Here is a 72,089-nt window from a genome sequence, read left to right on the forward strand (position 1 = left end):
GGAAGTGTACTGAGTTTGGGAATGGGTGCACATGGTTGATTAGGCTAAGTCTTCGGCAGCGCAAGGGTATTTGGGAGGTAAAACAGTACAACAGACCTCATACGTGTCTCGCGACGTCCATCTCTAGCGACCACAGGAGTCTGGATTATCAAGTGATCTCGGCATTCATCATGCCAGTGGCTAGAGCTGATGCATCCGTCAGCATCAAGGTGCTTCTGAATGCGACGGCAGCACACTTTGGGTTCAGGGCGACTTATAGGAGGGTTTGATTGGCGAAGCAGAAGGCCGTCACCCACATCTATGGTAATTGAGATAAGTCGTACAACGAGCTGCCGCGGTGGGTGTTAGGAGTTCAGTTGACGATGCCTGGTAGTGTTGCAGTCCTTAGGACGAGTCCTGTTCGAGTCGGGGGCCAGGTCGACGGCTCGAAAGCCTATTTTCACCGGCTTTTCTGGACTTTTTCACCATGTATTGAGGAATTCCGGCAATGCAAGCCGTTGGTGAGTATTCATGGCACCCACTTGTATGGTAAGTATGGGGGTACGTTGCTCGTCGTGATTGCACAGGATGGAAACTCCAACATCCTGCCTGTTGCATTTGCACTTGTGGAGGGTGAGAATGCGGAGTCCCTGGTCGTTCTTTCACACACCGCCATAACGCCGTATGTCGAGGCTCCAATACCTCCGAATGCACAACCTGAAGAACGTCGGGAGAGCTATACGGCATCCAAATAAACTGCGAAAACATGGCATGAGCGTTAGGTCATTCCGACAATCTAATATGAAAGATTAGTTAATTAAAAAGGAGTGGTTCATATACTTACATCCCCAGCCTGTAACAGGTCTATTTTGAGCCTCCACATCTGCACTTGAGGTCCCTTCTCGCTCGCTGAAGGATTGTGACCTGACCACCTGCAGCTCACATCAGTGGTATAACGAAATCAAAATAACACCAAGTAGTATAACATTATAAGCATACACAGAATAAAATAATTTTAGTACATAACAAAAAAATGATAACAGTACCTCAAGACCAAGGGCCAGCTGAACGTATCATACCCAGCAGGTCTAAAACCAGGAAAGCGCCAGAAGATCCAAGACTGAAGTAGCAGCAACGGACCGGCTAACGTCACAACATGTCTGTTGGCCACTCGGCACATGCACCGGTACAACCACGCGAGAGCAGCTGATCCCCAGCTGTAGCCACCCATATCCTCAAGCCTAGCCACGTACGGGAGCCACCTAATGTAAACATGGTTGCCGGACTTGTCGGCAAACAGCTGAGTGCCTAACAGCATCATGATATAGGCCCGAGCATACTACCTGGCAGTCTCCTCATCGGCTCCCTTAGGGAGCTCTCCAAACGTCTCCTGAAACCAGCTGCAGTTCACTGCAAACTTCTGGATCTAGTTCGCAGGAGGTAACACACCAAGCAACTCCTAGAACCATACCCAAGCTGGACGTCCACCCTGGATGTATGTCTGGAAATTCGTCAGGCAACCACTAACATAACGTTCGTCGACCGGCAACCCCAACTGGTACGCCACATCCTGCAGTGTGATCGTGCACTCCCCGAATAGCATATGAAATGTGTGCGTCTCTAGACGCCACCGCTCAATGAACGCACTCACCAGGGGCTCATCCAATCTGAACCATCTCTTGTTCAGCCTCGCAACATGGTATAAGCCAGCCATCTGCAAGTACGGAACGTACCTCTCGTCCAGTCGCATGCCTTGCTGCCGTCGCATGCTCGAGATGCATCGTTGGGGCTGCACATATAATGGACCAAATAATTAAAAACAAATTTAATCAGTCACTAGCAACGTTGATTCGCTAAAAAGACCACTAATAAAAGCACCACCAAAACCACCAACAGAACCGCTAACAAAACCAACAAGAAAACCACCAACAAAAACCACTAAGAAAACCGTTAACAATACAACACCCTCAACCACTAACAAATGCACCAACAAAACCACTAACAAATCCACATACAAATCAACTAACAAAACCACTAACAATCCAACCACCAAAACCGCTAACAAAACTACTAACAAAACCAACACCAAAACAACCTACAAAACCACCTACAAATACCACTAACAAAACCACTTATAATACAACTAACAAAACCACTAACAAAACCACTAACTAAATGACAAACCCCATTTGTAGGGTTTATCTTGTATTGATTTTTGGGGATTTTATCAACTTTTACCCACATTTATTCAATGAAATAGCATGGTTTTATAACTTCTCCCTTAATTGTGCTTAAGAGTGAAAACATGCTTTTTAGGACTTAAAATAGCTAAATTTAATTCACCTTGATTCTATTAGATACCTCGATATGTTTGTTAAGTGATTTTAGATTTAGGAGGCAAAGATTGGATTAAGGGAATGAAGAAAAAGCATGTAAAGTTTGAGAACTCATGAAGAAATGATGGAACCAAAAAGCTGTCAAGCCTGACCTCTTCGCACTTAATTGACCATAACTTGAGCTACAGAGGTCCAAATGATGCGGTTCCAGTTGGGTTGGAAAGCTAACATCCGGGGATTCGAAACGATATAAGATTTGCCATAGTTGCATCGCGCATAGGGGCGCGCACGCGCACGGTACGCGGACGCGCCGATGGTGGCACATGACCCACTTAATGCAAACGTGGCCAGCGATTTTAGAAGCCTTGTGGGCCCAATCCAACTCATTTCTGATGCTATTTAAGCCAAGGATTGAAGGGGAATCAACATACTTTTACATACTTTAGATACTTTAATCATTAGTCATAGTTGAGTTTTAGAAATAGTTAGAGTTAGAGAGAGAAGCTCTCCCTTCTCTCTAGAATTAGGATTAGGAATTAGGGTTAGATTAGGATCTCATAGTTCTAGGTTTAATTCAAGTCTCCTTCTACTTCTACCTTCAATTGATGATTGCCACACTTTGGTTCTTCTCTCTATCCCTATTCTCTTGTTGTAATTTCTCTTATTTTGTTTCTAGGTTTTGTAATTGAGATACTCTTGTTCTCTCTATTTTCTTTCAATAATGCAATTTGAGGTAATTCATGATAATTGTGATTTCCTTGATTGTTGTTGTTAATTCTTTACATTCAATTGTAGTTAGAATTCATTCTTGTTGTGATTGACTATACTTTTCTTTTGTGCCTTCCAAGTGTTTGATTAAATGCTTGGAAGAATGTTAGACTAGAATTTTATGTTCTTGGCTTGAGAAGGTAACTTAGGATTTCTTGAGTCACTAGTGTCCAATTGATTGATAGTTGATAGCCATTAACTCTAGCCTTCATTAATCCAATTAGTGGAAAGCTAGGACTTATGGACTAGGATTGATATAACTCACTTGACTTTCCTTTGTTAATCGATTTAAGGATGACTAAGTGGGATTAATCCTTGCAACTACCATACTTGTGGCTAGTGATAATGATGAAGACCCTTGACAACCAAACCTTGCCAAGACCATTTTGTGAATAAAGTTTTCCTACCATTTACTATTCACATTCCTCATCCAAAACCCCAAAATAAACAAGTCCATAACCAATAACAAGAACACTACCCTGCAAGTCCTTTGAGAGACGACCCGAGGTTTAAATACTTCGGTTTATAGATTTTAGGGGTTTGTACTTGTGACAAACAAATTTTTGCATGAAAGGATTATTGTTGGTTTAGAGACTATACCTCAACGAGATTTTATTTGTGAAATTCTATACCATCAAAAATCCATTCGTCAAAATGGCGCCGTTGCCGGGGATTTGCAATGGTGTTATGTTATTGGTTATTGTACATATGTGAATAGTGTAAATAGTTTGTCTTTTGCTTGTTTACTAGATTTTGTTAGTTTTATTTTGTTTTTCCATAATGAATTCTCACTTTGGCTATGAGTTTGGCTCTAATTGTGTTGTAGGGAATGTGAACTTCAATGCTAACATGTACCAAGGATGGAACACTCCAAGATGGGAGGAGCCTCAAGGAATTGATCACTCCTATTGGCATCAACCTCCGGACACTTATAGGTATAATTCACATCCTAATGCATGCCAACCCAATGGCTATGGTGAATCTCCTTGTGACTTTCAAGAACCACCACCATATGCCTATGAGTCATATCCTCAACATGAACCTCAACCACACTCACAAGCCTTTCATCACCAAGTACCACCCTATGATCCGTATCCATCATATAACCAATCATCCATACCATATTTTTATGGCCATTATGAGCAAGAACCTCTAGAATCACCACAACCATATCAAGATTACTCCCAAGAACCACCTCAATACTCATCATCTCCATACCTTTACCAAGAAGAACCACCTTCCTACCATGAACCCTCTCTCCAAAATAATGAACCTCCCTATTCACCCCAAGCCCCGATAGACGAGCCTCTCACTTTGTTACTTCAAGGACAAGAGGCCATGAAACGGGATACACTTGAGTTTGTGACCAATTTGACCAAGGTGGTGCACACTTTAGCCCACCAATGCTTGAATACTCAAGGTACTTCCGTGACCACATGTGAAAAGTCAAAAGAAGAGCAAGGTATGAAGGTGAAATTGAAAAATTCGGTGAAGAAAGAGGAGTCAAATTTTGTATTGGAGCAACTAGAGGAACCTATAATCATTGAAGAAAAGGAAGAAATGGTTGAAGATTTAGGAGATGTTGAAAGTCCAAGGGAATGTAGCATCATGGAGCACTCTTCCAAGAAGCTTGATATTGATGCTGAGGAGGGTGCGCAACCTCCAAGGCATATCATCGTTGGAGACTTGGAAGAGGCTTATCAAGAGATGGATTCAATCATGGATGAATTTCTCTTTACAATGGAATCCTCTCCCATTGGACATGGAGTTGAAATTATAGAAGAGTGTGCACAACCTCCCAAGGAAGATGAGAAGGGCATGGTGTATATTGAAATTGAAGAATATGAAGAGGTTGATCAAGAGATGACCTCGTTCATCAATGAATTTCTATCCAAAATTGAATCGCCTCTCATTAAACAAGATGAAGTTCTTGAAGATAACACCAAGCCACGTAACAAAAAGGAAAAGGTTGAAATCAAGGACGCCCGCAAAGAGGTGGAAATACACAAAGAAGAGCACAAGGAAGTAGACCTTGCATTGTCTAAGTGTGGGGAGGTCTCCCTTCCCAAGTCACCATCCAACACAACATTCAAGTGGGTAAAATTCTTATCCATAAGCTTCACTTTCTCGCTTGAATATGGTTTGATTGAAACGGATGGACAACTTAGAGCTCTTTGTGGAATTAAAAGCAAGAATGAGTTGTGTAGTGGTTGCAAGTTACGAATTAGGCTCATCAAGGTCAAAGCTTCAAGGTATAGGGATGATGTTGGGACAAGGATCAATTTATACGGGTCTAGGAGGAAGCATTGGTGGAGTAAAGAGAATTCTATGTGCCAATCACCTTTATGTCAACCGCTCATCCGACAAAACCATGAAACTCAATTAACGGATGGGTGTGAAGATAAGATATGGGATCCCGGTTCGCTACGTGAAGACCAACTATGGGGACTCATATCTTGGGTAGCACTGTGCCCAAGCTTGATGAAGACGGTTGGATATTCTGTCAACCAATTGAGAAGCAAAGATCCTTGGAGATTCAAGGATGAGTACAAACATAAGCCACCATGACAATAAGCATCTCAAAATGTCCAACTTAAGGACTTAAACTAAAAGTGCTAGGTGGGAGACACCCCACCATGGTAACCTCTTTCCATTCTCTTTTGGTTTTGTATAATAAGTGATTTGAGTTGCCATTGTAGGTAGATTTTTATTTCATATTGATTTGTTTGTAAAGATTGGTTGTTAGTATGTTGTATTCATTAGTAGTAGATGAATAAATCCTAAAATCAAATTGCATTTTTGTGAATTGTTTGATATTGGATTAAATAAAGAAGAGTTTTGGACATTATAGGGAGCTCTTGGGCATTTTTTCTGCTTTTTGGGCAAAAAAAAAAAAAAAGGGCATCGGCGCGCTAGCACGCTGTGCGCGCGCGCGCGCGGATTGCACTTCTGCAACTTCTAGTACAAAAACCAGAGAGTTGTGCGCGCGTTGTGCCAGCATTGTGCTTGGAGCACAAGCTCATCCACGCGTAAGCGCGCTGTGCGCGCGCGCGCGGATTGTCCCTGCTGCATCCACGCGTAAGCGCGCAGTGCGCGCGCGCGCGGATTTGCACCCTGCTTTTCTCCTCCCTCCTTTCTCCTTCTTTCCTCTTCTCTTCTTCTTTCTTTCTCATTTTTTTTTCTTCTTCCTCTCTTGAAAGATTTTTTTTCTTTTCTCTTTTAATGTAAATAAAAAAAAATTAATAATAAAAAAAAATATATATATATAATAATAAATAAAAATTTTTTTTTCTTCTTCCATTTCCTTTTGTCTATTACATTTGCATATTTTTATTCTTTGCATTTTAATTCTATTTGTTCTCATTTTATTTTCTAAATTTCTCATTTTCATAATGGTGTTGAATTCTCTCACTCAATTGTTGAGAATTTCTTGCATTTGTTTTGGTGCTTCATGACTTGTTACATTAATTGTAATATTTGTCAACACACAAGATTAGTGCTTTAGTCCTTCCTAATTCATTACCCTTTGTTTTTTTTTCTTCTACCACTTCATCCTTGAGTTAGGATAGAATCAAATGCTTTCATGCGTATCACTAATCTTGTTTGTGTCAATTCTTATTTGATCATGATGCTCAATATACTCGCCATGCTTTAACTTTACTCTTGCATCAAGTATCAGTTGATATGCCTTTTGCTTACATTGATTTCTCACTCACATGTCGTAGCTACCATGTAGTAGAGAATCATACTCTTATTTGGCATTCGCCCCCGCCTATGTTCTATTTACTTTGATATCTTTTTTGTAGGCTTAATTTTCTTTCTTTTTCTCTCCTTTTAGGCTGGCCACCAAGAAAGGAGGAAACGGAAAAGCTTTTAAATGGGGCAACGAACAAATCATCCGCACAACCTTTCGAAGAAGCTCATCAATTGTAGAAACCCGCCCACCTTGCTCTTCTTCGCATGCACCGAGGACGGTGCAAATTTCTAAGTGTGGGGAGGTCGTCCGACCGATCTCCATGGGTGACAATTTTCTTTCAACACCAATTTTTAATTTTTGTCGTTGTTAGATTAGTTGTTGCATTGCATGATAGGTTGCATGATAGTTAAAATTTGTACATATTTGAGCATTTTTTTTTATATTAGGACTACTTGGTTATGGTGATGATTTCTTTTCCAAGAAAATTGTTTTTAGGGTAACCTACCAATTTGAAAATTTTTGTTGAACTTGCTTGAAAGAATTTATTTTGGAACATGGTTTTGAGCTAAGAACACAAGCTTGTGAGATTTGAGCCTAATGGTGTGGTTACATCTTATAACCACTTATTTTCCTTCTTGCGTGTAATTGTTCTCTTTCTATGATTGTAATCTTTGATTTGTTTGAACCTATATGTCCCATTATTCCTTGTATTCATGCATTTATATGATTGAGGCCATCATTTCATTAGCTCACTTATCCAAATAGCCTTACCTTTTACTCTCCTTTGTTAGCTGATTTTGAGCCTACGCTTAACCCACTTGTTCTTATTTTAGCACATTACAAGCCTTAAAGCGGAAAACAATGAATGTCCTTTATTTGGATCTTTGATTGGCTTAGGCTAGTGAGTGTGAGTGTCATCCAAGAGTGGAAAAACTTTGGGACATTGGTTGGGATAAAAGGGTGTTTGTGTTTTGTATTTTTATATTGGGGAATTGGTACATACTCATGTATTGATTACATGTATAGACCTTATGCATTAATGTTCTTGTATATAGTTTGAAAGAAAAAAGAAATAAAAGTGAAAAAGAAAAAAAGAAAAGAAAAGAAAAAATGTATATAGAAAAAGAAAGAAAAAAAAGAAGAGCAATAAAGGGGACAAAATGCCCCAAAATGAAGCTCAATAAGAATCAATGCATAAGTGTTGTGAAATGAAAAGAAAATGCATGAGTATGTGAAAAAGTGAGGAATGGGTAGTTAGATTAGTACTTAATTGTATAGGTCATTATATAGGTTAGGTGGGAAAAGTTTAAGTTAATCAAAGATTCAAATCCTTAAGTCCACTAGCCATATATGATCCTACCTTGACCCTAGCCCCATTACAACCTAAAGAAAAGACCTCATGATACATGTATGCATGCATTGAATAATTGTTGATTGTTAGAAGAAAAACAAATCTTGGAAAGCATGATTAGGGGAGAATTGAGAGAATCAACCCCAAACACCGAGCGACTAGAGTGCAAACACTTCCAGTGAGGGTTCGATGCTCAATTCCTTGATTCCCGGCTTTCATGAGTGTTCTTCTCGCAAGTCAACTTGAACTTCATTTTGATATTCGAATTGGTAGGATTCATGAATCGTTATATGATCTTGGCCCTACTTGTGCACGTATGACTTGGAGGATTGATTTATTTTTAACCAAGTAGGTAAAACTATTTTGCATTTAGTTGCATATAGTTTAGGTTGCATATAGTTCATTTACATGGAATAAATGTTGATACTCTTTGTTTCTCTCTTGGCTTAAGCATGAGGACATGCTTAGATTAAGTGTGGGGAGGTTGACAAACCCCATTTGTAGGGTTTATCTTGTATTGATTTTTGGGGATTTTATCAACTTTTACCCACATTTATTCAATGAAATAGCATGGTTTTATAACTTCTCCCTTAATTGTGCTTAAGAGTGAAAACATGCTTTTTAGGACTTAAAATAGCTAAATTTAATTCACCTTGATTCTATTAGATACCTCGATATGTTTGTTAAGTGATTTTAGATTTAGGAGGCAAAGATTGGATTAAGGGAATGAAGAAAAAGCATGTAAAGTTTGAGAACTCATGAAGAAATGATGGAACCAAAAAGCTGTCAAGCCTGACCTCTTCGCACTTAATTGACCATAACTTGAGCTACAGAGGTCCAAATGATGCGGTTCCAGTTGGGTTGGAAAGCTAACATCCGGGGATTCGAAACGATATAAGATTTGCCATAGTTGCATCGCGCATAGGGGCGCGCACGCGCACGGTACGCGGACGCGCCGATGGTGGCACATGACCCACTTAATGCAAACGTGGCCAGCGATTTTAGAAGCCTTGTGGGCCCAATCCAACTCATTTCTGATGCTATTTAAGCCAAGGATTGAAGGGGAATCAACATACTTTTACATACTTTAGATACTTTAATCATTAGTCATAGTTGAGTTTTAGAAATAGTTAGAGTTAGAGAGAGAAGCTCTCCCTTCTCTCTAGAATTAGGATTAGGAATTAGGGTTAGATTAGGATCTCATAGTTCTAGGTTTAATTCAAGTCTCCTTCTACTTCTACCTTCAATTGATGATTGCCACACTTTGGTTCTTCTCTCTATCCCTATTCTCTTGTTGTAATTTCTCTTATTTTGTTTCTAGGTTTTGTAATTGAGATACTCTTGTTCTCTCTATTTTCTTTCAATAATGCAATTTGAGGTAATTCATGATAATTGTGATTTCCTTGATTGTTGTTGTTAATTCTTTACATTCAATTGTAGTTAGAATTCATTCTTGTTGTGATTGACTATACTTTTCTTTTGTGCCTTCCAAGTGTTTGATTAAATGCTTGGAAGAATGTTAGACTAGAATTTTATGTTCTTGGCTTGAGAAGGTAACTTAGGATTTCTTGAGTCACTAGTGTCCAATTGATTGATAGTTGATAGCCATTAACTCTAGCCTTCATTAATCCAATTAGTGGAAAGCTAGGACTTATGGACTAGGATTGATATAACTCACTTGACTTTCCTTTGTTAATCGATTTAAGGATGACTAAGTGGGATTAATCCTTGCAACTACCATACTTGTGGCTAGTGATAATGATGAAGACCCTTGACAACCAAACCTTGCCAAGACCATTTTGTGAATAAAGTTTTCCTACCATTTACTATTCACATTCCTCATCCAAAACCCCAAAATAAACAAGTCCATAACCAATAACAAGAACACTACCCTGCAAGTCCTTTGAGAGACGACCCGAGGTTTAAATACTTCGGTTTATAGATTTTAGGGGTTTGTACTTGTGACAAACAAATTTTTGCATGAAAGGATTATTGTTGGTTTAGAGACTATACCTCAACGAGATTTTATTTGTGAAATTCTATACCATCAAAAATCCATTCGTCACTAAACCACCAACAAAATCACCAAGATAACCACCAACAAAACCACTAACAATACCACCACCAAAACTAGTAACAAAATCACTAGCAAAACAACTAGCACAACCACTAACTAAACCACCCTAAAACCACTAACAAAATCACTAACATAACCACTATGAAAACCATTTACAAAACCGCTAGTAAACCTCTTACCAAACCACATACAAAATCACTAATGAACTTTACAAATTCAATCACATACAAAGTTACCAACGTCATTTATTATCAAAACCACTAACAGAACGTATATAAACAAACAAATAAGCTACTTAATCCTACTTTTAAAAAATAGATTTCGTACTTACCTCTTTGTTGATGACACCGGCTATATGGGCTACTCCATCCAAACGATAAAGTCTGTCCGGATTATCCCCCATCGGCTGAATATTCTGCTCAAGCCTTTGTTGGAGTCGTTTTGAGTCATTTTCTCTGGGATTTGGTGGGGTATACTTTTGAAAAAGTAGTTCGAATGAGATTGGTTCAAACTCCTTTTATAGCCGAACCTTGAGTAATTCGAAACACCCTAATTTGAATTACTACTTGAACCAAAAAATGAGTAATTTGAATCTGGCCAATTCAAATTACTAAGTGCAGTGTGTGTGTGTGTGTGTGTGTGTGTGTGTGTGTGTGTGTGTGTGTGTGTGTGTGTGTAATTCGAATCACCCTGATTAGAATTAGTGTGTGTGTAATTTGAATCAGGTTGATTCGAATTAGTTGTTGATTTGCTATAGCTGTTACTGGAATTATTTGAAAATAGTTAATTGTATTCATGATTTGCTATTTTGTGCTGAATTAATGGAGAATTTGCTGTTGAGATTGTGTGAAAATTGTTTGATTGTGTGGAGATTCACTGTTTTACTGCCCATTTTCATGAATATGTTGCTGAAACTATTGGGTTAATTTTGTGATTGTGTTGAGAAATTGCTGATGATTTTATTGAGAAATTGAAAATATTCTAAGTTTACTGACTGTTTTGTTGAAAAATTGCTACTGAAAGTGTTTGGAACTATCCTAAGTTTGCTGATTGAATTGATGGAATATGATTGCTGAATTAATTGGATTATGCTTGAGTATTGCTGTTAATCCACTAGTGATACTCCATCATGCTTTTATGTTTCTTGGATTTGAATTTTATTTGGTTTGGATTGACTGATTTGTTTGCTGGATTTTGTTTAGGTTTAATTACAATTTCATTTTTGCTGAGTTGTATATCATTGCTGAAAAGTGATGGGAAGGATGTTGCAGTGAAGATTCTGAAAAGGGACGATGTACAAAGAAAAAATTTCAAATGACTATCAAGCTAGTGAAGAGTCAGATAGATCCATCAGCATAAAAAATATTTAGTGCATCAGAAACTGTAAAAAATAACGGCCTTGATCCCATTAAATTTGTCATAGCCTCAATGCCAATTCTATTGACAATTTCAATATGTTTGTTATATTATGTTCGGAAGTTGGTATTTCAAATTCCATAAGCAAATCGAATGAAGCTTGTATCCTTGTATGGAATTAATCTTTTCATTATGCTATTGTTAAAGTAGTTTAGAGAGTTTTTCTTTTTTCACTGTCTTTGTAAGTTACCAAGCTATTATGCAAATAATAATGGCTATTACTTATATTTATACAGGTACATAAATAGAAATTTTTCTTCTTCAAAACTATTGGACATTTAAGAAGCAAATACAAATAGATTATAGAAGTAATTTTGGATGGTGTATCTTAAACTATTGGACATTTGTATATGAGAACTTCAAAATACAAGATTGATAAAAAAGAATTTTATGATGGAAAACAAGATTGATTATACTACACTCTTAGTGTGATAGCTTCAAAAGTGAAACCAACATGGCATGTTGCTTGGGAAGGTGGTGAAGGAATTTAGAGGTATCCATAACTGCTACACAAAGAAATTTGAAAAATATATAAAGTAACATCTATTTAGTATGAAAAAGGAACATCCTGATGCTTGACAGAAGTAACATCCACTTAGATCTTTGCAAAAACAATCAGGTACCTACATGGGGAAACATGCCGAGTAGGATTTAAAAAAAAAGGTCATGTAATTCTTAAAGAAATACAGTTTTCCACATCTACAACACAAGAAAACTCGAAAAATGTATAAAGTAACATCCATTTAGTATGAAAAAGGAACATCCTAATGCTTAACAGAAGTAACATCCACTTAGATCTATACAAAAACAACTAAGTACCTACACGAAGAAACATGCCGAGTAGGATTTAAAAAGAAAAGGCCATACAATTCTTAACAAAATACAGACATCTACAACTACAAAACAAGAAAACTCAAAAAATATAAAGTAACATCCATATAGTATGCAAAAAGAACATCCTGATGTTTGACAGAAGTAACATCCACTTATCATGAATTTTTTAGGTATCATTTTTCTTTTGTGGTATGACCTTAAAAACTCCATGTCTTCTGCAATGGATGGCGAAGAAGGAAAAAAGAAAGAGAAGGATAAGTTCTATAGCCGAATCCACATGTGTGTGTCTTGATGGTGGCGCGCGATAGTCGGCGGCGAGGCTTTTCAGCAACATAAATCAGGTAATTTTGTAATCTGTAAAGATATTTGGGTAAGATTTCACATAAGCAAAACTGTCAATACAATTCCACAGAAATATATATAATAACCATATATTGTCGCCATAAAAAATTTACTGAAATCCACCTATATTATTCCTTTAATAAGGCTGTGCTGCATAATATATATATATATATATATATGCTTTTTTGGCATAGCTGTGCTCCAAATATAACCATTACCTTCTTGGTAACTTACAAACTCCAACAGATTTCGTCTAAAACCTACTAATAATCCTTAATCAGAAAATCAAACTTTTTTCGATGGGGTTTCATCTAATTAGAACAGACCCAAATTCAATTAGGGATCAAAACAAAGAAAAAAAATACATGTGATCAAAACTCCGAATAACAGAAAAACATGCAGCTGATATTTTTGACAGGGACCAGTGATGCACCAAGATTATATTACCTGAGCATTACAACATAGAAGAAACATCCCTTCAAATAAAATTCACCGGAACCACTATACCAAAACCACGTCCAATTCTGTTTTCAAAACATGCATAGGAAATCAGAGGAACCATCTACCATACCTGACAATTGGTGAGACGAAAGGAAGATTCTATGCTGGAGAACTTGAGGAACACCGGCGGAAGGCGCAGCTGCAACAAGAGGCTTCAGATGCGCTGGTGAAACCCGCATGCAGTAGCAGAGTTCCTGGAGACGTGGAGACGCGAGGCAGGTTGAGGCTTCAGCGCGACGTCGCGGTGCCCGGAGAAGAAAGGGAAGAGGGTTCCGTGATGTTCCCGGAGGCGTGGCGCGTGTGAAGATGTTTTTCAAACTTCTGGTAAAATAGTGAAATCATAGGTAGGGTTTTTAGGGAGGGTTATTTTGGTTCACCCTAGGTTAATTTTCTGGATGCTGAAGTTAATTGGGCTTCTGGTTCCAAGCCCAACTGCAGTTGGCTGATTCTTGGCTTATATAAAGTTAGTTCCCTAGCATTGTTGATTATTCAATTAAGCATTTTACTCGTTTAATTAATTACCATCAATGCACGTGACTCAGAGCCAATGTCATCTTTTTTGTTAGCCATGTCACTGATTAATGTTAATATCATTCAATTTAGTTGATGGTTATCTTTTTTGTTAGCCATGTCACTGATTAATGTTAATATCATTCAATTTAGTTTATGGTTAATTGACTCACTTGGATTGTATTAGGTAATCAATGACTTTCTTAAATAATATAAATAACCACCAATCAAATAAAAATACACTACACTTTCAAATTATTCACCTAAATCTTAATATTAAAATAACCATCCGTACACCTAGTGAAATGAACATCCGATATATCTATTGTTCATATTGTTTAGTATTTTCATTGTCTACCTATACTTTTCTTAAGGAGTCAATGAGATATCTATACAATGGCTACAATGGGTTGTTTGTTAGGCCCAATATGAATTAAAAATGAGGATTAACCCCTTTTTACCCTAATTAACCTAAATGCCTATTCAGTTTTGTTTTAACCTCTATTTTCAATTTTTTCCCAATTCCTCTATTTTGAACGGAAGGCCACGTTACCACCCAAAACCCCCCATTGTCGCAGCTGAACATCCCGACACCCAGTAGCCGCCGCTTGACCTGCGAATTGCGTCCCTGCCGCAGAGGACTTCAGGGGCCAACCTTCTTCGCACCTGTCCTCCATTGCTAGCAGCAATTGCTGCGCAATGTGACGGCTGAGCATCCCTGTCCGAGTTTCTGCTTGACACAGAGCTTCCCTCGTGCGCCACCATCCTCGCTTGAAGCAACCCGTGAGCAACGTCGCGGCTGAACATCCGGCCGCTCTGCCCCCGCGCGATCTGGAACCCTAATCTGCCCCGACGCAACCTGCATCACCCAAGGTCATTTGCGCTTGCCATTCTGCGTCAGCCGGAGGCCTGGGTCCTCTTCCTGTATGACCGTTGGATGGTTCATAGACTCGTTGGTGTGCATGCCCGATCACACCTACCATCATCGACGTTAACTGGTTAGTGGCTTGATTTCTTTTTCTCATGATTCCTGTTTTTGGTGTTTCTAGTGCTGGATACTGTTTATATTGCTGAGTTGTTAGATTTATCACAGTAAAAACCTCACTTGCTGCATGATTATTATGTCGGACCTTGTTGAAAAAAATTGTAATGTGGATAGTTGCTTTTGATTTAATTTTTGCACGGAAAGAATTGCAAAAGCTTGGTTCAAATATGTCCGTTTTTTTTTTCTCGCTGTGTGGACTATTATTGATATCTAGTTGACACTGTGTAGATGGTTACTTTAGAATGTTATTGGATGGTTGTTTTCCATCAACAACAAAAAATTTGCTTATCTAGTTATTTTTTTGTAGTGATTTTGTTTTTTATTTTCTTTTCCTGTTTAGCAATTAATTTTAGTATCCGAGTACTATTGTATATTCCCTGAGGAAGTGTGATTGTATATTTGCCCATCAATTCGAGCTTCGTATTGCATAAGCCAATAAATTTGAAACAGGTCTTATTTTACTATTTGATCATTTTTCAACATAACCTTGTTGCCAAGATTTATGAAGTATGATTTGCTTTTACTTTGCGGAGATGTTGAAGAGCACATGACAAGTTAAAGTGCGAATATGTTGGTTAGTTTACTAAACCTTTGTATGGTCGATTTTGATGATGGTGAATGCTATTTTAATCCCAGTACATTATCAACTTGTTTGAACGAGTTGTTGTTTGATGGGTCTCTTCTTTTTGTAGGTAAGACAATGCATATACGATGCTAATTATATTAACTGTTTATTTAGTTTGAAAAAGTTCCTGGTAGATGTTTACTTTCACACATACCACTGACTTTACTTTTTTTGTGAACATATGACATGAAGAGAATAATTTTCTTATATTTGGTGTTAATTTAGTTTATCTACCTATAGAACATATGTAGAAGATGTTAGGTGTGAAAGGTTCTAATTTTGTACTTCAAGAATGTAAAAGATATGGGTCTAGTAGTGCGTATGGTTGTTAACTAAGATGTTGAATTTCACTGATTACTTTGCTGTTTAGGTGTGCCATATTTTTTCTTTGTGTGAATCTGATTTACCTTTCGGATTGTTATGTTTATAATTGGCCGAGTCGGACTCTCAGACCACCTAAATTCTTGCTGTGGACATCCTTTCTCTTCATCGGCCTTATAATTGTTTCTTTTATCATTTGGAATGAATACAAGGTTTTTAGCTCATGTTATTATAATTTTCGCTGGTTAATTATAAACTAAATAGAATCTTGCATTAGAATTCACAGGACCTACTGCGTGAGTAACTTTTCACGGCACTCCAACAATCCATTATCATACCGTCTGAACCCAAAATCAGATGGGTAAAACGGTATCACATTGTTTACATGATTGAAAGAACATGTTTGGTTATATGTTGTGACGTAATTCTTTTCTTAATTTTTGCTCAACAGAAATTAGTCGAGACGCGATGCTCACCTTGCTACATCAACAACTTGTTTTTCCACTTGGAACTACATAATGAGAACGCTAAGTTGGCTGAGATTCTGACTATTGGATTTGATTTCCTGCGGTGGGTACCGCTATGGCATGTGAAGCAGAGCATCATGCTCCAACTTGCGAGGGCCTATGACGTGGAATCAAACACTCTCAAGGTTGACACAGGGGACATCTGCGTTACCGCCGAACTGATCGGTAGTGTATTCGGCATACCTTCTAGAGGTTAGTAGAAGTTATGTAAGATGTAATAATTATTGTGCGTGTTTTTTTAGTTTGCCTTTGTTGACACTGATTGATTGTTGTATAATATTTTCTTAATGTAGGGGACCCAATCCCGGAACTGCAAAAGAAAAATGCATCCTATCTGGCACTTAAGAGACAGTTCTAGAAGAAAACAACAACACAACTGTGAGACTTTGTCTTTGGCTATCCAATGTAGACCGAGCAACAAAGGATGGATTTTAGATGATACTTTATCCTCGTGGTTCTGAAGATGTTTTTCTTTGCCCCACAAGCCAGCAGACTATCTTCCCATGGCACCTCCCTCCGATTTTGGATGTCTCGAACCCAAGAAGATTCCACTGGCCATATCAGATATTAAAGTGGTTGCGAGATGCAATAAGAAAATTCCAAAACGAGCACCAGGAAACATGCGGCGGGTGCATGTTCGTGTTACTGGTATCGCACCTAGTTTACCTAATTTTCTCCTACATGTACGGCTTAAGTTGTAAATCCTAACATTTGAATTACTTGTGTCCAGGTTCTATACTTTCAGCGCTTAAAGCATGGTCCGTTATATGCATGTCAAGCACGCGAGTCTTGGATTGATGAATGGACCGCTATTGAACTTGATAAGAAGGCCAACCATGTTATTTCACAGGTACAATCCCTAATAATTTCATTTTTATAGTCAAATTAAATACAAAGGGCATCAGAGGTTCAAGTTAATTTCTGCTAACTTCATTGTCCTACGTTGAACACACAGGGATGCATTGTGGACAAGGCCAGAAAGGAGAAAAAAACCAAGAAAGCAGCTAGTAGTAAAGAAGAAAACGAACAAGCAAGGTGTAAAAGGCCCCGCAAGGACTCCGACCAAGCGCCGTTTACCAGGTGCAGGACTACACTTCAGCAAAAATATATGGATGCGCAGAAGGTGATCTGTTTTTATTAAATGAATTGTGTTATTATCATGGATGTTTATTTTAGTATGTATACGACTGGTTCTTATTATGTTGGTACATTCCACCTTATTTGGTGTGCAACGTGTTGTATTGTGCATGTGACGATATCTGGGAATATAGTCACGACTGTAGTTATAAAATTATTCCTCACCTCTCAAGCATGATAAAGTGTTTTATATATGTTGTTTTTCATATCCTACTGGGTCGCTTAAATCGCTTAATCCGTTCAATGTCTACACCACAGGAATGCAGGCCTGGTACGAGGAGAAAGTTGCCTATTCGCAGAAGCCGATCAGGAAGCGGCATAAAAAAAACACTTCCAGGAGAGAGTGTTCCAAACAGCAAGGGGACACCTTTGATAGTCCCAGACTCTGATGATGAAGATAATGTGCCGCTTGCTAGAAGGCAACAATTATTCCAATAAGAGCCTCCACCACAGGATGTCCATCAAGTAGAGCCCGTGGTTACGGACGATCGTAAAGGAGGCATCTCCACGTACGCCGTCTGCGGCACTTGTCTAGCTTACCGAGTACGATTTTGACAGGTAAGTTGTTTGTGGCTTACTTTGCTGTCTGTTTTTCTTCTTTTTTATCCCTCGTGTTGTGATTACTAGTCGTGGTAAGCATAACTGGTCGTTTTAGCTAACGTCATATTGCATTCATTTGCAGCGAATTTGACGTCTCCATCGTACAGTGTCCTGAATTTGAACAAGTGTTGTAGAATGTTGAACAAGGGCGGCAAACAAGGGCCATAAGCATGCAGCCCCTACAAATGGTGATGCCAAAGAAGTCATGCTACCATACACCAAGTCCAGGGAGACCCAGCTTTTCACTCGGTTTAACTCAGTTTGAAAAGGCTCCAACTCTGTCCCCGATCCATTCAATTCATCCAAGGCTTAGGAATATAAAGAAGGGGGAGACTAAAGAGAAACAAATCAGAGCATGGATACTTAACTCGTCCTTGAACAAAGAGCAACATTTGGCAGCCTATAAAGGTCGGGAACATCTGGTATTACAAAGGAAAGACTTATGGACCTTGAAAGCCCGTAGTTGGGTCAACAGCACGGTAAGTATCTGAAGTTAATCATGCGTCTTAATTTCCTACCTTTCTATCGGTATTTAGTTTGTACTTGCTCACTCTATTGTGCATGTCATTCAATGGATGTGCTACTCCTTCAACGACACCGAATCATCTAGATTCAAACAAGATTTCTATTGCGTGTGTTCAGGGATACTGGTAATTACACTCTACTGATTCTAATATATTTCAGATTGTGTTAGGATTCTTACTAGTTGTGGGTTTCCAGAAATCAGTCACACAAAATGATAATCTGGAATCATTCATTGACGGTGCAAGTCCAGTGTATGTGGGGCTTGGTCCAAGCTTTGGTGCGGATAATAGGTTCTTTGACAAAGTCGAAGCTATAAAGAGAAAATGGGTCAGTTGTAATCTTTTTTAAATACTCTGCACTTTCGCATATATTAGACTACTTGTAAAATTTTGAACATCCTTGTACTGTTTTTTCTGGTTATGTTGCATGAGTTGCATGTGATTATTTTGTTACCAGAAATAGCACCACTATCTCTTATTGTATTCAAAATAAACTTTTCAAGATCTCCCTTCCTGCTATATGTTTTCTTTAACATCGACAAAGATGGTCCGTTTGACTCTTAGAGACTCCTGTTTTGTTTTACAATATTTATAGCCTGTCTGAATCAGGTGCTGGTTTATGCGTGTCCTTTTTTTAGATAAAAATATTTGTATATGTTGCCTAAAGCGGGCTTTGAAATCCAATATTTATTCCAGAGTTCATTTGAAAAGGAATGGTTACTATTTCATACTATTAAAATGGTTGTTTTTATCTGCATATTTTGCTCTTCGAGTGTGCCATGTTATTACGTTAATTGAATCTACTCTTCTTTACTGTTGAATACGTTTATAATGGGTTGGGTGGGTCTCCTACGCCTATTAAATAGTTGCTTTAGGCATCCTGTATTTTCAGGATCAGTAATTTTTTTTTTTAAGAATTATGTTGTGACTGTCATCTGATTTGAGGATGTTCTGATTCTTTCATGGTCGAGGGAGTTGACTTATTTTTTTAAGAGACATATTCAATCTTGTGTACTAATTGATCCAGTTGTTAATTCCGAATTGTTGGAGGGGCCATTGGTGGGTGTATGGATTTGAGGTGAATGCGAAGCGCCTAGTGATAATCGACATTTTGTATTCTGTATCACAAGATGATGAACGGGATAAACTCGATGCATATGTGGTAAGACAATATATTCCTTTTTCCGATACACAGTTATAATATCTAATTCTATAGCATGTTGTTCTACTATTTCATTCCTTGATTTTCAGGGGAGACTGTTTGAGGACATGGCGATAATTGCAATTCCTGCATTCGTCCGGACTACAGACGGCCCATCTCATTCTTATGCTAGGGTTCTAAAGCAACCGAACAAATGAGATGAAATTATAACTCAGATTTTGTGGCCTTTTATTTTTCTTTCCATCATGCGGCATACCCTATTAAAAATTCGTGTCATCCCGATCGCATAAGTGTTTTATTTGCCTGTAGCTCTGATTGTGACATCTACGTTATTAAGTTCATGGAAAGTTGGACCGAAGACCGTGCTCTTGATGAATGGAACGGGGTGACTACAATAAACTTTTGGGCATATATCACGCGTCAATTTGAACATATTTTACTGTAATAGTTTTTACTCCTAACTCGCATGGAAAATCTATTTACAGGATTTACTCAAATCATACAGGATGGAGTTGATGCTAGACATTGTCTGTGGGTCACAAAATGCATTGGTTGATCAGGTTCTTGTATTATTGGAGGACAAGGTTCAACCTGTATGGAACAATCAACCACGGAACAAGAAAAAGAAAGTTAGATCACCATTCACTGCACTTAGCACGAGAACATTGATAGAACGTGCGGAAGGATTACCAAAGGGGAGGATAATCAAAGGGAGGAAGAAGTAGCGTACTTAGGTTTACTTACTGTGAATTTAATTACCATAAGATATTTAGCTTACTTTCTTCTTAGATTCTTAGGGATTTATTTATGATACATTCTCAAGGACTTGTTTCCAGTGGATTTTTTTTTTTAAATAAACTTTTGCAAATTTGTTGGTGTATAGTTGTTTAGGCAAGATACACCTACGAGTGTGTCAAAATGATCATCTATTTTGTTTAGGAAAGTAACCATCTATATTCATATTGAACCGAATATCTGGGTTGTTATGTCTTATCACAGGTATGTCTCTTTCGTATTTCAGATTTGACTTAAATATGTTAAGTGATGACATCATGATCACTGGTGTTGACACAAGATCCAGTGATTCCTTCGGAATGCATGCTATAGGTAGTATATGTTGAATTACCCGATGAATAACCATTCACGAATACTGCGAAACTGAACATCCAAAATCATACAATAACGAACATCCAATGTAACTCGATAAAAATAACAACGTAATTACCTTCTAAAACACCAACTAAATACCAAATGACCGTGTAAAATAACATTGTGAAACCGTGATAGTAAGATAAAACATAACCAACAATTATCATATACAACTAAGCACCTAAGAATAACCATCCACATTCACAATAGAAGCAAACATCCGATCACGTACAGAAATGAACATCCCAAGTATGTGAAAAAGATAACCATGTAGTCACTATCTAAAACGAACAGCTATGTACCGGATGACTATATAGTATAGCATGAAGCAATTTAGTACAAATTTAATAACATAACTCGCAAGTTAAAGAATAACCATCATCTATAACCATTATGCATTCAGTTCATTGAAATTAATAAAGTAAAGTGGTTCTTTCTGGCCAAAGTAAAATGGTTCATGGAAATTAATCAAGTATGGACTCTCGCAACAATTGCATACAAACCTTAAAACTATATATTTATAACATAAAGCCACCCTCTTCATCTAATCTTGATAATAAATGAATACCAATAGGAACCCTATATGCATGGAGATTAAAAATAAATACAAGCACACCCATGTCCTACATATTCTAACTTTTGTTGATGGAGCTTAACAAAGACATGAAGCCACCAACTTGTTGGGGATCGTTCTGGCTGACAATAGCAACGAAGTTTACATCTTAAGATGCCTCCGGACGAACCACCTGCTAAACACAACAAAAATGACCACATTTAACTTCTTGCATAGTACTATACCAAATAAAAATGCAAGGTCGAGATAGATACAAACATGTACCGAGGAGGCATTCTTGTTTTTCCTCCGAGCAGATTTCTTGAAGGACTTCTCCAGGGCAGTGCCAAACCTGTTACTCTTTGGCCGGCCCTTTGTGGTGACCTTTGATGGGCTTTGGATGTCGACTACACCGACAACGTTCGAACTCTGTGAGCCAATGCTGGTGTGGGTGTTCGCCACGTTCCCAGACCTCTTCTTGGCACGGTGCGCAGCAAGCTTGGCCCTTGTTTCTTCCAGAGCAGCATGCAGTAATGCTATTTCGTTGTTGTCATTGACGAACTCTTGACCAACGTTGTAGAAGTGTGCATATAATCCCCTGAATGCAACATGACTCTCATCCGACCGACTGACGTCGTAACTACTATTGACATAAGTATGCTTGTACTTTATGTTCTTGCTCCATCGAGGGAGAACATAACAAGTAGGAACTTTATACACTTTATACGAATGGAAAACTGCAAGATAGTGACAGTATAACACACCTGAACTCTAAAAAAGATTGCACTTACAACGAACCTCCTGTGTGGAACAGTCAAAGTGGACGTCATATGGAATGCATAAAATAGTATTGTTGACTAATTTCTCCTCTTCCACCTTCATGCATACCGATGGCCCCTCTTCAGCAACTACAGAGACTCTGCAATCAGCCTTCTTCACGAACTTAGTTTGAACATCCCTAAACATGCTGGTAGTGTACTCCTGCTGAAATTGTCTCTTCATAGGCGAGCTCGTTACACAAGGGATAACCCCCCTCGAGTCTACTGCATCATCCTTTAATTCCCTCTGCTCCTTGATTCCAAGCACATTATCATATTCGTCAACAAATTGGACCAAGCTAGTCCTACTATGTAAGAATCTACCGTAGAATGCACGCATGCTCTCACTCCTTTGCGTACTCCTCATGCATCCCAAAATTCACCCTTGAAGTATATGGAAACCCACATGCGTCGGTCATCATAGAGGTCTATAGAAAAAAAAAAACATCATTAGCAAAGAAACCTTACACTAAACTTATTACTACAAAATAGATAAAGCCAGATACCAAATAATTGTCAATTAAAGCGCGTAAAGTAATTGTACACTAACAAACCTGACAGCCATGTGTTGTTATGTAAGTTGTACTCCGCCATAAATTCAGACCAGTTATCCTCAAATGACTCCACAGTCTGAGAGTTTCCACACAATGTCATTGAGGTTATCATACAACTCTCTGTACCGGCGATAACCTCCAAGCTTGTGCGGTAACTTCTTCATAATGTGCCAGATGCACCACCGATGGCGTGTATCGGGTAACACATTTCTGATTAAACTTCACATATATCCTTGTCTTGCACCTAGTAGCTGAAATCGTGTTCTTCTACGTTGGTGGTTTGACACCAGACCCGTGGCACCCATCTCGATTACAGTGGATAGCTTGGTTAACGGGTTTCTTTGTGATCTTATCACATGTTGTCGTTCTTATCTTAGTTGCAAATCCTACTTTCTTTGCGTAAGTAACATAGAATTCATGAGCCATCTGCAACTGCGCAAACCGCATTCTAACTCTTGGTATTTTGTCTTCTTAAAGGTAACCATGATCCGGTAACTACGTTTTAGATTAAATAAAAAAAAATCATTACCATTAATGATCAAATCAAATATGTGGATCATGACTACACAAAATTAAACTAGAGTCCAAAACCTCGCAACCAAGATGCATCTCTTCACTTCCAACCTCAGTAATATCTGACAGTTGCATGGCCTACAATTCCAAAATAAACACAGAAATCCAAAAAAAAATCCTTATTAAATATCATGTAAATAAAACCTCAATATCCAGCACAAAAAACGCAACAAAAACTAGAAATCACTTTAATCATCCTACCCATTTTAGCTTAAAAACAAATGCATGAAAATGACAATGATGGGTAATTGAATTAATTATTTCATTTTACCTATTATATAAGTATTGTAACTACTATGTATTCTCTTTCACAATGTCACTGTACCTTGCATAGCTGAATATGCAATAGATACAATTACCATACACATAGTTCAGTCCTCGACTTCAGCACCTGCATCACCCTAGAGTTACTTTTTTTATTCATTTAATGACCATCATGTATAATTATATACATAAATTCTTATCTAAACATGCAGGAAGCATATTATGTATCCCATCAGTTGATTACTCTTGCCTATTACATTTTCATTTTCAAATATATTCTTCATAGTAATAAGACCATTAGTTGTAACTCAAATTCAACATACATCACTACTAAGGCTTCAGGGACCTATAGGCATCATGCACAGAAACATGGGTGATTAATTATTGAGTAGCAAGGTCTCCAAATATAGTCAACTCTCATGCTTATACATGCAATCAAAATTTGGTTATATAAATTTATATATTCATAGAAGATAGTCCAATAAAGAAGTAGTCCCATCCAGAGACAAATCAATATGCCATGATTAATTAATTTATGCAAATTCTCCATACATATAAGCATACCATTCAATATAAAATAATCACCAAAATCATGAATGTTTATAATGCATCCGGGTAAGCATTAAACATAAAATTAAACACGGCATTTGCATTGAGATTTAAAATCTAAATCAGTTGAAAAATAACCATCCATTATCAATGTTTTGAATGTAAGTTGCTCACCTTATTCGATTGCTCATCATCAATGACGAAATGGTCGGCTACGGTTTCATGTGGATTTGATGAATTCTCGTTATTCGCCCCTCCATTTTGTTTTATTAAAATAAAAATAAAACTCTCTACACCTGTGTAATAATTGGCCCTCCAGTTTTTTAGTCTTTTTTAACCGTTTTTGGTTAGTCCACAGCAATTTGTGCCTCTGTCTAATATTCAAGTAAAACACGAATTCACGGAAAATAACACCAAAAGGCACTCCAATATTGAAAAAAATGAGCCTGTATATATACATTTAATCACGTAACTCTATCTTAACAAAAATAATTATTTTTTATCTCTTTTATTTTTTTGAATCTTCTTTGTCCGATTCTTGTGTTTTGTGAATGATCTCGTTTCATCAGTCAACATTCTCTTCTGTCTTCACCTTTGGCGCCCGCCGAAGCCTTCTCCCCCATCATTGGTGATTATCTTTTTCTCTGATCCCTGTCTTGTTCCAATTGCATATTCTATTTAAACTTTGCACCACTTTTTTTTATTTTTCCATCTATTCGGATTAGAACTTAGAAGACAAAAGCATTTCACAGTTTGTTTAAATTTTAAAACTTTAAGTGGATCTGTGTCAATTGCTGCAAGTATTTAACTATTTATTTTTGATATTTGTTCTCCCTTACTTTACTCTTTTCATTGTCCTAATTTATATTAAAAGCAGAATCTTTAGTTCAATCGAAACCATGATTATGGCTAATGATATTTGTTTCAAGTGTCCAATATTGTGATTAATGCAAATTTGTTGTGAGCAGGAGAGTGAGAAGAGCAAAAAGGGGACAAATCATTTCAAATGGAATTAGCTGATAGAGCAGTTGGATTTCTACTAACTTAGCTCATCAATATTCACTTATTATACATTCTGGGTTTAATCTTGGTTAGTACTATTATCTAACTCCCCAATTATATAATTAAAATCAAGTTAGCTTGCTATTATTGCTTTAAAAAATTTCAACTTGCTAGTAGGAGTAGCTTGTGTGTTGATGTTTTTTTTGGTGTTTGATTTTCAGCCATTTGTAGATGGTGATCACTTTGTGCACAAGTATTTCTTGCCTCAAGAGTATGCCATACTAATACCGGTTTCAGCTGGTATTGCAATTCTTTGCTTCTTGTGCATATTTATTGGATTGGTCATGCTCAAATCAAGAAAGAAGAAGCCTTAATTGTTGTATGTTTTGGAGGTTATTTAGTTGTCCTTTTTAATGTAACTAATGTTCTTTTTTGTGAAGGCAATTAGTGTTTTTTTATCTGATAAAATGAGAAGAAATTTATTGCTTTATAACTTATAAGAGTTCAATGTTATTATCCTATGACTATGAGTGGTTTTGTTTTGATTGGATTAGAGATGTTCACAATAGAGCAGTACATCAAGATCTTTTTTTTTTTTTTTTTACAAAAAAAAGAAAACTTAAGATGTGCTTGTGTGTTGAGATTTTGGAGAAGAGAAGATATTGAAGTGAAAAGTTTGACAAGTAAAATAGAATCATAGTCACCCTTCAAACCATTCACTTTTGTCCCTTCTCCCAGACCTTAATTTACAAACAACCCTCTAAGAGTATGTTTTCATTGAGGGGGTAAAAATGTGGTGAAGGTTTTCATGGATGAGCTATGTGTAACTTTTTGCGTCAATATTATCCATGAAAATATCACGTCGTCTATTATTTATTACTTTATATTAACAACTTTTAGAAGCAAAAGTCACCTTAATTGCTGTAGCTGAGGGTATAGGAACACTTGAAGTTTTGAAGTAGGTTTTCCTTGCAATTCAAGAATTCTGATTCTGATGGATGTTAGCTATTTGGTGGTATCCTGATATAATTTGCTTGGAATAACATGGGTGAGGAGTGATAGGGGTCAGCAATTTTTGTGATTTGTAGCCATCAAGTAGTCATTAATGATATTTTTAATGGTGTGAAATTACTCACTTTTCTTTTACTGGTTATATGCTTGTTGCTGGCCCTAGACTTTTCCTAACATGGGTTGTTTGATTTGGAATTATATATTCTTATTCTTTCTTCATTATTACTATTTAAAATTTCAGTGGTTTCTGGCAGAAAAAGTTTTTATAAGCTATTTACATGATTTTATTGCTTACTATGATGTACGGACACTGACACGGACACAGGACACGACACAACACGGGACACGTCGACACGCAAATTTTAAAATCTTACATGGCACGGGGACACGCATATATATAAAATATAAAGTATTTTTTAGATAAATTGTAATGATATTTTGATATTTTATTGATGTTAAAATATAAATTAAAATTTTTAATTACTTTTAATGTCTTATTTTAATTATATCAAGTATTTAAAATATTTTTTGTTTTAATAAATAATAATATATACTATATCTAAATTTATTTTAAGAATATATGTTAAGAATAATACTGGACACACGGACACGTAATGATATTTAGGTGTGTCCAGGCATGTTTGGAGAAAAAATTTTTATTTTTTATTAAAATACGGTTAGATACAGCAGACACGCGTGTCGGACGAATGTCAGTGAGTGTCGTGTTCGTGTTCGAAATGTGTCCGACACGCGAACACGATAACTTAGTGAAGTGTCCGTGCTTTATAGATTGCTTATGCTCTTCTTCTTGGGCATGTTGAATAAGTTATATTTAGGTAAACAATATGATTTAATTTTCCGATGCTTGTAAGGAGCCGCCGGTTGCCTTTTCATCGCTCTTTTCGCCTCTCTTCCATTACAAGCCTTCATGCATTCACCAACTCCATGACCATAACATGAACATGAATCACTACATATTTAATGGCATACTTAATATCATCAATAATAATATTTTTAGTGAAATCAATTTGGATTAATTGAGTAATCAGCTCACTCGTTCGCTTAAGTAAGTGTTGGGAGTTCAAATCCTACCTTGTGCATGCAGCAACCCATTGTCCAGCGGTAAACCTTTAAATGAAGATCAGATCTGCGATGGATTAGTTCTTAACCTGTTGAAATAGAAGATACCGTAAACAACCAAAAAACCACAAAAAAAAAAATATTTCTAGTGACAAGCAATCCTATATCAATTTGCAGACAAACATTAGCATACTTTTCCCTTTTCGTCAATTTGGTTGCCAAGTCTACCTCGACGGATTTACTTATTGCCATTGTAACACATAGGTCAGTTTGAGTAACCAGCATAATTAAGTTTTTCTGGAAAATATATCTTAAACAATAAATATTTATATTAAAAGTAGCTTATAAATAAGTTATTTTGTATTTAGTTTTTTAATTCTAAAAGTACTTATTTTTAATAAAAAATGATAAAAAGATTTTATTACGAAAAAAATCATTTTTTTTTAAACTTCTTTATAAATACTAAAATAATATTTTAAAAAAGTACAATTTAATCTTAAAAATTGTACCAACATTAAGTTAAAAAAAAATCACTTATGAACTTGTTCAAACAAACCCATATTATAGCTCCTTCTTGGTAACACCAAATAGGCAAACTTGTGATTGTGAGTTTGTGACCCATATTAACGTAGAACCAAAGGAGTTCTCGCTGGTTCTGTAAACATCACTCGCGGAGGTACAAGATCGTTTTGCTTTCCTTTTACCCGTGTAAAAAACTAAAAATAATAGTTTAATTTATTTTTGGGCTTTTTTTATTCGGTCAAATAGATTAGATAATTCTTAATTTTTTTTTTTGGGTCAAGTACCCCTTAAACACACATCCCTTTCTTTTTCTAATGGGTTCTATATATCAATTTTCTAGACATAGCTAGGATTTGAATCCAGTGTACCTCCTACCAAAGCAATATAGTTGCCACTAAACCAAACCTTGCGGTGCGATAACCCTCAATTTTAAACACTACAAACTTACCCATACCTCACTCGTACACACAATATTTAAGGGTTCCATCGCTCAGACACATAATACTTAAAGACTGTTTGGCCTAGCCATGTTTCAAACTTAGATGCACTTGTTGGGTTGTCGTGATATGATGACCACTAGGTTTGTAAAAAAAAAAAACTTGTTTGTTATTTTTGGGCTCTTTATTTTGTTTTGCTCGCCCTTGAGAAATGGTTTGGTCAGTTATTAAACTTGTAAGGAAAACTAGCCCAAAATAATGGGCCTGAGAAAAGAAGAAAACATGACCCGAGGCCCAAACTAAGGTTAAGGTTTATTCTTCTGGGTCGCACGCAGTGGCAGAGGAAGAAGGAGGAATACAAAGAGAAACAAGAGCGCCATTCAGTCGAAGAAGAGCAATCCTAAGAATGGGATCGAGAACACAGAGATGGAGCGAGCTGGAGGAGGACGACGAGAACCTCGACTTCCTTCTGCCGCCAAAGCAGGTCATAGGCCCCGACCAGAACGGTATCAAGAAGGTCATCGAATACAAGTTCTCCGACGACGGCAGCAAGGTTAAGATCACCACCACAACACGCACCCGTAAGCTCGCCAACGCTCGCCTCAGCAAGCGCGCCATCGAGCGCCGCTCATGGCCTAAGTTCGGCGACGCCATCCACGAGGACGTCGGTAGCAGGCTCACCATGGTCTCCACCGAAGAGATCCTCCTCGAGCGCCCTAAGCCCCTCGGTCAGTATTTTCTCACTCTATTTTCCGTCGTGGAATCTCACCCTAAAATACTGCGATTTCATTAATGGGCGGTTTTAGATTAGTCTGAATAATGTCAGACATAAATATTGTTTTGAGATGTGTTAATTGATGATTTTACGATGAATAAGGACTGTGACCTTGTGAGTATAGCGTAATTTGGTGGATAATGGAAAACAAAGTTATTAGGTGTTTTACTCTAAGAAAGCACAGTGACCAACTTTTAGTTGGCCAATACTAACCAATTTTAGGGTTTAGAATTTATAATTTAGGTTACAGGTACGGGGTTTATGATTTAGGGTATAGAATTTATGATATAAAATAATTTGAAAAAAGTTGGTTCCCCAGCATTACTCGAATTCCATGTGTGGTGCCATGGCTTTTTTGTATTTCTAATTTTCTACCATCTAGCATATCCCACTGAACAAAACATAGTTATTTTTGTTGTTGATTGTGATGTAGGGTGCAATCCAAATTGTTTGTGCTTGCAGTCAAATTGAAATTTGGATCCCTCTTTAATTTATTTTTTTCTCTTCTGGTATTGGCATTTGAATGAATGTGCTCTACTCTAGAGGATAATTGTTAATAGTTAATACTTTAATAGTTTACATTCATCTTGTACCTGTATCTATCTATTAGACTCTTGTCAAAGCTACGTTTATGTGCATCATCCTGTAGGTGTATGTGTTATCATATTAGAGTTTTGTACTTTGGTTTCGAATTAATATTGACTTTTGCAACTTGTTAACAGGTGCCAAAACTGAGGAACCAAAGGCTACTGGTGATTCATTAGGTCAGAAAGGTGCTGTTCTTATGGTCTGTAGGACTTGTGGGAAGAAGGGTGACCACTGGACTTCAAGGTGCCCCTACAAGGATCTTGCTCCACCGTCAGAGGGATTTGTCGACAAGCCTCCAACATCTGATGCTGCAGCTGCTGTTCCTGGTTCAACAAAGGGAGCATATGTGCCTCCTGGAATGAGAGCCGGTGCGGAGAGAACTGGATCGGACATGCGGCGCAGGAATGATGAGAACTCTGTGAGGGTCACTAACTTATCGGAGGACACAAGAGAGCCTGATTTGCTCGAACTGTTCCGCCCATTTGGTGCAGTGAGCAGAGTCTATGTTGCTATTGATCAAAAGACGGGCATGAGCAGAGGATTTGGATTTGTTAACTTTGTAAACAGGGAAGATGCACAGAGAGCAATTAACAAGCTCAATGGATATGGATATGACAATCTCATCCTCAGAGTTGAATGGGCCACCCCCAGGACAAACTAGATTCTTGTTTGTTTTCTGCCTCTTCCTTTGAAGGGTCTCTTGAAATTTTCCCCAAATTTTTGCAAGAGAATTGTATTGTCTTCATCCTTTGAGATTTTTAAATTAAAGTGAACTCCAATTCAAAATCAGTTGCGCTGATGAGAGAAGAGTTGTTTGCTTGGTTGCCTGATGAAAATCATATAACTAAAGTTTGATGGCCATGTTTCACTTCCGATTTATACGACCACCATTTTTTGAGTTAAATATGAAAATAATAATTGGACAATCCATATTTGTATTGTCAAATAATGATTTGATATATCTTGCCATTTCTAACTGGACCACTTATCAGTTTCTCAAGCTATATTTTTGCGGAATTACAGTTTCTATTTTTTATTCAACGATGCATATGCAAGCAAAATTTTATTCTTGGTTGATAAAATTCAGATGGAATTATAAAAAATTTACATTTGAAAGCCAAAATTGTTGATAAGGCTAAAATCCAAGATCGAACATGAGTGCAACTTAGTGCATAAGCTTCATTCATTCATTCTCCTTAGCTCATTAGTATTAACAATTTAACATAGTATAACAGGGTGCATTAGTAAAATGTGGGTTTTTATTAATGTGAGGTTGATCAAGTTAGTGAGTATCTTAATTTCTTAATCTACATATCTCAAATTCAAGGATCTCTTTTTATGATGGACCACGTTTTAAATCATAAGTGATAAGTCCGGTTCAGAAAAGGAAGAAAAAAAAAAAAAAGAGAGCGAGAGAATTTATCGGAACACGAGCATGCTTTGGATCCACTGATCCACATGAAAATATTCATATACTACATGGAATGGTTAATTTTGTGTTAAAAGAAAAAAAGAAAAAAAAAAGAAATAATAATGAGGCCGAGATGGTGATATGGCCTTCTCTAGTAAGGACTTATCAATGACTAGTGCTAACAATTTTTGTGTAAAAAATAAAAAAAGAACATTTTTTTTTTCTAATACAGAAAGTGTGCATGTGTGTGAAGGAGAAGGACCCTCCCCAAGAAGAGTACAAACCTTGGTATGTGCACTCTCTCTCTCTCTCTTCGCAAATTCTCTTTCTGGGTTGTACCATCCATGGCTTCCTTCGTTGAATCCGGTTGGCAGGTTCTGTCTTTTTCCTACATTTCACTTCATTCATTCGTTCGTTAATAAAGATCTTAACTTTGAACGCACCTTATAATTTTTACAATGTGCCCATTTAGAATTGGTGTTTGTTTCTTTTTCAATGTTTGACTCTTTTTTACATTTTTGAACTTTGTTTTTCCTTCTTTCTTTTTTGATTTTTTCCCTGTGTGATTGCAGTTTTTGATCACGCATTTCAGTGACTTTCAATTGGCATGTTTTGGGAGTTTCTTTCTGCATGAGAGCGTTTTCTTCTTATCTGGACTTCCTTTTGTTTGGTTCGAAAGAGCTGGATGGCTCAGCAACTATAAGATTCAGGTTTATTTATATACTTCATATATTTAACTTTTATGATTTATCTATATATGCTTGTTTTCTCTCCTAAGTTGTTAATTGCTTTGTGGATGTTTTCTCAAAGTTCCAAGGATCAATGTAATTTGCAATGATTGATATATTCCCTATGATAGAGTCATTGTTATTCAGCTATAAAATCAATTTTATGTATTAATTGTGTGATTTATCTATGTCATGCAAGGAATACAAATGGTTCTAATTGATGATGATTTCAACCTTTTTGGTTGGTCATTCCTTAGAAAGTTTGTTCTTCCTCATCTGTATCTCCTACATAAGCAAAATTTCAATGCCAAATAGATATATCATTCTGCATGTTCTATGTGTTTAAAACAGTGAACATATTATATTAATCCTCCCGAAAGTGTTCATGTTTTGTACAGAAGAAATAATTTTTTCACTCTTTCATGAATAGTAAGAGATGAATTTGTCAATTTAAGGCCAGTGTTTTTGTTCTTCATATGTTTCAATTTCGTTAGGAATGAGATTGGGAGTTTACTTTAAAATGATCATTTTTCTTGTTGATTTGAATATGGAGAAACTTAAATATGCAGCTTCTAAGATCTCTTTCTCTTTGCCCATTTTTGTCTTGGGAAGCTTGGGCTGTTAGATTTGAAAACTTCATTATTGCTTGCTTTCATACAGGGGAAAAATAATAGCCCTGCAGCTCAGGAGAAATGTATCGTTCGCTTAATACTGTACCATTTTGGTGTCAATCTACCAGTCGTGATTTTTTCATATCCTGTGTTCAAATATATGGGCATGCGAAGTAGTCTTCCATTGCCATCCTGGTACTTTTTTTTTCTTCAGAGCACTTTCAATACTAATGACATTGGAGCTCCATGATAGGAGCAATATATGTAGAAATTTCTAATATATATCTTCGCTAAGCTTACAAAGAAAATATTCATTTGATTTTGCAGGAATGTAATTCTAACACAAATAATTTTTTACTTCATTTTGGAGGATTTTGTATTTTACTGGGGTCACAGAGTATTGCACACAAAATGGCTGTACAAGCATGTGCACAGTGTTCATCATGAGTGAGTACTATCTGTGTTCTGCAGTTGGTTTGTTCAATCTACTCCCTCCATTGGTTTTTATTTATCACGAATTCATCGTTACTGTTTTAGTAAATCCTTGAATCAACATATATGGATACAACTTATTCACAGACATTAATCCAATTCCAAAAACAGCAGTGATAGATAAAAAAAACAGATCACATAGAGTATTTCTTGTAAGGTTTTCTGTGATGTTCAAATATATCTTCCCATATTCTAAAGGTATGCTACACCATTTGGACTTACTTCGGAATATGCTCATCCTGCCGAAATACTTTTCCTTGGATTTGCTACAATTATTGGCCCTGCTGTCACGGGGCCACACTTGGTAACTCTGTGGTTATGGATGGTTCTGAGAGTGCTGGAGACAGTTGAAGCTCATTGCGGTTACCATTTTCCTTGGAGTCCTTCAAATTTCTTTCCATTATATGGGGGGTGAGCATCAAGTTCTTTCTCCTTCACTATATAACAATGGTTTAGTTTAGTTTCGGTATCATGCTTGCCATTGCTAAAATTTGCATGATCTCTTTTAGATCTGATTTCCATGACTATCATCACCGATTGCTTTACACCAAGTCCGGAAACTACTCGTCAACTTTTACTTACATGGACTGGTATGATATTTTGCTAAATGTATTATTAAATTTCCTTAAAGGATGAACAAGCTTTTCCTTTTAGGTATATAGTTCCACTAATAATACTGTGAGATCTATTCTTTATATCAGGATATTCGGAACAGATATAGGGTATAGAAAGTTGAAAGCATTGAAGAGAGCCACAGTTGAAAACAATCAATGTAACAAAATTTATGAATGAACATCGAACGAGATCAGAATGTGCATATCCATTTTCCACGGCATACGTCTTGCCGCCCATGTCTGGTACCTGTTCTGTTGTTTATATGGAACATTTTCTTTAAAGACACTTTACACTTGTGCCTATTTTTCAGATGATTATAATGATTTTGTTTTCAATGTTCCAAGTTGTTTTGCTTTCAACTTTGGCTTGTCTGGTAGCCACTTTTAGAACGTCCTTGTCAGCATTAACAACAAAATATGTATTTGTGAAGTATATTGGTGTATTTACTATTTAGCATAAATGTTAGGGTTGGACAATTGAAGGTTGAATTCAATGAAATCTTCAGCATGTGTGCAAGATAATAGCTGTGATTTTTATACACGAGTGATAAGTAATGTAAGTGAAGTAAATATGTATTGGAAGCATTCAATTCGGTCTAATTTCTAGTTTGTTCAAATATAAAACTAGAGTATAGGTAAATTTCGTTGCTAATTTTCATTTTATCTGCTTTTTTATGTGATCCGAGGCTGAATGGTGAAATTCATAACATCTTCTACACACATCTCATAAAATTATCTAATATTATGCCCAATATTTCTTGATTTATCATATTTACACTAATCTTCATTAGTAGTGTTATGGAAATTAGTTGCCAAAATCTCTTCTTTCTTACACCTTCATCTCATAAAATTATCTAATATTATGCCCAATATTTCTTGATTTATCATATTTACACTAATCCTCATTAGTAGTGTTATGGAAATTAGTTGCCAAAATCTCTTCTTTCTTACACCTTCATCTCATAAAATTATCTAATATTATGCCCAATATTTCTTGATTTATCATATTTACACTAATCTTCATTAGTAGTGTTATGGAAATTAGTTGCCAAAATCTCTTCTTTCTTACACCTTGAGAATCTCTTAGGTGAATTATATAATAAAGATGTAAGTTTACAGATTTTTCTTTTAATAGAATGAAAGAGAGATTAATAAAGGTAGGATTCATATTTTGAATAATAATAAAATAATAAAAAATAACTATAAAAGGAATTATATTCTCTCTCTATATCACTCCAATCTGTACAGTAGAGTACCCCAATCTCTTAACAGAAGATAATATGAAAAACCAAGGCAAGAAATGGAGAAAATTCTTCTTTAATTCATGAACTCTAAAATGCAACAGAGAATATCTCTTCCTAACTTACTCTATAAAATCCTAATAAGGAGAGTTATATTATTTTATTTTATTTATCTTAAAATCTGTATCTCCTATTTATAGGTTACACAGAGTATAATGGTAATTTTGCTACATTTACAACAAAAAATGGAAAGAATACAATCCTAAAATGGTTTCCAAATTTTTTTTGAGTGGTCGTTATACTCTCAAATTGTTATTTAATATCCGGTAGTTCAACTTCAAATTGTGACACATATCAAATCTTTTTTTTAGTTAGTTTAGAATGGGACTAAAATGTTTCTTTTTGTAAGTTTAAGGACTAATTTGTTTTACAATTTGAAAATTTAATGACTAAAAATTTAATGACTAACATCTAATAAACAAAAACTAGTGTACGTACTCGTACTAAAAACAGAAAATGTTTATTTTCTTATATTTATGTCTTGAATATGTTTTTAAAGAAAATTTATCATGAATGTATTTAATTTATATAAAATAATTATATATTTTTTTGTCATTTATACAAATATCAAATGATGGTATAAAAAAATCATAATAATAATAATAGTAATATATTAATTATACCTTCAATATCTTGTATATGTTATAGAACTTTATCCAGAGTATAATAATTTAACTAATATATATTTTGTTTAATGATTATTCTATTTTATTTCTTTCATTACTTGTAGTTATAATAAAAAGTTATTCTATTTATAATTTTGTATAAAATAAATTTTGAAAATACTTAATATTGTTAAAAACATTTTTTTTTAGTAGTTGTATGCTCTGAGAATATCCATACATAGATAGAGAGAAAATAAAGAGCATCAAAATAAAATTACACCTAATACATTAGGAAACAAAATCTCAAAATAACTATCTAAAATAAACTAATCATGAGATTAACGTATTTATTCCTTAAAGTGAGTCTATGTATTTAATTATAATACTGTTAAGATTAGAAAAATATTAATTAATGATATAATAATTTAATTTTCTAATTTAATAACAAATAATTATGTATGACTGTAATATAATTTATATTTAGTATAACTAGTAATAAATTAGAATATTATGTTTCTCCTAATAATATAATCAAATACATTTCTACCATTAATTGATTTAAAGCATTATTACATGCATTTTAAATGTTCATATGCTGACCCACAAATATAAAATCAAGTCCAAAAGAGTCGAAGTCCACCCGAAAAGGTGGCCTCATCCACTCTTACCCGACCTCATAGAGGTTGGGCACAACGAAGGTAGGCCATCCCTACTTATTTAAACAATTAACTAACCTCTAAGATATTTTCCACTTTTCTAGAAGGGAGATATCACCAACTTTCTTAGAAAAAGGGAACAGTTATCCACCAATAAAGGTGGAACTACTTTATAAGGTGGTTATCCATCCTTCTATAAATACACTGACACTCTTAGGTATATTTCAGACCCAATCTACTAAAAATCTGTCTATAGCCTTTGCTAACTTAAGCATCGGAGTCTCTTGCAGATACCATCCCCACCTCCTCATAAAAAACTCGGATGGTGACGCCTCGGCACCAGCACAAGTCGGACGCTGTCTCAGAAGAAATCTGGACCTCACATTCAGGCCCAAATCACCATTTCAGGTAACTCCAAGAACATTGGTACCGTTGTTGGGGACCTGGAAGTCTACACCTACATATGGCGGACAATAAATTTGAAGACGGTCATACGACATCCAAATCGAAACCAAAGCCCTACAACGATGATCGATACTTACATTACCCCCACCACGGGAAATAACAAGTGCCCCATGGGGAAGGAACGTTAGGAAACCCCATCCACGACGAATTCACTCAGAAGTCCACTCGCCTGAGGCAGAGAAACCTCCTCATCCGACAGAGATATTAGGACTAGTACATGGACATCGTGGTCGATTGGAACAGCTCGAGCAGGAAGCTAAACGACACCGAGAAGAAGAAAGAGAATTACAAAAAGAAGTACGCCGACGTAGAAAGCTAGAGGAAAAGCTCATGAAGTTAGAGGCTGACCTTCAAAATCGTAGCCATCGGACGGATCGGGAGAAAGGTCCTCTTGGAGGAGAGGATCTGTTCGTTGAAGAAATCATGCGAACTAGGGTTCCCAGAAACTTTAAAACCCCTTACATGGATCTCTATGATGGGACGACCGACCCAAGACATCATCTTAGCAACTTCAAAAGTCAGATGTACCTAGCTGATGCGTCCGATGCAACTCGTTGCAAGGCCTTTGCACAATACTAACCAAAGTTGCAATGAAATGGTTTGACAACTTACCACCCAGGTTAGTAACTTGCTTTGATGACCTGGTAAGGAAGTTCCTTACCCGATTTTCAATACAGAAAGATAAAGTCAAGCATGCTCTAAGCCTGTTGGGGTCAAACAAGAGGTCGAACAGATCTTCCGAGATTATATGGAGAGATTCAACAAAGCTTGTTTGGGAATACAAAATTTACCTCCTGATGTAAAATTCGGTCAAACCGTAATTAATTAAATAATAAATTAAATAGGAGCGAATATGGTTAAAAAATTTAGCAATCGAAATTCGATAATTTAAATATGATATTTAGACTCAGTGAATTTTTCTGAGTTGGAAAACATAGTTTTCTACGTAAAAATGCGCACTAGAAATTTGACCGACAATACCGGCTGAGATTTATCCGGTATTGCAGCTGAATAAATTAATTATAAGTGAATAAGGTTAGGAAATGAGAAATTATAATTTGGGAAGTTAGAAATATTTAAAATATGATTTAAAACTCTAACCTTAAAGGTTTTGGCCCAAAGTTGGGCCAACGGATTAAACCAAGTGAACCGGGTCCAAGTGGGCCCAAGACCCAACATATATATGGCCTAATTAAGCCCATTCAGCAGCCACAACTCTCCCATTTTGTGTGTTTCACGTTGAAGAGAATAGAGGGAAAAAGAGAGAAAAACCTAACCCTCCTTGAAACTTCAAACCACCATAACTTGACCTACGGTGCTCCGATTGACAAGCCGTTTGCGGCCACGCATCACTCTCGATGAGCTCTTCAAGTTTATCTAGGTATTGTATGGTGCTCTAGTATGAGCCATTGGTGATATTCATCATAAGATACAGTGAGTTAAGAGTATTGGTTGATTTTGGTGCACAATTGGGAGATTGGTTTTTCTTGTGGAGCTTTGGTGAGGCTTGGAGCTAAGGTTGGTGGAGACTTCCAAAGGAAAGGCTCAATTAGTTTGACTCCAAGATTTACGGTTTAAGTTTCATTTAAGTACCGTGTGGTGTGATGAGAATTCCTAGGCTATATGCTCCTAGGATTAAGTTTGGATTGTGTAAATGGTTGGTACTAATATGTATAGTTGATATGTAATGTAAATTAATGATTGGATTGAGAATTGTGTGAATTTGTATGTTTGGTGTGTTGAGAATTTGATGAATTGGATAATGAATATTTGTTTGTGGAATATGCATTTAAATTGTGAATTTGGGCCGGAGGCCGTGAATCTTGGGCTAGAGGCCGGAAAGAGGTAAGGAAGGTAAGTGATGTGTGTATTGTGTGACGTCATATGAGATTGAATGGATATTGAATATTGAGTGTGTGAAAAAATGAGAGGAATGGGGAATAATAAGAAATTAGGAATTTAGGAGTGGAAGGTGACGAAATTGAATTGAATTATGCAGATGAGGTAGGTTTGGTTTTGGTTGAGTGTAATTATGTGAATGTGGTTGGGTTGTCGTCATTTGGAGGAGTGGAAATGAATTTGGCTTGTGAACATTGGAATAATTGGTGATTTCTGTTTTGGGTAAAAACTGATTTTTAACCGAAACTTCGCCGGTCTGTAACTCGGTCCTCGGAGTTAGGAATTCTTCAAAACCAGATTTTTATGAAATTTTATTCAACGATCTTTCCAACGGCTCAGAAATGGTTGAAAAATGAATTTTGTAGAAGAAGTTATGTGTGCCGGAAGTTTGAGGTTTGAAAATGAAATTCTGCAACTTTTTCAGACTTAGTAAAATTTTTAAGAAAATGTACGTCCACGCGAACGCATGGCCGACGCGCATGCGTAACCCATATAATCCCCCCCCACGTGTGTGCGTGGCCGACGCATACACGTTGCTGTGCTGATGCTGCTGCGTGGTAGAAAAACCAGAGAGTTGTGATGGTATTGTGCCGGATTTGTGCGCAGAGCACAAAACGCCTCCACGAGTACGCGTGACTGACGCGCACGCGTCACTTCCCCTCTCTGATTTCCACGCGTACGCATGGGCGATGCTCACGCGTCACTCCCTTATTCCGCTTTCCACGCGTGTGCATGGGCGACGCGCACGCGTGACCCTGTTTTCAGCAAATATGATTTTTGTATTTTTAAACTGAATTTCAAACCTCTAAGCTTCCATTTTCATCGTTTTAGCCTTAAATCTTTATAGTATGCCTAGTAATGAAAGGAAGCTAGGACATGTGGTAACTTGTGGATGAAGTAAAGTGAGAATTAATGATGAATGATGAGTAATGATGATTGTATGAGTTGCTGAGGATGATGGTGAAAGTGCTGTGTATGTTATGAGCAGGATGGATGTGATAAGCATTGAATTATGGCTGAGTATGTATATGTATATAATTAATGATTAAATGATTAAATGATTATGATTGATTGAGGAAGCTTGAACATGTGGCGAGTATGCCAGAGATGCATATATGATTAATGAATGAATGTGGTAAATGAATAATGATGAAAAATGTTGAATGTGAGTATGCTTATATTTTCTCTCTGGTTGTAAGGGTGGCAGGGCACCGATACCCTCTAATGGTGACAGGGCACAGATACCCTCTAATGGTGACAGGACACAGATACCCTCTAATGGTGATAGGGCACGGATTCCCTCTAATGGTGATAAGGCGCAACAGAGAGACTGTGCCTGGGTTAGCTACCGGACACGTCGGGTTGGCTTGATAAGTGATAACCGACAGATGATATCATCAGCTATAGGGCAGGCATACATCATTTGCATATGCTTGAATTGTTTGGGTTTGCCTATTTGTTTTGGATTGCTATATCATATATGATATGTTACCTTATTATGTGCTATTTGTTCTACTTGCCTTATTGTGTATTACTTGCCTGTATTGCTTGTGTTTGTACAACTGAGAGGTCCCTCATGCTGGTGTCGATTGACGCTAAAGACTGTTCTTGTTGAAATGGAATGATGATACGATTAATTTAAAATGATGATTATTGAATGAGGTAATTTGAGTTCCCTAGGTAGACACAGTGAAGTGATTTCACTACTCTAGGTAGAAAATGAGATAATTTGAACTCCCTGGGTAGACGCAGTGAAGTGATTTCACTTGCTCCAGGTGAGGATATGAGGTATCGATATAGAATTGCTGAGACAAAATAGCTGGTGATGGTTTTGTTTATGATTCTGATTCTGATTTGTTGGAGAGTTAGAAAGTTGGGAAGCATGAGGAAGATGAATTAGATTTAGCATTCCCTTATGATAGTTGCCTATTTATGGATTAGCGAGAACATAGGATGAATATTTGGTGAAAGGAAGTTTAGGATGTTTAGTGAGTTTTTATTACAATGCATTGTATTTATTTAGCACTTTTACCGTACTGGGAACCCATGGGTCGGGGGTTCTCATTTCGTATATATCTCTTGTTTTTCAGATGCAGGTCCAGGTGCTCGGCAGTGAGCTGTGGTTTGTCTGAAAGACGGCGAAGACCTCTAAGATCTCTTATTTACTTTTGCTTAGATTCTCTCCGCTTTTGTTTTTAAAGAACTCATGCTATGTATTTAATCCTTTTGAAAACTTGCCTATAGAGGCCCTTGTGTATCATTTGGGAGAGATTAGGAGATATGGTTGTCAAACTGCTTTTATACTATACCCTAGCCGGCCTAAACTTTGCGGGTCGCGACTAGTAGCTATTTACTTATGTTATATATCTATATATTGTCCTTCTCTTATTCTCCTTAATGTCTTTTTCTGTATATCGCTTTCGACTTCACGCTTTATCTTTTAGTTGTCGATACGTGAGTGATACGACTTCGCGATTTTATTTTTACCCTTTTCAGGCTTCTCAATTAATACTCCTTTCAATTTTACTTATATTTATGTATTAAAAATCCCCCTTAAGAGTCGTACCACCTTATTATCATTGACTTATGACTCGAGCATAGCAGTAATAATGGGTTTGGTTAATGGCCTTAGAGAATGGTCGTTCTCCCAATCAATATCCAAGCGACACCCGACTTCCTTGTACGAAGTACAAGAGCGGGCAGAAAAGTACATCAACATAAAGGAGAATTTCTGACTTAGAGAACCCGTCCCAAGGTCAAATCCTTCTTACCAAGCTCGGGACAAGGAGAAGGAGACTAAGAAAAATGAGGAGTATAACTCGGAGAAACCACGAAGATATCATAATTACACCCCACTCTGAGTATCTCTTGTTGATGTTTACAGAGGGATATGTCACACTGAAAAGCTTCCACCTCCTCGCCCCATCAAGCACAAAAAGGTTGGAAGTCGGATAAAATATTGTGAGTACCACAAGCTATATGGGCATTCTACTAATAATTGTTATGACTTAAAGAATGTCAGCTAGAGAGGTAATTGGTTGAAAGGTCGGACAACCAAAAGAAAAGGAAAAGAGATGACGATGACAACGAGATCGACCCCACAAACTCCTAAGAGGCACATACATATGATAAATAGAGGATTTTTAGGAGGGGGAATCACTAAATCCTCAGTAAAAGGCATCTTAAAGAAGTATATCAAGTTGGGGACGATAGTTGAGCTCCTGACTTACCAACCATCTCATTCACCAAAGAAGATGTGCAAGGGGTAACATCGGGCCACGACGACCCTGTGGTAATTACAATGATCATTGCTAATGCCAATCTCCATAGAATTTTGGTGGATCAAGGAAGTTCGTCTGACATACTATTTTAGCCCACTTTTGACAAACTCGGGATATAAAAAAAGGATTTGAAGGCATATCCAGAAACCTTTTTGGGTTAGAGGACACACCAATCCGACCTCTTGGTTTCATCTCGTTATACACCACCTTTGGTAAAGGCACAAGATCAAGAACTTTAAGCATTGACTACACTGCGGTCGACATCATATCCACTTACAATGGCTTAATAGGCCGAACCACTTTAAACCGACTAGCTGCAGTTGTCTCTACACCCCACCTGTGTATGAAGTTCCTAACTGCAGAAGGAATCGCTATTGTAAAGGGAGACCAGAATTTGGCAAGATAGTGTTACAATGAAAGTTTCAACTTAAAAGATAGTACAAGAGGTAAAGAAGTCAATACTATTGAGTTCGGCAGTGTCTGAGTTCGGGAAGAGCTACGTCCCCAACTTAAAGGAAAGATAAAAAAGGTACAAATTGGAGATCAGGCAGAAAAGACTACGAGTATAGGGGCCAACTTGGAGGAAGGTCTAAAGGCACAACTCGTTGTTCTCTTACAAAGGAATTCCGATCTCTTTGCCTGAAAAGCCTCCGATATGCCTGGTATAAACCCCGACCTCATGTCACACAAGCTCGCCGTTTATCCAGGTTTTCGACCTGTTCAGCAAAAGCGACGGAAGCTCGGTCTTGAAAGAACACAAGTTGTGGAAGAACAGGTGCAAGCCTTATTAGAAACTGGGTTTATAAGGGAAGTAAAGTATCCCTTGTGGCTGGCTAATGTGGTCCTTGTAAAAAAGCAGAATAGAAAATGGAAGATGTATGTTGATTACACCGACCTCAACAAAGCTTGTCCCAAGGATCCATACACTCTCTCTAGTATTGATGCCCTGGTTGAGCTTAAGATATAGATATTTGACCTTCATGGATGCGTACTTGGGATACAATCAAATCCCGATGTACAAACTAGACTAAGAAATGACTTTTTTTTCATTACTCCAAAGGTTAACTATTGTTATGTAGTAATGTATTTCAGACTGAAAAATGCTGGAGCTACATATCAACGACTAATGAATAAGGTATTTTCATCTCACATTGGAAAACTAATGGAGGTATATGTGGAAAATATGCTCGTCAAGACCCGAGATGACTTTTCTCTTTTGACTAATTTATCCAAGGTATTTTCCACAATAAGGAAGCATGGGATGAAGTTAAATCCTTCAAATGCACTTTTGTAGTAGAAGCCGGGAAGTTCTTGGACTTCGTGTTCACTCAAAGAGGCATTGAGGCCAACCTGGACAAATGTATAATAATATTGGAAATGAAAAGTCCGACTTACCTCAAGGAAGTACAACAACTAAATGGGAGGTTGGCAGCATTGTCTAGGTTTCTAGCAAGATCAACTCTGAAGTGTCTACCCTTGTTCTCAATACTTAAAAAAGGGAACCAATTTGAATGGAGTCAGAAATGTGAACAAACCTTCTAGAACTTTAAACATTCTTAAGCCAACCCCCAATACTTACCTGACCTGTCCCAAGGGAGGAGCTCATTCTCTACCTAGCAGTAGCAAGTCGTGTTATAGCCTCAGCTTTGGTCCAAGAAGGTGAACACGGACAACAACCCATCTACTTTGTGAGCAAAGCACTACAGAGGGCAGAACTAAACTATCAAAAGATAGAAAAGTTTGCATACACCCTTATCATCACTTCTAGAAGGCTCTGACCTTACTTTCAAGCTCACACTATAAAGGTCCGAACTAATCAACCCACGAAGTATATTCTACAGAAGACGTACATTGCAGGAAGGATGCTACAATAGGCTATAGAACTATTCGAGTTTGACCTAAGATATGAAACTCAGACAGCCATCAAATCACAGTATTTAGCCGACTTTGTGGCAGAATACACTAAAGTATGGGAAAATTCGTCAACTTGGAATTTGTACGTAAATGGATCATCCAACAAAGCTAGAAGTCAAGTAGGAGTTATCATGGAGAATGAAGAAGGAACTCGGATTGAACTATCACTAAAGTTCGAGTTTCCTGCTTCTAACAATCAAGCAGAATATAAAGCTTTGCTTTCTGGCTTGAAGCTCGCTAAAGAGGTAAGGGCAAAAAGATTGATAGTGTTTAGTGACTCTCAAGTGATAACTTTCCAAGTTAACGGTACTTATCAAGCTAAAGACCCCAACATTAGGAAGTACCTGGAAGAAGCACATGAACAATTAGCACAGTTCTCAAAAAGAGAAGTTCGACATATAGCTCAGGAATCCAATGCCTGAGCAGATGCCCTCTCTAAATTAGCCAGCATTAAGTCAGGGGGCAACAATAGAAGGCTGATCCAGGAACTCTCCACGCATCATCAGTATTGAAGGAAGAAGACAAGTCGGATACAATGACGATATCCAACCAAAGCCTAGGATGGATAACTCCCATAATCAAATATCTTAAATTTGATATCACCCCAAAAGATAAAAAGGAGTAAGGAGGCTCATAAGGGAAGCACAAAACTATACATTGGTCCACAACATTCTCTATAAAACAGGAGTATCCACACTTCTACTAAAGTGTGTCCCGACCTCTAAGACTAAAGAGGTCCTGGAAGAAGTTCATAATGGCATATGTGGAAATCACTTAGGAGCATGATCACTAGACAAGAAAGTGATCTGAGCCGGCTCCTTTTGGCCGACTTTGCAAAGGGATGTGGCCGACTTCATGAAAAAGTGTCCACCTTGTCAAAAATATGGCAACTTCCATGTAGCACCTTCGGAGGAACTTATCAGTGTCACCTCACCTTGGCCATTTACAAAATGGGACCTTGACCTTCTTGGTCCATTTTCACAAGCTCCCGGACAAGTAAAGTACCTCATACTAGGTATTGATTATTTTACTAAGTGGATCGAGACAGAACCTTTGGCAACCATCACAGCTCAAAGAAGTCAGAAATTTCTCTATAAAAATATTGTCACCCGGTTTGGAGTTCCATACTCCATCACCACGGACAACGGAACCCAATTCATCGACTCAACCTTTAGGAACTTAGTGGCTAGCCTCAAGATTAAGCACCAATTCACATCGGTAGAACACCCTCAGGCCAACGGACAAGCAGGAGCTACAAATAAAGCGTTATTGGCCGGGTTGAAACGCCAACTACAAGATGCAAAGGGAGCATGGGCGAAAGATTTTTATCAAGTCTTGTGTGCATATCTGATAACTCCCCACTCAACAACTGGGGAGTCACCCTTCTGACTTACTTATGACATAGAGGCCATGATTCCTGTAGAAATCGCTGAAGAATCTCCAAGGGTTAGATTCTATGATGAAGTGGTTAATATCCGAGCATAAAAAGAAGGACTTAACCTCCTTCCAGAAGTCCGAGAACAAGCTCAGATAAAGGAGGAAGCGTTGAAACAAAGGATGACCCTAAGGTACAATCAGAAAGTCATTAGAAGAAGCTTTACCATGAATGACCTCATACTGATCCAAAATGACACCAGAGTTTAGAAGTCGGGTGAGAAAAAGCTGGCTGCAAATTGGAAGGGACCTTACAAAGTTACCGAGGTCTTAGGGAAGGGCTACTATAAAGTGTTCGACTTAAGAAGAAATGAGCTCCCTAGGTCGTGGCATGCATGTAACTTCAAAAGGTATTACAGCTAAAGATGTAAGAACCGAAGTTTTTCTCGTAAAACTGTTTTAATAAAAATAATAATTTTTAAGTGCCCGAAATAGATTCAAAATTTAGAAGTTTTAATTCGAGTATATAAAGGTGAAATTTGATTTTAATGAATTTTTCTAAGTTGGAAAATGTATCTTTTGCGAAAGATTTTTGTAAAAATGTGTACCGGTGCTTAAGTCGGCAGTACTGGCTCTAGTATGTCCAGTACCGTATTTTAATAAATATAAGATTTTGAAAATTTGATTTATTATTTTGAAAGGACAATAATAATTTAAAGTTGAAAATCGGGCACTAATTTTAAAGGTTTAGCCCAAAGTTAGGCCAAATGGGTTAAAACGCTAACGGGTTGGACCGGGTCTAAGTTGGGCCCAAGCCCAACATATATAAGTGTGTAAATGAACCCAAAGGAGCTCATAACACACTTGAAACCGAACCCTAGCAGCTGAAAAAGAAGAGTGAAGAAAAGAGAGAAAGCATTATTCATCCTCCACTTTCGGTGGCCATAACTTTAGCTATAGTACTCCGATTCGCGTGCCGTCAGTGGCTAAGCGAAGCTCTTATTGAGCCCGTTAGTTCCATCTATCTTGTCTAGGTAAGAACTCGAAATTTCCTCTCCTTTACTCTATCCCAAGAAATTCGAAATTCAAGGCTTGAATTTTGAGTGGATTTTTGTGTTTTGGTTGTTTAGGTACTAACCTTTAGTGAGGAATTGTTGGGTCTCATCCTCAATTTCGTGGATAAGGTGAGGTTTCTTATAAACCCTTGTAGTTGGTTATATTGTGAATGTTAGGTTTTGATTTTTGATATGTTTATGATGTATAGCTTGTTTGTGGAGTTGATTGTGGCCTTTAGGAAGTGTTGTTGGTAATTGAAAGCTTGTTGGATTTCAATCTTGGTACAGTGTGCATTTTAGGAATCGGCCAAAGTATGGTTTCAGTTTCCTCTATGTAATATATAATATTTCTAGACACTTAGGCTAGTTGACCTTAAGATAGGATTGAATTGAATGTATATGTTAATTGAATGTGAATTGTGATTTAGTGATAGATATAATAGTGTATGGAGTGGATATGGTTGCGGAGTGATATTATATGTTGATGGTTGTTGATGTTGAGAAATTTGATGATGAATGTTAAGATTCATTATGGTTGTTGAGAGTTCTTGATGATTGATGATGATTAATGAAAATGTCATTATTGAATGAGGAGAATTATGATTGTTTATGATATTTTTAGATGTTGATGAATAAGGACTCTGATGGTTCAGAATGATGTTGATGAGTTATGATGTTAATTGTGTGGGAGTTGTGAAGTTGAGGTTTGGATTTGTGAATTATGGATTATTGTTGAGTTATGGTGGGAAAGATTGAGTGAAAGAGGTTTGGGGTTGATTAAATTTGCAATAGGAAGGAGAAGTATAGTATGTGATAGTGTTTTATAGTGTAATTGAGTAGGTTTTGGTTTAATTGGATTTTGGTTGTGAATTTTGGAAAAGTTAAGGACCTTGTTGTTTTTGATAAAAATAGATTTTTGGTGAACTTTGAAAAATTATATCTTGAGCTACGGTTTTTGAAATTGAATGATTTTTGTATCAAATTAAAGATATTTTAAAGAGCTTTAAAACTATATCAATTTTGTAGAAATCCAAATTTTGTATAAAAAGATATGATCCTTGCAAGTTGGTGTCTAAAATCTGAATTCTATGAATGTTGCAGAATTTGTGATTTCTGGTTTGTGTGCGTACGCACAGCTGATGAGCGGATAATTTATACGTTTTTTGGCATTGTTTTTACATAGTTTTCAGTATGATTTAGTTAGTCTTTAGTATATTTTTATTAGTTTTTAAATAAAAATCAAAATTCTGGACTTTACTATGAGTTTGTGTGTTTTTCTGTGATTTCAGGTAATTTCTGGCTGAAATTGAAGGACTTGAGCAAAAATCAGATTCAGAGGTTGAAGAAGGACTGCAGATGCTATTGGATTCTGACCTCCCTGTACTCAAAGTGAATTTTCTGGAGCTACAAAACTTCAAATGGCGCGCTCTTAATTGCGTTGGAAAGTAGACATCCAGGGCTTTCCAGAAATATATAATAGTCCATACTTTGCTCGAGTTTAGATGACACAAACTGGCGTTCAACGCCAGTTCCATGCTGCATTCTGGAGTTAAACGCCAGAAACAGGTTGCAGAGTGGAGTTAAACGCCACAAACAGGTTACAAACTGGCGTTCAACTCCAAGAGAAGCCTCTACACGTGTAAAGCTCAATGCTCAGCTCAAGCACACACCAAGTGGGCCCCAGAAGTGGATTTCTGCATCATTTACTCATTTCTGTAAACCCTAGTAACTAGTTTAGTATAAATAGGACTTTTTACTATTGTATTTACATCTTTTAATCATGTTTTGATGATTGAACCCTCCTTGGGAGGCTGGCCATTCGGTCATGCCTGGACCTTGTTCTTATGTATTTTCAACGGTAGAGTTTCTACACACCATAGATTAAGGTGTGGAGCTCTGCTGTTCCTCATGAATTAATACAAAGTACTATTATTTTTCTATTTAATTCAAGCTTATTCCGATTCTAAGATATTCATTCGCACCTCAATATGAATGTGATGATCGTGACAGTCATCATCATTCCCAACCTATGAATGCGTGCCTGACAACCACTTTCGTTCTACCTTAGATTGAATGAGTATCTCTGGGATTCCTTAATCAGAGTCTTCGTGGTATAAGTTAGAATCCATGGAAGGCCATTCTTGAGATCCGGAAAGTCTAAACCTTGTCTGTGGTATTCCGAGTAGGATCTGGAAAGGGATGGTTGCGACGAGCTTCAAACTCGCGAGTGCTGGGCGTAGTGACAGACGCAAAAGGATCAATGGATCTTATTCCAGTATGATCGAGAACTGACAGATGATTAGCCATGCAGTGACAGTGCATTGGACCATTTTCACTGAGAGGACAGGATGTAGCCATTGACAACGGTGATGCCTAACATACAGCTTGCCATAGAAAGGAGTATGAATGATTGGATGAAGACAATAGGAAAGCAGAGGTTCAGGAGGAATGAACGCATCTCTATACGCTTATCTGAAATTCTCACCAATGAATTACATAAGTATCATTATCTTTAATTTACGTTTTATTTATCTTTTAATTATTAAATCCCCATAACCAATTGAATCCGCCTGACTGAGATTTACAAGGTGACCATAGCTTGCTTTAAGCCGACAATCTCCGTGGGATCGACCCTTACTCACGTAAGGTTTATTACTTGGACGACCCAGTGCACTTGCTGGTTAGTTGTGCGAAGTTGTGACAAAGAACTAAGATTATGAACGTGCGTATTAAGTTTTCAGCGCCGTTACCAAGGAATGAACTGTCACGATTTCCGCGCACCAAGTTTTTGACGCCGTTGCCGGGGATTGTTCGAGTTTGGACAACTGACGGTTCATCTTGTTGCTCAGATTAGGTAATTTTCTTCTTGTTTCAACTTTTATTTTGTTTTCAAAAAAAGTTTTCAAAAATTTTTCAAAATCTTTTTTCTTTGTTTTTGTTTTTCTAAAAATAAATTTTCGAAAATAAAAAAAATTATAAAATCATAAAATCAAAAATATTTTGTGTTTCTTGTTTGAGTCTAGAGTCAAGTTTTAAGTTTGGTGTCAATTGCATCTTTTTAATTTTCTAAAAATTATTTTCGAAAATTTCATGCATTGCATTCTTCATGATCTTCAAGTTGTTCTTATCCAATCTTCTTGTTTGATCTTCATATTTTCTTGTTTCGTGTCTTTTCTAATTTTTCATATGCATTTTCAATTTGTTAGTGTCTAAAGTTTAAAAATTTCTAAGTTTGGTGTCTTGCATGTGTTTCTTTTCTTGAAAATTTTCAAAAATAAGTCTTGATGTTCATCTTGATCTTCAAAGTATTCTTGGTGTTCATCTTGACATTCAAAGTGTTCTTGCATGCATCATGTGTTTTGATCTAAAATTTCCATGCATTGTGTCTTTTTTGTGTTTTTCTCTCTCATCATTAAGAATTCAAAAATCAAAAAAATATCTTTCCCTCTCTCTCTCATAAATTTTTAAAAATTTGAGTTGACTTTTTCAAAATTTTTTAAAATCTAGTTGTTTCTTATGAGTCAAATCAAATTTTCAATTTAAAAATTCTATCTTTTTCAAATCTTTTTCAAAAAAAAAATCAAATCTTTTTCATTTTTCTTAATATTTTTGAAATTTTTAAATTGATTTTCAAAATCTTTTTCTTATTTTTATTTCATATTTTTTAAATTAATGCTAACAATTAATGTGATTGATTCAAAATTTTTAAGTTTGTTACTTGCCTAATAAGAAAGGTTCAATCTTTAAACTCTAGAATCATATCTTTTTAGTTTCTTGTTAGTCAAGTAATCAACTTTGATTTCAAAAATCAAATCTTTTCAAAATTCTTTTTCAAATCTTTTTCAAATTAAGTTTCAATCATATCTTTTTCAAAATCTTTTCTAACTTCTTATCTTTTCAAACTTAATTTTCAAATCTTTTTCAATTAATCCTATCCTTTTGTTTCAATCATATCTTTTTCAAAACTACCTAACTAATTCTCTCTCTCTAATTTTCGAAAATCACCTTTCCCTTTTTCTAAAATTTCCTTTTTCATTAACTATTTGTTTTAAATTTAATTTAATTTGATTTAATTTTCCTTGCTTAATTTTCAAAATTTTAATTTTAATTTTAAATTAAAAACAAAAGTATTTTTATTTTAATTTATTTAATTTTCGAAAATTCTTTTCTCTCATCTCCTTATAATTATTTTATTTATCTACTAACACTCCTCTTTTTCTTAAAAATTCGAAACCTCTCCATCTTTCTGTGTTCGAATTTCTTTTCTTCTTCTACTCACATAAAGGAATCTCTATATTGTGACATAGAGGATTCCAAATTTTCTTTTCTGTTCTCTTCTTTTTCATATGAGCAGGAACAAGGATAAGAACATTCTTGTTGAAGCTGATCCTGAACCTGAAAGAACTCTGAAGAGGAAGCTAAGGGAAGCTAAAGCACAACTCTCTGGAGAAAATCTGACAGAAATTTTTGAAAAAGAAGGAGACATGGCCGAAAATAATAACAATGCAAGGAAGATGCTTGGTGACTTTACTGCACTTAATTCGAATTTACATGGAAGAAGTATCTCAATCCCTGCCATTGGAGCAAACAATTTTGAGCTGAAACCTCAATTAGTTTATCTGATGCAACAGAATTGCAAGTTTTATGGACTTCCATCCGAAGATCCCTTTCAGTTCTTAACTGAATTCTTGCAGATCTGTGATACTGTTAAGACCAATGGGGTTGACCCTGAGGTCTACAGGCTTATGCTTTTCCCATTTGCTGTAAGAGACAGAGCTAGAATATGGTTGGACTCTCAACCTAAAGACAGCCTGAACTCTTGGGATAAGCTGGTCACGACTTTCTTAGCCAAGTTCTTTCCTCCTCAAAAGCTTAGTAAGCTTAGAGTGGATGTTCAAACCTTCAGACAAAAAGAAGGTGAATCCTTCTATGAAGCTTGGGAAAGATACAAGGAACTGACCAAAAAGTGTCCTTCTGACATGCTTTCAGAATGGACCATCCTGGATATATTCTATGATGGTCTGTCTGAATTATCTAAAATAACCAGTTCATGTATACTTCTGAAAGGAATCCTATGAGTAATGGGACGCCTCAGCGGAAGGGAGTTCTTGAAATTGATACTCTGAATGCCATATTGGCTCAGAATAAAATATTGACTCAGCAAGTCAATATGATCTCTCAGAGTCTGAATGGATTGAAGGAATCATCCAACAGTACTAAAGAGACCTCTTCTGAAGAAGAAGCTTATGATCCTGAGAACCCGGCAATAGCAGAGGTGAATTACATGGGTGAACCCTATGGAAACACCTATAATCCATCATGGAGAAATCATCCAAATTTCTCATGGAAGGATCAACAAAAGCCTCAACAAGGCTTTAATAATGGTGGAAGAAACAGGTTTAGCAATAGCAAGCCTTTTCCATCATCCACTCAGCAACAGACAGAGAATTCTGAGCAGAATCCATCTAGCTTAGCAAATATAGTCTCTAATCTATCTAAGGCCACTGTGAGTTTCATGAATGAAATAAGGTCCTCCATTAGAAATTTGGAGGCACAAGTGGGCCAGCTGAGTAAAAGAGTCACTGAAGCTCCTCCTAGTACTCTCCCAAGAAATACAGAAGAGAATCCAAAGAGAGAGTGCAAGGCCATTGATTTGACCATCATGGCCGAACCTACAAGGGAAGAGGAGGACGTGAATCCTAGTGAGAAAGACCTCCTGGGACGTCTAGTGACCAATATGGAGTTCCCCTTTGAGGAACCAAAGGAATCTGAGGCTCATCTAGAGACCATAGAGATTCCATTAAACCTCCTTCTGCCCTTCATGAGCTCTGATGAGTATTCTTCCTCTGAAGAGGATGAAGAAATTACTGAAGAGCACGTTGCTAAGTACCTTGGTGCAATCATAAAGCTGAATGCCAAATTATTTGATAATGAGACTTGGGAAGATGAATCTTCCTTGCTCACCAATGAACTGAATGCATTGGACAGGCAGAAATTACCTCAAAAGAAACAGGATCCTGGCAAATTCTTAATACCCTGTACCATAGGCACTATGACCTTTGAGAAGGCTCTGTGTGACCTGGGGTCAGGAATAAACTTAATGCCACTCTCTATAATGGAAAAACGTGGGATCTTTGAGGTGCAAGCTGCTAGAATCTCATTAGAGATGGCAGACAACTCAAGAAAACAGGCTTTTGGACAAGTAGAGGACGTGTTAGTAAAGGTTGGAGGTCTTTACATCCCTGCTGATTTCATAATCCTAGACACTGGGAAGGATGAGGATGAATCCATCATCCTTGGAAGACCCTTCCTAGCCACAACGAGAGCTGTGATTGATGTGGACAGAGGAGAGTTGGCCCTTCAACTGAATGAGGACAACCTTGTGTTTAAAACTCAAGGATCTCCTTCTGTAACCATGGAGAGGAAGCATAAAAAGCTTCTCTCACAGCAGAGTCAACCAAAGCCCCCACAGTCAAACTTTAAGTTTGGTGTTGGGAGGCCACAACCAAACTCTAAGTTTGGTGTTGAACCCCCACATTCAAACTCTAAGTTTGGTGTTGGGAGGTTTCAACAATGCTCTGAACATCTGTGAGGCTCCATGAGAGCTCACTGTCAAGCTATTGACATTAAAGAAGCGCTTGTTGGGAGGCAACCCAATGTTATCTAATTATATTTATTTATGTTCCATTGTTATTTTATGTTTTCTTTAGGTTGATAATCATGTGGAGTCACAAAAACTATTGAAAAATCAAAAAACAGAATGAAAAATAGCATTAAAAACAGCACACCCTGGAGGAGAGCAGTCTGGCATTTAAACGCCAGAAACAAGCGCCAGAAACAGGCACCAACCTGGCATTTAACGCCAGAAACAAGCATCTGCCTGGCATTAAACGCCAGAAACAGGCTACATTTGGGTGTTTAACGCCAGAAACAAGCAGCAGTCTGGCGTTAAACGCCAGGATTGCACAGTAAGGGCGTTTTACACGCCTAATTGGAGCAGGGATGTTAAGTCCTTGACCCCACTTGATCTGTGGACCCACAGGATCCCCACCACTTCTTCTCTCCTCTTCACTCCTTTTCATAATTCTCTTCCCTAAATACCCTTCACCAATCACCTCAATCACTCTTTCCCATCACCTCTTCACCACTCACATCCATCCTCTCTTCCTCATAAACCCCACCTACCTTCAAAATTCAAACTATTTTCCCTCCCAAACCCAACCCTAATGGCCGAACCCTAACTCCCATCCCACCCCTATATAAACCCCTCTTTCCTTCTTCATTTTCACACAACACAACCCTTTCTTCTTCCCTTGGCCGAATACACACCCCTCTCCCTCTCCTCCATTCTTCTTCTTCTTCTACTACTTTCTTTCTTCTTTTACTCGGGACGAGCAAACATTTTAAGTTTGGTGTGGTAAAATCATAGCTTTTTGTTTTTCCATAACCATATATGGCACCTAAGGCCAGAGAAACCTCTAGAAAGAGGAAAGGAAAGGTAATTGCTTCCACCTCTGAGTCATGGGAGATGGAGAGATTCATCTCAAAGGTCCATCAAGACCACTTCTATGAAGTTATGGCTAAGAAGAAAGTGATCCCTGAGGTTCCTTTCAAGCTAAAAAAGAATGAGTATCCGGAGATCCAACATGAGATTCGAAGAAAAGGTTGGGAAGTTCTCACCAACCCCATTCAACAAGTCGGCATCTTAATGGTTCAAGAGTTCTATGCAAACACATGGATCACTAGGAACCATGATCAAAGTGTGAACCCGAATCCGAAGCATTGGCTTACCATGTTTCGGGGGAAATACTTAGATTTCAGTCCGGAAAATGTAAGGCTGGCGTTCAACTTGCCAATGATGGAAGAGAACGCACGCCCCTACACAAGAAGGGTCAACTTTAATCAAAGGTTGGACCAAGTCCTCATAGACATATGTGAGGAAGGAGCTCAATGGAAAATTGACTCAAGAGGCAAGCCGGTTCAACTAAGAAGGCATGACCTCAAACCAGTGGCTAGGGGATGGCTAGAGTTCATTCAATGCTCAATCATTCCTACTAGTAACCGGTCTGAAGTTACTATAGACCGGGCCATCATGATCCATAGTATCATGATTGGAGAGAAGGTGGAAGTTCATGAGATTATACCTCAAGAACTTTACAAGGTGGCTGACAAGTCCTCCACTTGGGCAAGGTTAGCCTTTCCTCACCTTATTTGCCACCTCTGCAATTCGGCTGGAATTGACATAGAGGGAGACATCCTTATTGAAGAGGACAAGCCCATCACTAAGAAAATGATGGAACAAATAAGAGATCATGGACCTCAACAAGAGCATGAGGAAATTCCCCACCATGAAATCCCTGAGATGCCTCAAGGGATGCACTTTCCTCCACAAAACTATTGGGAGCAAATCAACACCTCCCTAGGAGAATTAAGTTCCAACATTGGACAACTAAGGGTGGAACACCAAGAGCACTCCATTATTCTCCATGAGATTAGAGAAGATCAAAGAGCTATGAGGGAGGAGCAACAAAGACAAAGAAAAAACATAGAGGAGCTCAAAAGCACCATTGGTTCTTCAAGAAGAGGAAGACGCCACCCTCACTAAGGTGGACTCATTCCTTAATCTCCTTGTCTATTTATTTTACCGTTTTTTGATTTTTGAGCTTTATGTTTTATTTATGTTTGTGTCTTTACTATATGATCACTAGTGTCTAAGTGTCTATGCCTTAAAGTTATGAATGTCCTATGAATCCATCGCCTTTCTTAAATGAAAAATGTTCTAAAAACAAAAGAATAAGAAGTACATGATTTCAAATTCATCCTTGAAATTAGTTTAATTATTTTGATGTGGTGACAATACATTTTGTTTTCTGAATGAATGCTTGAACAGTGCATATATCTTTTGATATTGTTGTTCATGAATGTTAAATATGTTGGCTCTTGAAAGAATGATGAAAAGGAGAAATGTTATTTGATAATCTGAAAAATCATAAAAATGATTCTTGAAGCAAGAAAAAGCAGTGAATACAAAAGCTTGTAGAAAAAAAAGAGAAAAAAATAGCGAAAAAAAGAAAGAAAAAGAAAAAAGCAAGCAGAAAAAGCCAAAAGCTCTTTAAACCAAAAGGCAAGAGCAAAAAGCCGATAGCCCTTAAAACCAAAAGGCAAGGGTAATAAAAAGGATCCAAGGCTTTGAGCATCAGTGGATAGGAGGGCCTAAAGGAATAAAATCCTGGCCTAAGCGGCTAAACCAAGCTGTCCCTAACCATGTGCTTGTGGCGTGAAGGTGTCAAGTGAAAACTTGAGACTGAGCGGTTAAAGTCGAGGTCCAAAGCAAAAAAAAAGAGTGTGCTTAAGAACCCTGGACACCTCTAATTGGGGACTCTAGCAAAGCTGAGTCATAATCTAAAAAGGTTCACCCAATTATGTGTCTGTGGCATTTATGTATCCGGTGGTAATACTAGAAAACAAAGTGCTTAGGGCCACGGCCAAGACTCATAAAGTAGCTATGTTCAAGAATCAACATACTGTACTAGGAGAATCAATAACACTATCTGAATTCTGAGTTCCTATAGATGCCAATCATTCTGAACTTCAATGGATAAAGTGAGATGCTAAAACTATTCAAGAGGTAAAAAGCTACTAGTCCCGCTCATCTGATTGGAGCTAAGTTTCATTGATATTTTGGAGTTTATAGTATATTCTCTTCTTTTTATCCTATTTGATTTTCAGTTGCTTGGGGACAAGCAAAAATTTAAGTTTGGTGTTGTGATGAGCGGATAATTTATACGCTTTTTGGCATTATTTTTACATAGTTTTCAGTATGATTTAGTTAGTTTTTAGTATATTTTTATTAGTTTTTAAATAAAAATCACATTTCTGGACTTTACTATAAGTTTGTGTGTTTTTCTGTGATTTCAGTTAATTTCTGGCTGAAATTGAGGGACTTGAGCAAAAATCAGATTCAGAGGTTGAAGAAGGACTGCAGATATTGTTGGATTCTGACCTCCCTGCACTCAAAGTGGATTTTCTGGAGCTATAGACTTCAAATGGTACTCTCTCAATTGCGTTGGAAAGTAGACATCCAGAGCTTTCCAGAAATATATAATAGTCTAACCTTTTCCCGAGTTTAGATGACGCAAACTGGCATTCAACGCCAGTTCCATGCTGCATTCTGGAGTTAAACGCCAGAAACAGGTTGCAAAGTTGAGTTAAACGCCAAAAACAGGTTACAAACTGGCGTTCAACTCCAAGAGAAGCCTCTACACTTGTAAAGCTCAATGCTCAGCCCAAGCACACACCAAGTGGGCCCCAGAAGTGGATTTCTGCATCATTTACTCATTTCTGTAAACCCCAGTAACTAGTTTAGTATAAATAGAACTTTTTATTATTGTATTTACATATTTTGATCATGTTTTGATGATTGAACCCTCCCTGGGAGGCTGGCCATTCGGTCATGCCTGGACCTTGTTCTTATGTATTTTCAACGGTAGAGTTTCTACACACCATAGATTAAGGTGTGGAGCTCTGCTGTTCCTCATGAATTAATACAAAGTACTATTGTTTTTCTATTCAATTCAAGCTTATTCCGATTTAAGATATTCATTCGTACCTCAATATGAATGTGATGATCGTGACAGTCATCATCATTCCCAACCTATGAACGCGTGCCTGACAACCACTTCCGTTCTACCTTAGATTGAATGAGTATCTCTGGGATTCCTTTATCAGAATTTTCGTGGTATAAGTTAGAATCCATGGACGGCCATTCTTGAGATCCAAAAAGTCTAAACCTTGTCTGTAGTATTTCGAGTAGGATCTGGGAAGGGATGGCTGCGACGAACTTCAAACTCGCGAGTGCTGGGCGTAGTGACAGACGCAAAAGGATCAATGGATCCTATTCCAGTATGATCGAGAACCGACAGATGATTAGCCATGCAGTGACAGCGCATTGGACTATTTTCACTGAGAGGACAGGATGTAGCCATTGACAACGGTGATGCCTAACATACAGCTTGCCATAGAAAGGAGTATGAATGATTGGATGAAGACAATAGGAAAGCAGAGGTTCAAGAGGAATGAACGCATCTCTATACGCTTATCTGAAATTCTCACCAATGAATTACATAAGTATCACTATCTTTAATTTACGTTTTATTTATCTTTTAATTATTAAATCCCCATAACCAATTGAATCCGCCTGAATGAGATTTACAAGGTGACCATAGCTTGCTTCAAGCCGACAATCTCCGTGGGATCGACCCTTACTCGCGTAAGGTTTATTACTTGGACGACCCAGTGTACTTGCTGGTTAGTTGTGCGAAGTTATGACAAAGAACTAAGATTATGAACGTGCGTATTAAGTTTTCAGCGCCGTTACCAAGGAATGAACCGTCACGATTTCCGCGCACCAACAGCCTTGTGCGCACGTACACCCTGTGTATTTTTGAAAGTGTGCACATGCACGCACGGGGATATGGCTACTGTTGGGAGCGCTAGCACGCTTTATGCGCAGACACAACCAACGACGTTTTTCAAGCTGTGCGCACGCACAGCCTTGTACGTACGCACATGCTGGAAGGTGCATTGTGTTGAGGGTGTTCGCACGCATCGTGCGTATGAGAAGAATAAAAATTTTTACCTACTGTGCATACACACACCTCTATGCATACGCACACTTCTTGAAAATTCCTATGGGCATGCGTACACACAACCTTATGCGTATGCACACTCCCCTATTTTTTAACGAAAACCTTGTTTTTAACTGTTTTACCTTCCCAGCAAGCTTGTAAACTTCCGTAACACTTACTTAAAACCTTTTTACCAGTTTTAGGCTTTGAATCAAGGGAGAAAACAATAAGTCAATAAACAGGGGCATTTTGGTTTTGAGTTTGGAAGACGGAGACTTAGGTTTCTGAAGTTGTGAGTGAACTAGCGAAGTTTTTTATTGGCAATGGCTTGAGAACTTATGAATGGATGGTAACTTGTGGAATTAAGAACTGATGATGGTTATTATGAGCTTGATGGATATTGAAGGAGAGTGTGTCAGGCACTATATCCTTGGAATGTTGAGAATTGATAATTGAAAGTGGATTGAGATGAGAAATGGTGATGACTGGTGATGATTTGAGGTGGATGGACTTGTTGGATGCAGAAAGTGTGACAGGCACTATATCCTTGGAATGATTTATGATGAAATAGATGTTGTTGTTGCTTTCCTTATCTGCCGCAAGAGTGTGCCAGGAACTATATCCTCGGAATGAGCATGAAAGTGTGACAAGCACTATATCCTCGGAACAAAAGCGTGCCAGGCGCTATATCCTCGGACATGGCAGAAAGGCGACATCCGAAAGGATGTGTCGGGTTGGTATTTATAGACCGACAACTGATATCACAGCCAATAGGACAGGCATTCATCATGTGTATCTTTTATCTGTTTGCTTGCTTTGCCGACTTGTATTTCTTGCCTAATTGTATAACATGCCTAATTGCCTATTTGAATTACTTGACATATATACTTATACTTGTGCTTTACTTGCATTGTATTAATTGTGTATTCTACTGGGATTGAGGAGGTTCGGAAGGCGATGGTGATAGGATCACATGGAGGATAGGTTGGTGAAGGTTGTGGGACAGCGGAGAGTTGTTAGTTTAGAAATTCACTAAGTTAGATTACCCCTTTATCATTATGGTTTTAAGTGATGTTTTAATTTTTTAGTTATGCTTTAAGTTGAATCTTGTGATGGATATGAAGTTCTAGGATTGCCTCTGGTATCCTGGAGTCTTATATCTTACATCACTGGGCATTGTTACCATACTGAGAACCTCCGGTTCTCATACCATATTCTGTTATTATTTTTCAGATGTAGGTCACAACCCACCTCGGTGAGTTGCTTTGGTGGTGACAGAGCAGAGGACCTTTATCCTGTTTTGAAGTCCTTTTGATTATTTTTGTATAGATCTCTCACTTTTGTATTTATTTTGCCTAGAGGCTTACATTGAGAGGAAGTTGTATAAGCTGTTTTAACTATCTAAACTCTGTATGTCTGTATATAACTAGCCGGCTTAAACTCCGCGAGCGGTGGCTAGATCTCTATATTATTATCTTTTGATATATCTATTTACATATACCTTGATATCTGTACATATATCTTGTGCTTCGTTTAGTGTAGTTTCGTGAGTACGTTTTGCACTTTTCAAACTCTGTTTTTGAGCTTAATTCTTCATCGGGCTTCTAGAATATATTAATTCTTTCTATATTATATGTATGAGCTTAGAACTGCCGTAACCTCTGATTAACCTTTGCTTCTAGAAAAGACCGATCTACTTCGCCGGCATCTTTTCTAACTTAGCAAAGCAGCATTGAAAGTTGTCAAAACAATGAAAATTTGTATTCAACTAAATAGTTGTACCGACTAAAGAAAGATATGCAAACAACATAGTCATTCATGCCAAAGAATTGCCATTTTGCCTAATAAAAACAGAAATTCTGACTACCATTTTAAACCTCAAAAAATGCTATTTTAACTTGATAAAAATGACGATTTTAACTATCATTTTAAATTATTAAAAAACTGCCATTATATCTGGTTAAAATGGCAATTTAACATGGAGAAAATCGCCATTTTAATCATAAAAATTGTGATGATTTTTTAAAAACCATCGTAATATCTAAAATGATGCCCAGAATTATGGCGTCTCTTGAAAATCCATTTTTGAAAATAATGACTGTTCTTATAAATAATGAACAAGGACATGAAGAGCATGAATCCTACATCTAATTGTATTTGAGATCTCTCTTTGCACAGAAGTTCTTATAATTAAGTCTCCCTAGGGTATTTAAAAAAAAAAAAACTCCCCATGTTATCTTTGAATGTCTCTCTTTATGTTGTTTTCAATCTGTTTATGTTGGGTTTGCAGGAGCCATAAGTCTATAATGGTTATAAGGTAGAATCATGTTGTTGGAGGCATTACATATCAGCCATATGTAAGGTAATCATTTTCTCCGTATCTTTTATTCATTATTTATTATTTTTCCCTATTTCATATTCTAAGACTGGTGTTTGAATTTCATGTTATCAGTGAATTGTGTAGCTATTTGAATTTTTGAATCCCTCTTGCTGTAGGAAAGTATTGCATAAAGTGTGTAATTCTAAGAGTCATAATTTGTTCCTGCACAGTTACTGGCATTACACTTAAAAATTATTTAGGGAATAAGTAGAGAGAGGGGCAGAAGCGTTTTCTCTTTCTTTATTTCCTTGCTCTACACTTTTTGTTTTGTTTGTTTATATGAGGCTGAAATTGATTGATTTACATACATTTTAGTTAGTATTTATTAGAATTTGATTTGCAAGCATCACATAATAGATATGGTTTTCCATTAGTTGTAATTATTGGTTTCAATAAGTTGCAATGCAGTACAAACTTAATAGATGCATGGCTCTCTATTAACCCTACTAGTACAGCAGAAGCTTTTTTTTTCCTTATATTGATTGATGATTGAAAGGAAGAAGCATTAAATAAAAGAAGGATGCACAGTCTGATTTCTTACAAACTTTTTTTGGATTTCTTTTCATTCTGTGTGTTCTCTTCAACTGATTAAGCTGGTGGCAGTGGTGAAACCTTTATTGTTTCGAGCTTCAGCTACCCTCTGACTAGGCTTAGACCGTTTGATTTGCATTATATCAGAGGTGAGTGAGTCAATTAGCATTTACCATTTTGTTTATATGATCATAATTTTGATTTTTTTCTTTTTCTTGTTCGTTTTGCAATTTGAATTTTAGTGGATCGAAATTGAAATGTAATATAAAGTTGAAAGGTAACCTATATTTACAGGTTTAAATACTTTGAAATAACTTTTGCAGGAGCTGTCATCAGATTCTTCACAGCATGTATGTTCTGCTTTGGCTTCAGTAATAATGGAAATGGCTCTAGTATTAGAAAAGGTAACTTTCTAGATTGGGAAGTTCATAAACTATGTGAATTTCATCACTCCTCACCATTATGTACTTGGTTCTCATATATTGAAATAATATAAATTTATTTTTTTATTATTTTTATTGTAATAGAAGAATGCAATCATAGCTGAAGCAATACCTACAAATCTCCATATCTTTGACTGATTCAGCCACTGCTGAATCTTAAAGACTAAGAATGCCATCTTGAGTTGTGATCAGTGTCTAAGAATTACTAGTTTCACATACTATTTAGTATGGTTGAATAATACATTAAGGAATATAGTTGATGTATCAATACATTTTGTTTATGTTTTGAATTATATTGACTTGCTTATTTATTATAGTACTTTTCTTTTAATTTGATAATACGATGAACTTGTTTATTTTTTGAAATATTATAAATTTTCGAATATAAGTTAGATGAAAATTTGTATTCATTAAATTTATATTTATTTTATAGGAAAAAAGATTTATTTTGCAATGAAAAAATCTAAAAAAAATATGTTTTATCTTACAGACGGATTTATAGACGAATTTTTCATCTATATGCAGAGTTTGGAAATGGTTTCCCAAGGCTCCAATTACTGACCGAAAATCTGTCAAAAAATCTTATGCTAGTTACCGACAGAAAATCTGTCAGAAAATCGGACGATTTAAGTGAAATAGAAGTGACGATTACCGAGAAAAAATTTGTTGGTAATAAGAAAAAATCTATCAGTAAATTACCAATTGAAAATCTGTCGAAAAATCTGATGATTTTTTAGCGAAAGGGGGACCATTACCGATGAAAATTCTGTCGGTAACGGGAAAAATCTGTTGATAAATTACCGACGAAAAAAATATGTCGGTAAATAATTTCTAACGAGATTTTTACAGAGGGAAAAAATTCGTCGGTAACCAAAAATCGTCTGTAATAAAGACCAAATCTTTCTATAAATCCATCTGTAATAAGCAATTTTCTAGTTGTGGATTGAAAATAATTAATTGTGGTCCGGTATCTCAAATTGGGCCTTTTTGTTTGTGTGTAATGATGTTTTTTGTTTTTTCTATAGTTTTGGTACCTTTTTTTTTGTTATATTATACTTATTTATTAATTGCTGTTGGGTCCATGGTTATTTATTTTTTATTCATGTTTTATGATTTTCATTTGGTTGCCTAATTTTTAGTTTGTTTAATTTATTGTTTATATTATCTAAGTATTTATAATATATATATATATATATATATATACCCTTAGCTATTGTTCTTGAGAAATGACCGGGTTTTGTCCATTCCTCGAAAGAAGTTTTTATGGGATCTCTATCTACCAAAATCTTTACTTCTGGTTCCGGCGAACGAATAATCATTGAGTCCTCCTTCTTCCGGACAACACATACAAAGAGACCTGCCAATATAAAAAAAAAGATTAGTGAACTTTTGAGAGATTTTTATATTGAGTTTCTTTCTATTCTATCTCCTATCTATCTATCTATTCCAATTTTTTTCTTTAGTTATTCACTAGAACAATTATGATCCGAAAGTTAATCCGGGGCAAGTGTTCGAATCTATTATGACATAACATATAGGCGCTCAACGGACCTTTTTGAATCCTCTAAAACTCCTCCTGGACTTTGAATTTCAATTCAATAATTTTTATATAACAGTTTTTTTAATTTATTTTTAATAATATGTTTAATTTTATGGTAGGTTATTTATATTAATATCAAACTTAATTTATCTCTCTTTAATCAACAAATATATAATTAATATTATATGTGTAAACTTTGAATAATTAATAAATAATTACTGAATAAATTAATTATTATTTAAAGAAATTAAAAAGTTAAATTTTATAGTTTAATGAGGTAGAAATAATTAAAATATGAATTTTAACACTAATTTTAAAGATTTTCGCCTAAAACCGGGCCAACGAACCAAACCGATTAGATTGGACCCAAATCGGACCCATGACCTAACATATAAAACCACCATTTTAGCTTTTCCTTCCTCATAATCATATGAAACATGCTAGTGAAGGGGGCTAAGGGAAGAAAAGAAACCCCAAACCCTAGCTTCAATTTCATTCCACCATATCTTCCAATCTGAAGCTCCAATCGCCACATCGTTTGCGGCCACGCGACCACCGCGTCGAGCTCTACAAAGTCGACTAAACAATTTGGTAAGAATCTTGCAATTTTTCACTCAGCCAATCTCTCCCTAATTTCGAATTTGAGATTTTGATTTTGAGAGATTATGTTATTTTGGTGTTTAGGATTAAATTAGCCTTGTAGACTTACTGGGTCTTGTCCCAAATTTCCGTTGGTAAGATGAGGAACCTCTAACTCTTGTGAATCATTAATAACTATGAACTCTAAGTTGATTTTGAGTAACATTGTTTGGTATTAGATTGTATATATGTGATTTGGAACAAAATTGGTGGTGTTGAAAGCTTGACGTTGGACCTTGGAGGCTGTGTTTTCTATTTGGTGTATGTTTGAAGCCTTGGACGATTGTGGAGCGGTGATATTTGAGGTGCTCTGGCATTAGGGAGGAATCGACCAAGGTATAATTTTGGTTTCTCGTAGATAATATATAATGTTGCATGAAAACTTAAGCTAGGTGACCGTAGGTTAAGTTGAATTAGATGGAATTGTTAAGGTTTAGTACTATTTGTGAAATTGTTGAGTTTGTTATGAAAATGTGGTAATTAATGTTGTTGACGAGGGTTGGTGAATGATTATTGATGATGGTGGAGATTGATGATGATAATAAGTGATGATGATGACATTGGTTAAATAATGATTGTATTTGATTAAAAATTGTTGAATGAATTAGTTGATTTGGTAGAGTATATGTGGTGTATGTATATAATGTGAAAGTGTTGGGTTTATGAGTATTAATAATGATTATTGATGCGTGAAAATTTGCACAACACAAATTCCTTCGTTAAGTGTACCGAATCATCAAGTAATAACTCACTTTTGAGTGAGGTCGATCCCACATGGATTGATGGATTAAGCAACTTTAGTTAGGGGATTTATCTAGTCAAGCTAATAATTGATGATTTTTGGTGAAATTGGATTGACAGAAAGTAAATTGCTAGAAATTAAAGTGCTGAAAGTAAATTGTGAAATGTAAATTGCAGAAATTTAAATGGCAAGAAACTAAAGAACTGAAACTTAAATGGCAAGAAATTAAAAGAGCTGAAACTTAAATGACAAGAAAGTAAAAGTAGAAACGTAAATGACAATGAAAGGTAAATTGCATGAAATATAAATGGGCTTTGGCCTTGGTTGAAGCAATTAGCAAACTCTTTGGGCTTTTCTAAGCTTTTGGAAGGGATTAGTTGCAGCAGCACTGACGTTAGTGAGGCCGTTAGTGTGGATAACACTCTGTACATTGCATGGCTCACTGACGTTAGTACTGGCGTTAGTGGCGTTAATGCAGGTCTTCTTTGCTCTGCCCACGTTAGTGCTGGCGTTAGTGGCACTAACTTAGCCACTAACGCAGCCCTTCCTTGGTGTCTTGGAGGTGGTGTCGCTCATGTTAGTGCCTAAGTTAGTGACACTAAATTGGCCACTAACGTAGCTCTTCCTTGGTCCCTTGGTGTCGCTCACGTTAGTGCCTATGTTAGTGGCACTAACTTGGCCACTAACGTAACTCTTCTTGGTCCCTTGGAGGTGTCGCTCACGTTAGTGGCACTAACTTGGCCACTAATGTAGCTCTTCTTGGTCCCTTGGAGGTGTCGCTCACGTTAGTGCCTACGTTAATGGTACTAACTTGGCCACTAACGTAGCTCTTCTTTGTTCCCTCCATGTTAACACAGGCGTTAGTGGCACTAACTTGGCCACTGACGCCACTCCTCCTTGGTGTCTTCCACGTTAACATTGGCATTAGTGGCACTAACTTGGCCACTAACGCCACTCCTCCTTGAATGCTGGCGTTGACACTAGCATTAGTGGCACTAACTTGGCCACTAACGCCACTCCTCTCCTGCTTTCCTCTACTTCTTTTTGCCTGTCATCAATCAAAAATTGTATCAAAGTTTTGCTATAATCACAAGATAATGCATCATTCATTGCATCAAGTAGTTATTTGCATTAATCTCATGAAAATCTGTATAATTCACAATGTTGATTGAATCAAAACATGCATGCATAACTCATCCAAATGCTTGCTTGTTAACTAAGAAAATGCATGAAACTAACCTAAAACATACTAAAAATGACTTGTAAAGCCAGCCAAGATGCCATGGCATCAATTATGAATGATAATAATTATATATTGATGAGTTTGTGTTGTTGTTGAATATTGACTGTTGGGTTGGAAGTGAGAAACTTTGAATATAGGGATGTTAAGGAAGAGATGAGATGGATATGGGATTGCTTTGAGGGTATTTGGTGTTGTTTTGAGGAGTAAAACAACGATTGAAATTAAGATTTTGGAAACAATGGAATTTTGGTGTTTTGTTAAAAAAGTGATTTTTAACCAACTTCGGCGGATCATAACTTGAGCCTCGGATTTTGATTTTGAATGAAGTTTGTTTCAAATTAAATATAATTTCACGAGCTTTAAAATGGTTTAAATTTTGTGAAAAATCAGAATTTTATAGAGAAAGTTAAGAACGTTGGAAGTTAGGTGTAGAAAATTGGTTTTTATGACTTTGCAACTTTTTGAGAAAAAGGAGGAGTCGCATACGCGAGCATGCACACGCGACGCAAGATTCATTCACTCCTTGATATCTCGCGTACACGGACATGGTCTCATGTACGCAGACCTGAAAATTTGGATGCTCGCATACGCAAGCAGTACACACGACGCGACCACTCCCCACTGTTTTGCAACCTTGCGTACGCGAACATAGTCCCACGTATGCGAGCCCCCTTGTTTTTGCAATTTCACGTACACAGACACAGTCTCGCAAACGTGAGCCCCCTATTTTAGCCAAAAATGATATTTTTGAGTGTTAAGTCGATCCTCTTTATATATTTCCAAACCTTTTTAACCCCTGTCTAAAACCTGTTAACGAGTCTTCAAGCTTTAGAAAAAGGGTGGGCGTGTTGAAGAAGTTAAATGGAAAGTTGAGAGGAGATTGAGAAGTGAATGATTGAGTTAATGTGTATTGTTTGGAGAAGTGCAAAAATGTTACGAATGTATGAATGATGAACTGAAATGATGTTGAGAATGGATCAATGATTGAGATACCTGGACAGTATCAAGGATTATGGTTTATCCTGTTTACTCCATGTTAGTGATTGTGACGCTTGGGTAGTAACAACAGTAGTGGATTATTCCACTTGCTCTGGGTTAAGTCGTAAACACCTACCTAGGTAGTAGCAACAGTAGTGGTTACTCCACTTGCTCTAGGTTGAGTGGGTAGTAGCAAGGAAGTTGTGGCTCAGACCAACTTGCTCCGCGATGGGGTGTGATTTTCTCAGTAGTTGTTTGTTTTGTTTGGTTTGTGTGATTTTCTCTTATCGTAGTGATATAGTCTTTAGGGTGTTATCAGTTTTTTAGTTAATTGGAGTTGGTTCAATATCTAAATTTTGGGACTCAAACTTACTCCTCTTTAAGAGCATCAATTTTTCAAACTGCGCACAAAGATCCTATTTTGAACAAACAAAAAAGATAAAAACTTGAAATGTAAAGCAAAATTAAATGACTTTTAAGTTAAATAAATTACAGAAAACAAAGTAAATGGCACGTCTATTAAGCTCAGTCTAAGAATAAACGCTTATTCTAAATGAATGAAACTTTTGAAATACTATTATTAATTTAAGAGTTAAATTGACTCATATGTCTCTTAATTGTCTACGTCTCTATGACGCTTTTTATTTTTGATATTGGGGTGAGGTAGGTGTGTTGCTTCGTTATGGAGTAAGCAGGTGCTTTACTTCATTGTGGTGTCAGGGGTAGAAGAACTCGGTCCCAGGGAGTTGTGGTTGAAGAACTCGGACAGTCCGATTAGAGGGAACAACACGGACCGTTCGATTTGTGATCTAGAGGCCACGTGGCGCGCTGTCGTTGCTCCCATGGACAGTGCCTCTTATACCAGCATGTTGGACCATATTCACTCCCTCCGAGTCTCTTTCAAGCACCCCACCAGCGAAAACTTTCCTCTCTTCTTCTTCTCCTTCAGTCCCACAAAACTCCATTAGCGTTCATGCATGTTGGAAGGAAACATTCATAATGCCAAAGAAACAAAAATATAAAGATGTTGATCGTCCTGAACTTCATATTATACATTATCTCAGTCACCTTGATTATGTAAGTTTAATTTTTAATTTTTTTTTATATTTCAGATTTATTATTATTATTATTATTATTATTATTATTATTAGAAAATATATTTAAATGAAGTAAATATTATATGTTATAGAGTTAATGTTGTTATTGTTAGAAAGTAGATTTAGGAATATATATATATATATATATAGGTTAAGATTGTGATTAGTAAAAATAATAATATATGGGTTAGAATTTTTTTGTAATAATTTTAGAAATTATAATTATTTATTACGTATAAGTTGATTATTTTTTGGAAATGGTTTGTGGAATTTTGAGTAAATTTGGCAGAATCTGTTGTAATATATTTTTTGTTGTTGTTTGATTTTTAACTGAGATAGAGACGTTGGTGTAGGAGCTGAGTGCATTGTTATGAAAATCGGACCGAACCGATCGGTTCAATAGAGAAACAGTTGAACCGAACCCAAAATCGATCCAGTTCAATAAACTGACTGAGTCAACGAACCGATCAAATCCGGTAACACCGGTTCGACCGAACTGCCTGAGTGTCAAAATTTTCTAAAACGTGGAAGTTGGGGTTCGAACCTCCCTCTTGAAGGAGAAAAATGATACTCACAACCACCAGACTACTAAACTTACTATTGATATATGCACAGATTAATATACATGTAAATATCTTTTAGCAAATAACTTACTTCAATTAAATTTAGTTTAATTTTGGTTATGAACTCATTTATTCTTAAATTAACTATAATTTTAGTTAACAATAATTATAGACTCCGTTATTTTTTTATAATTATATAGTATTTCTTAATATTATTTTTCAGTGATTATTTTTTTGTTTTACTGGGATTTAGTAAAATTATATACCATAGCTTTGCAATTTGAATTATTATGTCTCGGTTAGTTAATTGTGAAAATTATGTAAAGTATATATCATAGATAGTTATTATCTTTTAGTGGTAAATTAGTTATTGTTAATGATTTGACTAATAAGCTTATATATTTTTGTAGAGTTTACGGTATCTGACATGTGATCACCCACTCCCTCCGGATCGGTACAATGATAGGGTTGAGGAGCATTTACGGTTTACCGATTTCTTGCATGTTTCCCAAATTGGAGTAGTTCAATGTCAAAGTGCACTGGTAAATGCACTAGTCGAAAGGTGGCACCCAGACACACATACGTTTCACCTTCCTGTTGGTGAATGTGCAGTGACACTGGAAGATGTTGCTCTTATTCTTGGTCTTCCAACAGACGATCTTCCAATCACAGGGATGACTATAAGTGGTTTTGAAGCCTTAGAGGCGGAGTGTTTGCAGCAATTTGGGGTTGCACCGAGGAAGTCGGACTGTAGAGCAAGCTGCATAAAACTGACCTGGCTTTGAGATCTTAAAGAAAGAATACAGTTGGTTGACGAAACCAGCATGCAGAGGTACGTGAAGTGCCATATTATGCTATTATTTGGTATAGTGTTGTTTGGTGATAAGTCTGGGGAATTTGTGCACTGGAAGTTCTTGCCTTTGCTTCGTGATTTTGGTAGTATCGAACAGTACAGCTGGGGATCTGCATGCCTGGCACACCTGTATAGGTCATTATGCAGGGCATCTCGTTTTGACTGCAAGGAAATCGATGGTCCGCTAACGCTTTTGCTAACTTGGGCTTGGATGTGTCTCCCATATCTAGTGCCGGTTCCTCGGGAACCCCGCAGTTTTCCGCTTGCAAACAGGTAACATTATCTTACAGTTACATCCTATATTCATGTGTATAAAGGAATTGTCTTAATGAATTAAGTCATATTAGGTGGCGTAACTGGGAGCGTGGAGACTGACGCTTTAGGTACCTTACACTAGAGCATTTTAGAAAAAACTTGGATAATCTCCAAGAAGGCCAGGTATGTGGTTATTAAAGAAGTATTTGATTCGGGTTTAGTGTTAATGTTATCTGGGTTGTAATAATATGTTTCCCTTATTTATCGCAGTTTGTGTGGCTTGTTTATGCTGTGGAGTGCATTGATCCGGATATAATTCCTGTAGATATCTACATGCACTCGGTTGTGTGGAGCGCTACGGTGCCTCTAGTGTCTTTTAAAATCATTGAATGGCATGCAACCGATATATTTAGGAGACAGTTTGGTTTCGTTCAGGGAGTTCCTCATCAGGAACGGAATATTGACAAGGCACACGGAATGGTCTTAACTGGTCCTAAGAATCTTGACTGGGCAATGGCCATGACTCATTCGTTTTGGGTGATGCAGTGGACAAACAGGTATAACCATATTCTTACTGAGCTTCCCATGACTCCACAGCATCTGTTGGATATTTACATGTACTGGTACCGTGCAAGATATGGCAACCACTTGAATCTGTCAGATCGTGTGGGTCAAGAGAATGAGGAGGGTAATCAAGTCATGGATGATGAGAATGGAGAACAGGAGCCACAGTCACCGCCACCTCCACCACCACCTCCACCTCCACCTACACAAGAACAACCGCAATGCTCAAACCCATATGTACCGCAAACACAGTTTACCACATCATATCCGATACGTCAGTAGTATTGGGGGGTACTGATGGGAAGCAGAAGCTGGTGAATTAAAAAATTATTAAAATGGTTACGTTGCGAGTATAGTTCTTAACTCACCGAAAATCTGCCTATCAATTTAGAAATATGTCACAGAGAGTTTAAATTAAAATTACTGGGAGTTTTAAGTCCCAGGTCGTCTCCCAACGAGTTGCAGAAAAGTGTGCTGTTTTATTAATCAGATGTTCCAAGAAGTTGAGCTAAGTAAATTGGAATTTAAATTGAGGAATTTTAAATAATATAAATAAAAGCCTTGACTGGGAATTGATCAGTTAGAATTTCTATCATTGATGGAGTGATTTTTAAGATTGATTTATAATTAATGGTTACTTTGTTTGGTTATCCTTTACTAGGTAAGGGAAAGTCAAACAAGTTGGACTGCCAGATCTATTCACGAGTCACAACCCACTTAGTTCAAAGGGATTGGCGTTGGTGACAGGATAGCAATCTAACATTTAACCCAACTATAAATTTCTCCTTCAATCCTTCCAACTCAAGAGTTCCTTTTAATCAACTCCCCATCAAGTGAGGAAACTACTCACACATTGTAAATAAAGAAACCATGGCACATAAAAGGGAATTAAAAGAAGACGTGATTATTGGAATTGAAATTGAATTAAAGAGAAATAATTCTTGCATTAATTAATCATAAAAGTATCTGAATGACAAAATTGAACATAACAAAGAACATGGAAGAATAAAACCAAGTTAAGAGAACAAACTAGAGTGATGAAGTCTTGATGAGGAAATAACTCTTCTCAATGTTCCAATGCTAAGATCAATTGAAAATTAAAATCCTAAAAACTAGAGAGAAAAACCTAAGAGAGTGAAAAAACTAGATCTAAAACTACTGAATGAATGTGTGTGTTATTTCTGCATATTCTCTGACTCTAGTCTGCTGTTCCGGGCCAAAAACTGGGCCGAAATAAGGTCCAAAATCGCCCCCATCGAATTCTGCAGATTATGCAGATCGCACATGTCACGCGATCGCGTCATCCATGCGGACGCGTCACTTGCGCTTTTCCTCTCCGCGCGTTCGCGTCGTCCACGCTATCGCGTCGCTGCGATTTGCGCTCCTTCGCGCGGTCGCGTGAGCCATGCGACCGCGTCACTTCTCACTGGTTATCTCCTCAAATTCTTGTGTTCCTTCCATTTTTGCTAGCTTCCTCTCCAATCTCCATCTCATTCATGCCCTATAAGGCCTGAAACACTTGACACACAGATCACGGCATCGAATGGAATAAAGGAGAATTAAAAGTAAATAATTAAAGTCTCTAGGAAGCAATTTTCAAACATGTACTGAATTTAGGAAGGAAATCTAAATGCATGCTAAATTGATGAATAGGTGGGCAAGGATCATGACAAAATCACACAATTAAACACAATATAAACCATAAAATAGTGGTTTATCAACCTCCCCACACTTAAACATTAGCATGTCCTCATGCTAAATTAAAGGAGACAAGGAAATAAGTATGAACATGCAGAAACTCATGAAATGCAATGCAATCCTACGTATATAAATAAATGCAACTATATGATTATTGTCCACTTGATCAAAAGTAAATAAGCCTTTCAAAACAGTTACAAATCAAATTCCACTAATTCTATCATTATACAATAAAACCGATAAAAGTGCAAGAAGATAGCTTATGAAAGCAGGAAACATGAAAATTCAAGCATTGAACCCTCACTGATAATGTATGTACGCTCTAATCTCTAGTGTATAGGGTAATCACTCAATTCTTTTCTAGTCATGTTTTCTAACTTTTGTTTTTCTCTTAACCAATCAACAACAGTTAATATACCAATGCAAACATCATGAGGTCTTTTCAGGGTTATAATGGGACCAAGGTGCAGGTAAGGATATACATATGGCTAAGTGAGCTTTATAAATTGAATCTTTAATTAACCTAAGCTCTCACCTAATATACATATATTCTATATACTTTTAAATTCATGCTTAGCTACCCATAATTCCCTTTTTCAACCCATACTCATGTTTCAACTTTGTATTTTAATTCTATCATATGTGTATTGATCTTTGAATTCTGAATTTAACATTGGGGTAATTTTGTCCCCTTATTTATTGATATATATATATATATATATATATATATATATATATATATATATATATATATATATATATATATATAAATAAAGCTTATCAATGCACACAGATTTTTCATTCTTATATCTTCACATGAGTAGGTATCCAAATTCCCTTTAAATTTTCATGACACATTCCCTCAACAACTTTTGTTCCCACAATTTCCCATACTTAACTAGC

General features: G+C 36.8%; 2 protein-coding genes, 1 non-coding gene and 1 pseudogene across 4 annotated transcripts; 3 read left to right on the top strand and 1 right to left on the bottom strand.

Moving 5' to 3' along the window:
* Nucleotides 1–25,218: 25,218 nt before the first annotated feature.
* On the top strand, nt 25,219–25,818 carry LOC112748176 (dolichol-phosphate mannose synthase subunit 2-like; annotated as a pseudogene).
* A 2,752-nt stretch (nt 25,819–28,570) lies between these two features.
* Nucleotides 28,571–30,531, top strand: LOC112748177 (uncharacterized). Its single transcript, XM_029292869.2, has 2 exons — nt 28,571–28,992; nt 29,762–30,531. Exons 1-2 carry the CDS (start codon nt 28,671–28,673, stop codon nt 30,286–30,288), a joined length of 849 nt encoding a protein of 282 aa, XP_029148702.1. The 5' UTR covers nt 28,571–28,670; the 3' UTR covers nt 30,289–30,531.
* A 607-nt stretch (nt 30,532–31,138) lies between these two features.
* Nucleotides 31,139–34,005, top strand: LOC112750064 (methylsterol monooxygenase 2-2). 2 transcript variants are annotated; one of them, XM_025798580.2, is made up of 7 exons: nt 31,139–31,326; nt 31,611–31,748; nt 32,427–32,572; nt 32,705–32,824; nt 33,068–33,280; nt 33,379–33,459; nt 33,571–34,005. In XM_025798580.2, the coding sequence occupies exons 1-7, from the start codon at nt 31,180–31,182 to the stop codon at nt 33,659–33,661; spliced, it is 936 nt and encodes a 311-aa protein (XP_025654365.1). In that variant the 5' UTR covers nt 31,139–31,179; the 3' UTR covers nt 33,662–34,005. The 2 variants fall into 2 exon arrangements, with proteins under 2 accessions (XP_025654365.1, XP_025654366.1); XM_025798581.3 differs by having other exon boundaries at nt 31,234–31,412.
* A 16,905-nt stretch (nt 34,006–50,910) lies between these two features.
* LOC112753812 (small nucleolar RNA R71) lies at nt 50,911–51,018 on the bottom strand. Its single transcript, XR_003178177.1, has one exon. It is a non-coding gene; the product is annotated as a small nucleolar RNA R71 (small nucleolar RNA).
* Nucleotides 51,019–72,089: the final 21,071 nt, after the last annotated feature.

This window comes from Arachis hypogaea, chromosome 15 (genome assembly GCF_003086295.3).
Source record: "Arachis hypogaea cultivar Tifrunner chromosome 15, arahy.Tifrunner.gnm2.J5K5, whole genome shotgun sequence".
In the NCBI taxonomy this organism is placed as follows: domain Eukaryota; kingdom Viridiplantae; phylum Streptophyta; class Magnoliopsida; order Fabales; family Fabaceae; genus Arachis; species Arachis hypogaea.

Coding starts and splice junctions, on each gene's coding strand:
- LOC112748177 (XM_029292869.2), top strand. CDS start 28,671: ATGGGATCGAGAACACAGAGATGGAGCGAGCTGGAGGAGGACGACGAG. Junction 28,993..29,761: donor CGAGCGCCCTAAGCCCCTCG/GTCAGTATTTTC, acceptor ACTTGTTAACAG/GTGCCAAAACTGAGGAACCA.
- LOC112750064 (XM_025798580.2), top strand. CDS start 31,180: ATGGCCTTCTCTAGTAAGGACTTATCAATGACTAGTGCTAACAATTTT. Junction 33,281..33,378: donor TTCTTTCCATTATATGGGGG/GTGAGCATCAAG, acceptor GATCTCTTTTAG/ATCTGATTTCCATGACTATC. Junction 33,460..33,570: donor ACTTTTACTTACATGGACTG/GTATGATATTTT, acceptor TCTTTATATCAG/GATATTCGGAACAGATATAG.